Here is a 71,499-nt window from a genome sequence, read left to right as displayed (position 1 = left end):
AACTCATAAGTGGACAAGGTGGTTACATTTGGTTCAATCAACCCACGAGTATTCAATTATCAACCCAACCGGGTGTTTTTACTTGTAAGCTAACAACATCGGGACAATTCTCGCCGGAATCAATATTCTCTTCCTCCAATAATATTTGGAAATGAGAGTGCCTCCGAAGAACAATCTTTTCACATGTTTTCTACACCGTTGAGTTATTCTAACGAAAGATAATTTAGTAAAGAGGAATTGGCAGGAAATCAAGAAGTGTTGTTTCTGTGAAATGGACGAATCAATACACTATCTTTGTATTGCTTGCCCATTTTCTAAAATTATATGGTGTATTGTTCACATGGCATTTAATATATTGCCACGAACTAATATAACAAAAATACATTTGGTACTTGGTTGAGTGGTGTCGCTAAGAAAAATAAATTACAAATTCTTGTAGGCGTGTGTGCTTTACTTTGGCAAACATGGCATGCTATCTCTTTGGGTACTCACTTGATCCGTACGTGGTCCTATCTCTGACCAACGACAAGTCACGAATACCATGTGCAAATCTCCCGGAAATGGTTGCACAGGATTTATTCAACCAATGTGACCAACGACATGCGAACAGACTATCATGATGGTACATGTGTGATTCATGTTTCTATTTTCAGATGGCTGATACATGTATAGACTGTGTGCGATCCATGAGTTAAACTCTTTTTGTAAAAGAAAGATTGAAATAATGCAATAGAAGAGTCGTATACATCAACCGATGAAGGGGATCTTAGAGCATCTCCAGTCGCGTCTCTAAACCGTCTCCCAAAGGGATTTAGGACGCGCCGGACAAAAAAACGTTTCCAGCCGCGTTCCCCAAAGCCGCTTTTTGTCCAGCACGGTCCGATACGGTGTCCGGCGCCCCGAGCCCATCCCCGCCCCACAGGGGACGCTCCGGGCACGCCGGACACAACGAAAAGCGAGGCGAAGCGACGCGGGCCCGGCTCGTCAGCGGCACATTGAATTTAACCGTCGCCTACCTCGCGAAGGAAGTTATTCACGCACAGTGACACACGATGGCATCTTTGCCTTAATGGCGACGGAGGGGTAGGTGAGACGTCTCGTCGGTGCTGTGCAGCCTCCACGCGGCGCCGGTGTTCGCACGCCACCGCGCGTTCCCGCGCTTTCTTCCCGCCTCTTGTCGCCTCTTCCCGCGCTTTCTTCCCGATGCCGGCGTCAATAAAAGGCCCTCCCGGCTAAATGGCAGCCACCACAGTCGTCGACACCCTTTCTCCGCCACAAGCACGGCCCTCGTCGCTCCACCGCCGTCTCCTCCACCACCAGTGCGCAATGATGAACCGCCCCTGCGATGGCCAGTTCCCTCCACCGTCGTCTCCTCCAGCACCACCTCCACCACCGGAAGAGCGGCGTCGGAGAGGGACGGAGAATTGGCGTGCACATCGTCAGGAGCGGCGGGAGGCACTCGAGCAGCAGGCCCGCCGCGACAGCGTGAGGCGGCGCACGTGGCGGCAGAAGCGGTGTTCTACGCCCCTGACCCCGTAGCTGACGAGAGCGCGGCGGCAACAGCGTGGCAGGAGGAGGCGCTGGCGGACACCATTGCGGTGTTCGACGCCTCCACGGCAGAAGAGGCACGGCGGCGCCAGACGAAGGAGATGAGCCGGCAGTGGGATGATGAGCGTCGGCGCCAGCGCGAGGAGCGGGAGGCGCATTACCGTGAACGGCGGGAGGCGATCGAGCGCCAGTGGCGAGAGTCGATGGAGCGCTTGCAGCAGCTGGCGGCGGAGGAGCGTCAGCAGCGGGAGGCGGCGCTGGTGGCAACGAAGGCGGCCTGGGGGAGGCAGGCGGAGGCCGACGCGTTGGCGGAGGCGATGATGGAGGCGCCAATGAATGAGGAGGAGGCGCCAATGGAGGCGGAGGAGGCCGAGGTGGAGGAGGAGGAGACCGAGGTGGAGGATGACGCCGACGAGGAGTTCGGGCGGTCCGACGACGACGGGCCGCACCCGGACGAGACGGCCGATCAGCAACGCGCGCTCGTCGAGTCCTTCGAGTCGGAGAAGAAGCTCCAGGACGCCGCTCGTGCCCGCGAAGAGGCGCAGATTCGTCGCGCCGTCGAGCTCTCCCTCCAGGCGGCGCAGCAGGAGAGGGCAGGCGACAACGTGCTGTTGGAGCAGCGGCGTCTGGCCACCGCCCTACGCATGGAGAGGCGGCGCACGCAACAAGAGCTGCGGCGGAGGGGAGGCGACACTCTCCGTTCCATAATTTTTGTCGTGATTTTACTTCAATTTTAAACTGAAACCACACACAAAAATTATGGAACCGGAGGCAGTACATATTAGTGTGATGGAATCTTTGTAGATCCGGCCAATTATAGGCGCCCATTTCCCTAGCATCGACCAGTACGTACGGTACGACTGTAGTACGTGTGCCCATTGTTCTTGTATGTCACAGGCCAATTATTTGTCTGCCCTCTCCGCAATGCAATTTCGGAGGCCAATCAATTTGCGCCATGTCACGCGTGAGCGATCGAGAAGCTACTTCCGGCCCGGATGAAAGTGCGGATTACCCTATCTCTAGGCCCCGTTTCGTGAACGCAGAATCTTCTCCCCCGTCTGGCTCGTTTCGCCTGTACTGTACAGCTGAACCCTACTTTGTGCAGTGATAATTTGCTTAAAATTCACAATTTTGCTCTCATATGTGGGTGCATATGGTGCATCCATGGTCTCTGCGCATTTCAACGTGTTCATTTCTCATTTCTGGACGTTATCCACGGACTGTTTCATGGTCAGCCTCAGTGCATTTAAAGCTTTTGTATCTGGTGCAATTAACACGACCCCGACGAGGACATGCATGCATGCCACTCCATGTCCACGTTGTTGCAAACTTGTAGTGCTAGATCGTTCAATAATCATTGATCCGTCATGCATGGGACTTGCCTGGGAGCGAGCTTCTTGCTTTCTTTGTAACGATTTTTTGAAAGTTTTGGCAGAGTACTATATATTTTTTATTTTGTTTCTTGGGTTCTTTGGATTCGCTGCCTACGACATTTGGTCCTTTCCTCCATAGATCCCGGATCTGTTCCTGCTCAGCGGTTGGCTACATTTTGGTCAGGTGGGCCACCACGTGATCATATGGGACTTGATCGTTGGTCACTGAGCTGTGGACCATGTTATCAACATGCAGGAGATACTTTGGTACTCTCCTGGACATAGCTGCTTCGGTTCTTCTGTGGCTTGGGAATGTGTGGTATTGTTCTGGTGTGCAGGCCCTGCTGGTGTGTGCAACCATGCGCGCAAAGATCCATAATCATGCATTGTTAGGAAAAAAATTGTGCCATCAAGCATCTATAGTGGAGTATAGGCTAGAGCAGGCCTTCAATAATTATGATCTGAGCACCATTTATCTTACTCCCCCGTCCTAGTTTATTAATCCTACGGGTATCCCTAGGTTATCAATTTAACCTACATAATCCAAATTATATAACATAAAATTATATCATTAGAACTAGCATGTAAAGTTTCTAATGATATTTTTGTTGTAATATATAACTCATATTAAGTTGATCAAATTGATGGCCTAATTAAGGATAAGCGCGGAGCTAATAAACCGCGACGAAGGTAGTATAACTTACTCCCTCGGATCCATAATAAGTGTTGTGATTTTATTTTGAATCAAAACCATGACGCTTATTATGGACCAGAGGGTGTATCAAATTATAGTTGTTTTCTCTCGAGAATTCAGAGAGGGCATACCATATTACTAAAAAGGTCCACTCTTCTCATAAAGACCTTGTTTCACACTCCCTTTGCACCAGTCTAGATGCATGGTTGTCATGTGGTAATGTGTTTACCATCCGGTAGTACTGGGTTCTAGCCTAATGTGTGTGGCATTAAGGTTTGTTTCTTGTGGCTTGCATGTGTGGCTTCTGGGCTTCGGTGCTATCATGTTTCCATTGTATATGTGTATCTGAGTGTGGGTGTGTCAATAATTGATGTTTAGGTGAGGTTATCAAACCATTGGTTCTAGCTGCTAGTGTTGAAATTGAACAATGGATGATTAGGGAGTGTTCGTTGTGCGATAGTTGACACAACAATGTTTTTCGAGTAGCTTGGACCGCCTCATCGGATCCCATCTTAATCCTACGCTAAGAGAGCGCCGAGTGTGTTGAGCATGGACCCCGGGCCATGGATGACTTCCCGGGGGCAAAATTGAACTAACACACATCGTCAGGGACTCCTTGGATCTGAAACTCGAGTCCAAGATGGAATTCTAGCCCTATCCCCTTCTTGTATTAAGTATGATGTGCATGAATCCTCCACCACCTTGGGGGTTTACATAGGAAATGTTTCCTTGACAAAAACCAAGAGGCTACCCTTCATATGGTGGTAGGTAGGGGAGGTACAATGGTAAAGCTTGGTCCATACTGCAGCAACGATGTGGATGGGAGAGGAGATGAACCATGATCTTTGGTGGACTAGCCCAATTAGACCTCCACCTAATGAGCATCTTGCTTTATGGGTTTCATCTTTGACCTAGCGATTTCTGTGGCGTGTGTAATGCCGTGCGCTCAGGGTCCGCTTGACTGGTTGTGCTTCTCACCCGCTAATGGGCGGCTTGGGAAGACATTCAGTTTTAGATGATGTGTGTTGGTGTATTGTCAGGGTAATGGCCCTGTTCATGATCACCCCCTTCATCGCTCTTGTAGGTATAGCGAGTTGTCGCTGGAAAGGTGGCTTCGAGTTGATCTTTGTATCTCCCTTGTAAGACTTTGCAAATAATTTAATAAAGAAAAGATGTGTGCATCCTTTGGATGCAGAGGCTAGGGCGATGCTCCCATTTCTAAAGCAAAATCTTTGACCTTGTCTTTTATCTATTGTATTGATCTTTGATTTGTTGACCATGCCATGACCGGGGTACTGTCTTCCAGTCTTGGCTTAACTTGTCCATGTAGGCGCCTAGTAGGCTCGGGGCCCCATTCGGAGGTTGTTACCCATGTCTAAAACAACCCCAATTTACTATACATTTACTTTTGGTATATGATTTTCCACAAATGTTTCCTTAATTTGCTGATGAAATTTTATAGCTCCCGCTGGTTGATGAAAAAGAGGTAATCACAGTGATTACATTAAAACCGCCAGGTTCATATATAGATCATTAAGTATTTTCGGGTGATAAAACTTACATGTATGAACCTAATGAAAGCAATATCCATCTTTATCGAGCGACGTGCTTGATAAGCAACCACAACCAAGAAAAAAAGAGAGTAGTATCCCTCTCCTAAAATGCATATCGTCCTGAAAGTGTGCAGTCAAATTTTCTTGTCTTTGATAATTTCTTTAATTTAAGTGTAAATAAATTATTTAGCATCGCACAATCATATTTGTTAGGAAAAATATTTTAATGGGTTTTTAATGGAAATCAGGAGGGAACCCCTTATCTCAAAAAAATGGAAACTATTTTATTATAATTTGGGAATGGAATGAAATGGGTATGAGCAAAACTTGTCAAATTGGCCTCCTTCTCCCTTTGAAATATATTTAGGGCTTGCTAGAGTGCTAGAGACGATAAAACACACATAAACATGAAATTCACACGATTTTGAGAAAATAGAAAGGAAGAGACACACTCATAGACACATGGTCATTTCTACGTTGTCCTCTCACCACACCATTGCACCAGGTAGGCAGGTAGAGCAGCCCGCACTCGACGTCAGGTAAAAAAAGGATCATGGGCAGCAAGACGCCAGAGAGAAAACGGTGAAACCGCCAGGCAGGTGAGCTATAGCCGCCCGAGGCACTTGGATCGCCATTCGCCCACACTCTGCAGCCACAGAAGAGCAGGCGAGAGCGAGGCGCGGGCCCGGAAAAATCTGCCCGTCCACCTCTCCGCCAATGGGGAGGCGGCGCCCACGTGCCAACCCTTCCACGTCCCCCTCCCCCGCCTCCACTATTTCTATCCGATCGCCTGCCTTCGTTGCGCACACAGCTACCACTACCACTGCTTACACACTATCAGCATCTAGCTAAGCTTGTTCTTACTGAAGCTCATTCAGCATGGGCGACTCCTCGTCCTCGGCGTCCTATATCAGAATGGTATGTATATATGATCTCAATTTTGGTAACCACGCGTAGATCATGATGCTAGCTAGGTCGTAATTGGCTAGAATGTTTCAGGTGCACCATCTGATAGAGAAGTGCATTTGCTTCAACCTGAACAAGGAGGAGTGCATGGATGCCCTAGAGAAGCATGCCCGCGTCAACCCCGTCGTCACTTCAACGGGTATGCCGAGCTATCTTACCTATTGCATACACTCTACAAGCAAACATATGTATACTGGCTTAAATCTGAATGATGTAGCTTCAACTTATATTGAATCCATTAACTCTCTGCAGATTCTATTAATTGACTATGTCACGCACGATCCTATGTATGCCACCTCTAGCTTAGATTTGCTTGTGTATGTCATTTCATGTGAGATGTGGGAAAACTAATTAATTTGATCTCATTGACAGTGTGGAAGGAGCTGGAGAAGGAGAACAAGGAGTTCTTTGAGACTTACAAGAAGGACCGCGAGGAGCGGAAAATCGAGGCGGAGACGATGCAGCGGATCCAGAAGATGCTCTCCGACGCGGCTGCCGCCAAGAGCTCCGACGAAGACGAGGGCTAGCTTAGCTAGCCAGCTGTTATCTCGACCGGATCATGCGCACCGCCTCTCTAGCTAATTAATTGCTATCACCATGTCTTCGGTTAATTTGGATCCATATGATTAGAGGATCAATTTGCTGCACCTAGCTAGCATAACTACACCAGCTAGTTAGCTTAAAACCATGCATGTGGCACGAGAAGGGCTGGCAAGCAAGCATTTTAGTGTCTTTGTACATATGAATGCATGGAATATTCAAGAGGACCTACCTACGTGCGGCCCGGGTCTACAGCTGCTAGCTCTAATCTTATCACCGCTGATCCTTTCGTGACCACGTGGCAGTGACCAAGAGTATATTGCCAACGATGACGTGTACACTCGGTCATAACATGTGGCCAGCCCAGAATTTTAAGAACGAGTATTCAAAATTACAAGAGTTTGTAAGTACATAAAAGAATGTTTATAAAATAATAAGAACATAGGCTCTGATCATATACATGCAAAAAAAATTGAAAAATAAGAAAAAATGCAACCATGGTGTTTAATTGAACCCTTAAGGCCTGAACCAACATATTTAACAATTTATTATATATATATATAAGAATATTCACATATAAGCATTTTCTAACAAATAATTTTATATTCTGCTAAATACCCATGACTTGAGGTGGGCCCGCCCCTGGCCATGGCGTGCAGAAAGTGCAGAGCTACCCTTTGTGTCATTTATAGTAAGAAATTAGGGCAGGTGTCGTGATTGATAACACGAATTTTTTTTTATATATTCCACGTAATCTAGAGAGGCAAAAACAATAGAGCCAATCAGGATCGTCCTTTTAGTTATCTCTAGCAATTATTTTTTGAATGCTCCTAAAATAGTGAAATATTAAACCAAAAAACCAAGTATGTAAGAGGAGTCATCTTGTACAATGGAGAAAATGTCATATCTTATCTTATTAAGTGTTCACATCTTAGCTATCAAAAGGCAAACCTCCTTTCTTCATATTTTCCAACTCAACAATCATCCCACATGGAACTACTAAGATAGCATCGTTGTGCATGCCCTTAAAAGGATATTGTGCATACATACTAGATTTGTCTCTTAATTGAATTGTCTTTTCTTAGTTGGTATTTGTTAGTCAAGTTGTTTTTAACAGAAGAACCAACACTAAAAATGCATGAGTGTAAACACAAATATTTCCGTTGCTAGTTAAGTTTGCTTTACTAGAAGAACCAACACTAATAATATGAGAGTCTAAACACAAATATCTTCTCTCTTCTAGAACAACAATGATCATATAACACAACACGACAAAGAGTAGTTGGTGTTGCTAATCACAACCTTTTCTACATATCACTTGCTAATGTAAAATAGATTAGACATCTACTTGGAGATTTCTATTATATTCAAAAAAAAGTTCATAGCCAATAGCTAAGAATTATCTACATAATTAATCAAGAAACAAAAATTCTATACAATTTTAATTATTCATGCATTGGATTTCAAACTATTGTGTACATCATGTTCTTTAAGAAAAGTATGTATTCGATCCATCAACTATTACCCTATTCTAAGTTTGACCCTCAACTACAGCACGAGACATTATGCTTCTCTCGGTATCAAAATTGTCCAAATTTAGTTGTCTGGTCCTCGCTAGGATCTTGACATGGTAAAGATTTTGCAAATGTGGTAGTTTTATAAAGTAATGAAAAAAAACTGGGGTGGACAACTGGATAGAAAATTCTGAACACTTAACAATAGACAAAATATTTTTGCAAAATTATAAAGATTTTAAGAATTACGAAAATTTATAGAATAAGAAATCCTCTACACAATCATGATATGTGATAAAGCTAAAGAGTTTTTATTTATTCCCAAAATTTTCATAAATTATAGCACATTCCTTGCGTTTCTCACAAATTTTAAGGTTAAAAATGTTTTTACATTTATTTTGTATTTTATTCGTCTCTGTGTTTCTTATATTAGTATAGGGTTTTTGGTTCCCACCCACAGTTTGTCAAGCGAAAGTTTGGCAAATTGGTATGTGTTTGGTTGTTGACACACTTTATCATTCGTACGGACTACCTTTTATAGAGTGAAATCTTTTCCAACTTTTACCACACTTTGTGGCTTCTAATTTCTTAAGACACACTTTTGTGGCTGCCACTTTGCCAAACTTAGACTTGGTAAAGTGTGGCTACGAACCAAAACATGCCCCAAATTAGATCTTAAAATAACCCCCTTTCCTTGATTTTCAACCCATTTTTCTGGTATTTTGTGTTAATTGAACTATCACATGTGCAAGCGATCGCCAACATGTCATCATTAAGATAATTATTGTTTTACAAAAAGACCAAATCTAGCATTTTATGGACCAAAAAGTTGAGGTATTGGAGTTCAGTGTAAGAATTAACTTTGACAAATAATAGCTGAGAAATATATTTCCTTGTTAAGCTATGTAAACATTTATTCCATGGGCAGAACAATGTGCATGGCTTCAAATTGATTTATTATCTTTAGGTCTCCATCATCAAAATACATGCATGTCCATTCGGATAGAACAATGTGCACATGTATCAATTAGTTTTTCTCTTTATGTCCCCATCATCAAAAGAGGAGAAGAAAAGTCTTTGTATATATATATTCCTAGATATCCACATTTGATTTGTTTACATTATTACATGTCTATTTTTTTTTGTTTATTTCATATGTTCCTCGAACATAAGAACCTTTGACATCATAAGGTTCACAGGTGCATCATAAGATCTTTACTTATATCACTTATCCAAGATACAAAATTGAATTTACAAAATCCTAAAAATATGAAGCAATTGATTTTGTGTCTGAAATTGTTATGTAAAATGCACAAATATCCAAAATAATATTGATTTTCTAACAGTATTTGGTGACTTTTTTTATGTGGCTCGCATCATGGTTTCAAAAATGGTCCGTTGTTTGTTGATTTTTTTTCCTTGTAGAACATATCTTATTTCTATAGTATTTCTTTAATACTTACCAATATCCAAAATCGGGTATATTTCTTTACGATTATACACTAAGGAGTTCACAACAAAAATCTGAAAAAGAAACATCCGGCCTAAAGAACTTTTACTCGCAAGTTATTATTTATTTATGTGCTTCTTAAAATTGTTTGTAGGCCCAAGGAAGCGTGCAGGATTGGCAAAGACAATGTGGATAGATACTTGTGCCTTCTTTCTTGTCTCGTTCCAGCAGTGGTTTTACTTTCTCTCACGAGCCGAGCCGTGATCGGTCTTTGTAGGGTTTCGTCGCTCTGTATTGTTGAGCTGGACGTCTACGGCCGTATGTACATTTCCAGGTATCGAGGCGTGCAGCAATTTGAACGGCTGGCGTGTACGAAGATTCTCGTGAGAGCGACGCCACTGGTCTCGTTCCAGCTACAGTGGGTACAAGCCGGTGCCTTAGCCCTTAATGGTAACGCAGGCATCAAGACTCCAAGAAGGGGTTTACACAGGCCCCAGTAGCAGTAGCTCTCGGTCTCACGACTGACCAGTCGTGACAGCGAAATTGTATGCTTTTATGTGAGTGAGATATGATCAAAACAGCAAATAGTGCACTACAAAAGGGCAGAGGAGTGAGACACTTCATGTACTTGCACGTTCAGAGATTTATAAAAAGGTTCATGCTGGCATAAGCCCGCCGTAGCCTGAAGGATAATCCTGCTGCACCTCTCTAGTTTCAGTTTACAGTTTATTCAGAAATAAGTGTCGGGCATTGTGAGCTTGTTCACTGTCCGACGTAGCTAGGTCGTTTTCAGTTATCCTTAGAGTAGATAATCACTAGGATGTGGAATCGTGGGATGGCACGATGTTGCCCAGGTCTTAGTGATAGTAGTGGACCTAGTCTGCCGAACGCCATGGGATGGCATGGCCGGTCAGTTCGGAGGAGTGGGTCATGATTTGTTTCCACTTTGTAAGGATCGTGAGATCTACCTTAATAAGAAGAAGAAACGGAAAAGCCGAGCAGTTGAACGCGGCACAAAATACTGAGTCTCGCTCTCTCTCTCTTGTTCCCTAGTTTTTCTCCTGTCTGCTGTTCATCGTCAGGCACTGTTCACGATCCGGCAACGTCAAGTGGTATCAGAGCGCGCGGTGTTCGATCCGCCTCACCACTGTCGCGCGGTGTTTGATCCGTCGCGGAATCATGCCGGGATCGCAGGACGGCGACGACAAGGACAAGGACAAGGGAGAATCGCCGGCGGCTTCCGCATCGAAGTCCCTGGCGCGGCTGTCTCTCAACGACGGCAAGGACGAGCGCATCGTTGAGCGCGTGTACCACGGCGGAGGAGGCTCACAGCCTCCGATGCTCACCAAGACCAACTACCAGGAGTGGTCGTTGGTGATGAAGGTGCAGATGGAGGCGGAGGGGCACCGGGACGTCGTCAACGACCTCAACGGTACAAACCGTGACGATCGTCGTGCCCCGGCCTACATCCTCAAGGGGGTACCGCCGGAGCTCACCCGCGTCCTGGCCATCAAGGACACGGCGCATGATGCGTGGGAGGCACTCAAGACCATGCGCGTCGGCAGCCGAGCGCGTGCGCGAAGTCAAGGCTGGAACGCTCCGCTCGGAGTACGACAACCTCAGGTATCGTAGCGGAGAAGGAATCGAGTCTTATGTTCTTCGTTTCAGCACGATTATGACAGATCTTGAGGTGCTCGGCGATCCGATCGACGAGCGCAAGGCCGTGCTCAAGGTGCTGCGCACGGTACCCAAGCCATACAAGGAGATGGCACAAGCGATCGAGTCGCTGCTCGATCTGAAGAAGATGACCCTGGAGGAACTCACAGGGCGCCTCGTCGTCTGCGAAGATCGGGAAGCCGACGAGGAGAAATCCGCCGCGGGTGGTCGCCTGCTCCTTGCGAGGAGGAGTGGGCGGCACGGAGCAAACTCGGTGACCGCGGCGCAGGGTCGTCCTCGAGGGCGATCGGAAGCGAAGGGCGACCACAAGCCCAAGCGAGCACGCGGGCGACCGCGGCCCAGGCAAGCCTGGTGGAGGCGACGGCGCTCCTAGGCGAAAGGGCGAGTGCCGATACTGCGGCATTCGTGGGCACTGGGCCAAGGAGTGCCGCAAGCGGGAGCGTGATCGGCGTGAGAAGGGCGGCGAAGCACACATCGCCCAAGCTGAGGAGGCACACGTTGCACAAGCGGCACCCCAGATGCTGCTCGCTGCAAGCGTTGTCAGCGCTCCAGACGTCGCGACAGAGCGCGCACTGGTCGCGAACGGCGAGCCCAGACCATGTCCGGCAGCGCGCCCAGGCGCGCACGGGGCGGCAGCCGGCACGCAGTTCGTCTACCTCAACGAGGAACGCGTCATCCCCACTCCCAGCAACGGCAAGCGGTGGTTCTTCGACTCTGGTGCAAGTAACCACATGACTGGGCGCCTGGAGATGCTCACCGACGTCGACAGCTCCGTGCACGGCGTGGTCAAGTTCGGCGACGGCTCACTGGTGGAGATCCATGGGTGCGGCGCCGTTCTCTTCGTCGATGGAAACGGCGAGCACCGGGCGCTCAGCAGCGTCTACTACATCCCCAAGCTACGCACCAACATCGTGAGTCTTGGGCAGCTAGACGAGGTTGGGTGCCAGTCGATCATCGGACGTGGAGAACTGCGTCTGTTCGATCAGCAAAACAAGCTGCTCGCACGGGTGCAGCGAGCCTCGAACAGACTGTACCCAGTGGAGTTCAAGCTCGCAGCGCCGGTCTGTCTGCTCACGGCGGCAGGAGAGGATCTCGCATGGAGGTGGCATGCACGCTTCGGACATCTGCACTTCCGAGCGTTGCACGAGCTGGGCGCAAAAGGCATGGCGAGAGGGATGCCGGTGGTCGATCATCTCGATCATTTCTGCAACGGCTGCGCACTTGGGAAGATGCACAGGACTCCATTTCCTCGTGCGACAGCCTATAGAGCAGAGCGCGTGCTCGACCTTGTCCACGGAGATCTCTGCGGCCCCATCACACCGACTTCGCCCGGAGGTAGCAAGTACTTTCTGCTGATTGTTGATGACTTTAGTCGTTATATGTGGCTTGAGGTACTCCACAGCAAGGACGAAGCCTTCCGTTTCTTCAAGAAGATCAAGGCACTCGCAGAAACGGACCGCGGTGTCAAGCTCCGTGCGTTCAGGACGGATCGTGGCGGTGAGTTCAACTCACTGGAGTTCACCACATTCTGCGAAGAGGCAGGGATCCGGAGAAACACGACGGCGCCTTATTCTCCGCAGCAGAACGGCGTCGTTGAACGAAGAAACCAAACGGTGGTCGAGATGGCGCGAAGCCTGATGAAGAGCATGAGTGTGCCGGCCACGTTCTGGGCCGAGGCAGTAAAGACTGCTGTGCACATTCTCAACAGATCACCGACGAGGAGCCTCAAGGGCATGACCCCGTATGAGGCATGGCGAGGGAAGAAGCCAAGGGTGGAGTACTTCCGTACCTTTGGCTGCACAGCACACTTCAAGCTTGTTGGGCCTGGAATCACCAAACTGTCGGATCGAGCTCGAGCTGGTGTGTTCGTGGGATACGAAGAAGGATCCAAGGCCTACCGTGTATTTGATCCGGTGGGGAACCGCGTGCATATCACACGCGATGTGGTGTTCGAAGAAGAGAAGAAATGGAGCTGGGACAAGCCCGCAGTTGCAGCACATGGACTCGATCGGTTCACTGTTGTTTTCTCTGACGAAACTGAACCAGGGGCGACCAGCTCACGGTCTTCAGAGAAGGTGCAGGATCCAGTGATGGACTCGTCACCGCCACTAACACCGGCACCAGCGCAATCACCTGGCCCATCTTCAAGCTCATCAGAGTCTGAGTCGGAGGAACCGTCTCACCTGGAGCCCACTGCCACACCTGCACCATTGGTGCTCCCGACGCACCCGATGCGCACTCGTGCGCAGAGTGGCATCTTCATGCCGAACCCCAAATACACAGGGGAGCTCGAGCTGGGCGAGGCATGTCTCGCTGCAGCGGAGGAACCAGACTCCGTGGATGAAGCGCTGGAACAAGCTCCGTGGCGCAAAGCAATGGAAGAAGAGATCAAGTGCATCCTCGACAATGACACATGGGAGCTGGAATCACTGCCTGCTGGTCACCGCGCAATTGGCCTGAAATGGGTCTATAAGGTGAAGCGTGATCCAGCTGGGAACGTGATGAAGTACAAGGCCCGGCTCGTGGCAAAAGGCTATGCTCAGCGGCAGGGTATCGATTTCGACGAGGTGTTTGCACCGGTGACTAGAATTGAGACTGTGCGTCTGCTTCTTGCGGTTGCTTGCTCATCGCCGGTGGACAGTCCATCACATGGATGTCAAATCGGCTTTCCTCAATGGAGAACTCGAGGAGGAAGTGTACGTGCATCAGCCCGCTGGTTTCGTCGACAGCAACAATGCGGGCAAGGTGCCGAGGCTCAAGAAGGCCCCGTATGGACTCCGGCAGGCGCCACGGGCCCGGAATTCCAAGCTAGACGCATCCATGGCATCACTTGGTTTCGGGCGCTGTGGGCACGATCATGCACCGTACCGCCGGTCTGAGGGTGACGAGTTCCTGATCGTTGGAGTTTATGTTGACGATCTTATTATCACAGGGACAAGTGCCAAGACTATTGCCTGTTTCAAGTCACAGATGCATGAGCTCTTCCAGATGAGTGACTTAGGATTGCTGAGCTACTACCTGGGAATTGAGGTCACACAGGAGGATGACAGAATCACTGTGTGTCAGTCCAGCTACGCCAAGAAAATTGTCCAGGTGGCGGGGATGGAAAACTGCAACTCCTGTCATGTGCCCATGGAGAACAGACTGAAACTGAGAAAGTTGCTCGAGGGGGAAGTGATCAATGCAAGCTTATACAGGAGTCTGGTGGGAAGCCTGCGCTACTTAGTGAACACAAGACCTGATCTGGCATTTGCTGTTGGTTTCATCAGCAGATACATGGAGGCACCCGGGAAGGAGCACTGGGCAGCACTAAAGCAAGTGCTTCGCTATGTTCAGGGGTCAGCCAATCTCGGTTTGGTGTTCAGGGCAAGCTCTGGATCTGAAACCCTCACAGGATACAGCGACAGTGATCATGCTGGTGATCTTGACGATCGGAAGAGCACATCTGGTCAAGTTTTCTTCCTTGGATCGAGCCCCATCACATGGGCTTCTCAGAAACAGAAATGCGTGGCGATCTCAAGTTGTGAAGCAGAGTATATGGCGGCTTCGACAGCATCCTGTCAGGCTCTTTGGCTTCGTAATTTGCTAGCAGAAGTGGTTGGAGAGGAACCACAGAAGGTCAGGCTGTTCTGTGACAATCAGTCGGCGATCGCACTTTGCAAAAATCCTGTCTATCACGACAGGAGCAAGCACATAGACACTCGGTATCACCACATACGCGAGTGCATCGAGGATGGCAAAGTGGATGTGTTCCATGTTCGTACTGATGAACAGGTTGCTGACATTCTCACAAAATCACTTGGGCGTGCTAAGTTTGCTCAGCTGAGACAGATGCTCGGAGTGGTCAAGGTGAGCTGATCGCATCAGGATTAGGGGGAGATTTGAAGGATAATCCTGCTGCACCTCTCTAGTTACAGTTTACAGCTTATTCAGAAATAAGTGTCGGGCATTGTGAGCTTGTTCACTGTCCGACGTAGCTAGGTCGTTTTCAGTTATCCTTAGAGTAGATAATCACTAGGATGTGGAATCGTGGGATGGCACGATGTTGCCCAGGTCTTAGTGATAGTAGTGGACCTAGTCTGCCGAACGCCATGGGATGGCATGGCCGGTCAGTTCGGAGGAGTGGGTCATGATTTGTTTCCACTTTGTAAGGATCGTGAGATCTACCTTAATAAGAAGAAGAAACGGAAAAGCCGAGCAGTTGAACGCGGCACAAAATACTGAGTCTCGCTCTCTCTCTCTTGTTCCCTAGTTTTTCTCCTGTCTGCTGTTCATCGTCAGGCACTGTTCACGATCCGGCAACGTCATAGCCAAGGCAAGAAAAAAAAGACACTTCGTCATATACATGTATTGTAAGTTTGTAACAGGTTAAGCATCGTAATTCATGCAGTGCCTGAGCCCCATTATCCAGTAGCCAACCACAGAAAGACAGAAGCACAGCAGGCAACATCCAGATTTCTGAAACTGGGCTTACTTCGATACCTTCAGCAGTTCAGCACAGGCACTCTCTGAAGCTCCACGAACAGCACCAGGGCCTTCAGGCTATATTATGTGTCGTAGGACCGAGCGTGCTCGGGCTGGTGGGTGAACTCGTAGTCGAGGTGGACAAAGGCGCGCTCGATTTCGGGCAGGCTCTCCAGCTTCTCCTGCAGGGCCTCGCCGATGTCGTGCGCCTCCTGCAGGGGCATGTCGCACGGCAGAACAATGTCCACCTCCACGAAGTAGTGGGAGCCGAACGTGTACGCCCGCACCGTGTCGATGTGCCTCACAGCCTTGTGATGGTTCCAGCACAGGTAGGTGAGCTTCTGGAGAAACTCCGGTGAGGCCGACTGGCCAACCAGTGAATGGACGTTCTCTAGCACCGTCATAGACCATGTCCTGATCGTGTAGATCGCTAGCTGCAAAGCAGAAAACAGAGGATATCTTTCAAGACGTGTATTGCAGTATGCAGAACAAGGCATCATCCATGTCTTCTTGAGCTAAACTGATAGCAGGCTCAAATACTATGACATTTTTATATTTCTGCTACACAAGAAAAACAGAAATGGCATTTTTCTACTTACGATGATAGCTCCAACTGGGTCAATCCAGCCTTCAAAATAGTTAGCAAGAAGTGCGGCCACAAGGCCAATAATGTTGGTGATAACATCAAAAAAGTGATCCTGTGCGTATGCCTTCACAATTTCGTTGGTGAATGAGCGGCAATATATAACCAGCAGAAGCTTCACCAATGTCACCGCAAGCATGATATCAACAACCCACATAACCTGTTCTTTTGTCAAGCGGAATTCACCTCCCTGGAACAAGCACAATCAAAAATAAGGTAACTATCTTGTTTGTGAGTTGCTTTTAGATAGTTGGGCATTTGGTTAGCCGCCTTTTTGGTAACATGTGCAGATCAATTTATTTTTGTGTTCTTGATCAGATGCAATGACAGGGGACACCATAATTTATCTAATTTTAATCTACCAAAAAGAACTAGCAAATTTAGACCCTTTTTTTATGGCAGCTTATAATAAATCTATGTTGGGTCTTAGGAAATTCAGAACTTATCATAGAAGATTCAAAACAAACCATTTCAATTTCAATATTGATTGTTCATGCCCATCAAATATTCAGATGATTAGTGGATTTACTGTGAAAATTGTGTTATTAATTTCAACTTTCGAAGGAAGGGTGTGATTGTACGGTACAAAACTTAACAGAATAAACAACTAATGCAAATGTTGGTAGCCAGTTATGCTCAACAACCAGTTAAATGCAGAGCAAAAGTGCACACCTGCATGGACATGAAACACAAGAAGAGAAGGACTTACATCAGATATCAATGAGCGTGTGGATTCTAGGATAATTTGAAGACCGAGTGTTGCCATAACAGAAGCAAAAACAAGTATTCCCTGCATAACAGATTGTGGCAAACTTGTCAACAAGAGGAACAGAGAAATAGATAACAAAAATAGCCAATCACTCTGTATAGTTACAAACTTACAATACAAAGGAAAAAAAATCAAAGGTTATAAAATCTGTTGATCAGTAATTTTAGTCATTCTGACATGATAAATTTATAATGCTACCAGAGATTGTTCTGTGTGCAGTTATAAGTATTAGGGATAAGGAAAACTTTGCTAGGGGTACCAATTTTTGGCATTGTAATGCAATCGCTGTTTGAAATTGCTTGGTTCACATGACAGGATACATGAGTATGATCGAGCCCCAATTTACAGTCCTTCAGTAACAAAGAGGTCACAATCCTTAAGTCTAGTACTTGCTTCTGTTCATTTTGCACTCAGTTGAGTAATTCTCCTCTTTTTTAGGGTACTAATTTACCCTTTTAGTTGAATTAATATCAGCTTATGCACTTCTTTTGTGAAACTACGGAAGAAGGAACATTGAAGAAAAGCAAGAGTGAAAGGAAATTTATCGATCATACAAAAATCAAATCAAATCAATCCATAAAAGCATGAACAAACAGGCTGAATGAGAACTCACCAAAGGTTGCATGCGCCTTTTACCAATTGGGTACCTGTATGGGTTTGGTGTTTGCATTGAGAACGCAGTAAACCATAAAATAAACCCGGATAGCAAGTCAAGTAGAGAATCCAGTGTTGAAGCAATAATAGCTAGGGAGCCACTCCTTAGCGAGGCATACACTTTTGCAGCAAAAAGAACCATATTTGCTATGTTAGATAATCGGATGGCTAATGTTTCACTACGAGCAATCTTCTCACGTTCTTCCTGCAAGTAGGATGAGATGAAGAATCAGCTTATTCATAAGCATTTTTCTTTATCGTGTTACAAACCTTGGATAGTCCAGGAAGGCAGCCACGGTCTGTGAGTGTATCCATTTCACTGAAACCTTCCAGCATCTCCAATTGTTGGTTGTAGTATTCAGCCAGAACGTCTCCAGGGCGTTGAGCTGTAATTTATTTACAGAAATTACAGATTGCACTATCAAATTACAACAATAAGGTGCAAACAGTTAAGCCATACTCAATTAAGCAGAACTACACAACGGATGTATGATTGTGGAGCAAATAAATAGACAGCAACGAATTCAGAGGACCCAATTTGGTCACGCCACTTGCATATATGTATTGACGCCTATACATATCCTAAGTTCCTAAAAATAATAATTCAGAACAAATTTGACATTTACGTGAAGAATGAAAACTCTGAACTCCATGATGGTGATTCCCACCTCCATATGCATAGAAGATTTGATATGAAGAAAAATCTCGGAGACAGAACTCGATTACTCCAGTAGTAATTTACTTTTGAATAACCACTCTTACACCACATACAGAAGCAGACCCCAGAATGATAGATTTAAAATCATTTCAAACAGATAGATGATGCCACATCATATATCCATACAAGTACAGGCAATCATACATCGTCCCCCTATTTTAGTGTTAATTCTCTGGCTCGGAGAATGCATTAGTTTAGTGTCCCCACCCAAATACCCAATCTAACTAGTCTCAGGCCAATTTGTTAACAATGAAACAAATTTTGGGGGATAGGACAAACTCGCTAAGTACAGAACAATTCCGTCAAAAAGTTGAACAAGTCCAGATCAAACCATCCAAAACAGGGAGGCACCTAAGCTAACTTTTAGCCATTAGTAGAAAGAGGAGGGGGCTGTGTTGATAGACAGGCAAAACGAGGCAGACCTAGCATGCCGAGGCAGTCATGGAGGCTGCGCGACGGCCTCTGCTGCTCCGCCTCCTGGCGTCGGAGGCCGTCGAAGTTGAGCCGCCAGGACCGCTCACCCACGCACAGCCCGCCCCCTTCCTCGATGGAGCGGACGAGGAGTTCCTCGCCCTCTCCCGCTCCGGCCTCCGCCGCCGCCATGCGACCTCCGCCCTCCAGAACCTTAGCAGCAAAACCAGACAGCCCTCCCTCAAGTATACGCAAAGTGAGAGTGCAATCCAAGCCGCGGGCGCAGCGGAGGTGGGGTCGGAGACGAGAAGAATAGCAGCTCAGACAGTGGTTGCGGCTTGCGAGGAAGAAACGCGGAGCGGCTTCCGTCTCCGCTTGCCTGCCTCCCGCCGCCGGCGCCGCCGTGATACGCGAGGAAAGCGTGGCGGAGTGGAGAGAGCACGTGCGACGGCTGTGATCGTGCGTGCTGTTTGATCCTGCGGAGGATGGCACGCCCACGAGTCAAGGTGGCGGAGCCTCGGTGGTATGGACAATGCTTTTCCTCCTTTTTTTTTTCTGAAAAGTTATTCGGGCATATGAGAGCATCTCGACTCGGGCCTACTCATTCGGGCGCCCGGCAAAACCCTGTTGCTGGCCGGAGGGGGCGTCGGCGAGGGCAAAACCTATACACCGACCAGGTCGGTGGTTACCGGCCACCGCACACCCCCTGGTCGGGTATGGGCTAGGCCCATTTGTGTCTGTTTAGCCTGTAGTAGTTCGTTTTTCCTTTTCTGGTTTCTTTTTCTGTTTTTCTTTTCTATTTTCTGTTTTCGGTTTTGTTTATATTTTTTCATATTCGAAAATTTTAATTTTTAAAAATTGTTCAAATTGAGAAAAAATTTAAATTTAAAAATTTTCAAATTTGAAAACTATTCAAATCTAAAAACCGTTCAAATTTGAAATCTGTTCAAAAAAAATTCAAATGCGAAAATATAAATAAAATGTTTAAATTAAAAAATGTTCAAATTTGAAAACCGTTCAAATCTGAAAACCTTTAAAATTTGAAAACCGTTTACATTTGAAAACCGTTCAATTTTGAAAAACGTTCAAATTTGAAATCTGTTCAAAATATTTCAAATGCGAAAATATTAAAATTCAAAAAATGTTCAGATTCTAAATTTGTTCAAATTTTCAGAAAGTTTAGATTCAAATTTTGTTCATATTCAACGAAACATAAATGAAATAGCAGAAGAAAAAAGAAAGAAAGGAGAGAAAAGTTACTAAGCCGGCAGTGCCTCCGGCGAATCCTATACACCGACCAGGTCGGTGTATACGGAGTGCCGCACACCCCCGACGTACCTTTTGGGCCGGCCCATATCGCGTTAGTTGCTCTATGTTTCTTTCTTCTTCTTCGTGATCTCCACAGCTGAGCGACCCGAGCGACCGAGGCTCCGTCCAGTCCGTTCCTCCGCCTCTGCCTCCACCTTTTCGCCCGAGAGCACTGGTTCCTTCCTTCTTCTCTGGAGTAATGGTTCCTTCGGTTGTGCTTCGTTCATCTCCGTCGATGGCGGAGGAAAGGTCAGTATCGTTCCATTCTTCTCCCCCTACGCGCAGTACTAGATTCGTTCTGATTTTAGGGTTTTCTTCGGATGATTTTGGGGGATCGGGGCGGTGCTGATTCGCTAGTATGTGCTCTGTTTCGAGATCCCCCTAGGCTTATTCGGTGGTCAGCCGCTGATCCCAACATCTCACACCCATGATAGCTTCAGTTTAACGTCTAGCAATTGCTTTAATAGTGATTTAGCCGTATGTTTCTAGGGAGCGATGTTTTGGAACATGGGAGCATATGCTCCCTATATTTTGAAATGCATCTTACACATATTTTAAATTTCAAAAAAATTGAAACAAAAAATTTGCACGTACATCTTCATGTGCTACGCGCTCACAAAGTCGTTTCATAAAAAATGAACTTATCATGTGACGTCCGTAAAAAAGACAAAATTCGATGCTTGAAAATAATGCTTTTCACGGGATAAGTTTTCTCTTTTTTACATAGGCCACAAAAAATATTATTTTTTCGTGAAACTTGACTCGTACACATATATTATGGAGATGTACATGTAGAATTTTTTGTCAAAATTTTTCCACACTTCGAAATATGTTTTGTTGGTAAAGGGAGCATACGCACCCGGGAGCCGAATTGAATTTCCGTATGTTTCTATCCTTGTCTAGTTTATCTATTACTCTGTTTTTGCAAAGAGTTGCAAACATGTTTTGGCTGAAACATAGTTCATTATGTCAACTAAATAATCTACTGTGAGGAGACGCTTTTTTCGTAATAAACAGTTCTATCGGCTGTGACAAAACATAACCATTTGTACTACTTTTTGTCCTAGTTTTTGGGGGAATGCTGACGGATGTATAATTACTTTTTTTTATTTAAAGAATGCTCTATGAATTTTTCTTACATATGCCAAGAACAATTTTGTCTTTCCATATTCAGGAGGACCATTTGTATGCTCTTTTTTTAGCAAAGATGCTAAGATTTTTCTCATGATTTTTGTTCATGCAAAGATGCAACGAAGTGGTTTTTGTTACAGGCTAGTTGAAATTGCTGCCTCCAGTTTTTCCAGGCATGCCAGGATGCTAATGGTCCTCTTAGAATCTGTTTTGAACTTTATAGATTCCATTTTTATGTTCAATTAAGGAAAAATATCATGCTAAGAATTATTTTTCAATGTTTCGAATGGATTCTTGGAAGGAACCGTTCATGCCAAGAATTCGTTCACGGATTTTTTTTTATAGTTCAAGCAGGGAAACCGTTCATGTTTTTACTAATGTTCAAGGCATGACACTGTTCATGCCACGATTTTTGTTCATTGTTTTTTAAATGTTCAACGGTAGAAATCGATTCATGCTTTTTTTGTTCAAGGAGAGAAACCGTCCATGCCAAGAATCAGTTTGACGTAGTTTTTTTTAAAACAAGGAAGCCGTTTTATGGCAAGAATCTGTTCGTGTTTTATTTTTTAGTTCAAAGAGGGAAACCATTTATTCCAAGAATTCGTTCATCGGATTTTTTTTTTGTTCAAGGGAGAAAACCGCTCATGATAAGCATGTGTTCGTGCTTTATTATTTAGTTCAAGGGAAACCGTGCATGCCGAGATTCCGTTCTTCGTAATTTTTTGTTTCAAGAGGAAAACGTTCATGCCAAGAATCCGTTCGTGTTTAATTTTTTAGTTCAGCGAGGGAAACCGTTCTAGATAAGAATTTGTTCATGATTTATATTTTAGTTCAAGGAGGGAAACCGTTCATTCCAATAATCTGTTCATGGGATTTTTTTGTTCAAGGAAAGAAACCGTTCATGATTAAAATTCGTTCGTGCTTTTTTAGTTTAGTTCAACGCGGGAAACCGTTCATAGCCAAGAATACGATCATTGGATTTATTTTAGTTCAAGGATGGAAACCGTTCATGATATAAAATTGTTCATGCTTTACTTTATTAGTTGAAGGAGGGAAACCGTTCATGCTTAGATTTCGTTCACGAAATTTTTTTAGTTGAAGGAGGGAAACCGTTCATGCTAAGAATCAGTTCATGCTTTATTTTTTTAGTACAAAGAGGGAAACCGCTCATCCCAAGAATTGGTTCATCGGTTTTTTTTGATTCAAGGAAGGAAATCGTCAATGCTGAGAATTCGTTCATAGTTTTTTTTGGTTTCAAGAAGGAAAACGTTCATGGCAATAATCTGTTCGTGTTTATTTTTTTAGTTCAAGGAGGGAAACCGTTCAAGATAACAATCTGTTCATGCTTTATTTTTATTTAAAGAGGGAAACCATTCGTTCCAAGTATCAGTTAATGGGATTTTTTATATTTAAAGGAAGGAAACCGTTCATGTTTAGAATCCGTTCATGCTTTATTATTTAGTTCAAGGAGGGAGACTGTTCATGCCAGAAATACGTTCATGGTATATTTTTAGTTCATGGAGGAAAACAATTCATGATATGAAACCATTCATGCTTTATTTATTAGGTGAAACAGGTAACTGTTCAAGCTAAGAATCTGTTTTTAGTTCAAGGAGGAAAATCATTCATTCCAAGAATCTGTTCATGGGAATTTTATGTTAAAGGAAGGAAACCGTTCATGATTAGAATCCGGTCATGCTTTAGTATTTAGTTCAAGTAGGAAAACCGTTCATTCCAAGAATTTGTTCATGGGATTTTTTTGTTTAAGGAAGGAAACCGTTCATGATTACAATTCGTTCGTGCTTTTTAATTTAGTTCAACGAGGGAAACCGTTCATGCTAAGAATATGTTCATGCTTTATTCAATTCTATAAACCAAGGACATTTTCATGAATTTCTTTTTGTAGGGTAAAATTATTTTCTCTCTCTGTTTAAAAGTTCATTTATGTAGGTGCACATTCCTTGGCTTGTCGGAAAACAATGGATACTTATGTCGCCAATTTCATTGATCAATCATTTGATGTACTCAATCCAGACGGCTCAATTGAAAAATTCTGGACAGTGGTTAACACTGTAATATTCAATTTCAAGCAATTGTTTGTGCAAAGTTATCCTGGTTGTTTCAAGTTCAACATACGTGATTTCAGCGTCAAATATGTTCATGTGACTAAACTACATTATCTAACTTGCTAGTCTGTGTCTTTAATATATTTTAATGCTTACTAGCATATTATTCCTTTTTCTAATCATTCTCCAATGCTAGATTCTAATTCTTTTTCATTATTCAGTATTAACATTATGCATTGGTTTTACATTTAAGATCTGACGTGTCAGAAAAATTTCCATACTACTTATACACTGGTTTTCATTTAATATATATGTGTGTTCAAAATAGGTCGACCTTCAAGCCATCCGTGAAATAATCACATCTCAGATTGTGTTAAACAAGTTTAACGAGCATCAGGTTCCATTGGCTAGACAATTTATTGCTAAACATGTAAGTACATCTCTCTCTGTGTTCTCATTATGATTCTCTAAGCAGTCAGCCACACACTTTTATACAAAAAATATTACAATCACAATTAAGATTCGCGATAAAACATCATAATGACTAATTACTTTGTTTCGTAGGCTCCACACCTCCTTCATTGACCAAAATTCACATCTTCTTCTAGCAGTAAAAGATGAAAATCCACCAAAGTAAGTTTCTCATTATAGTCAGTCCATCAAATTCTTTTGTTCCAAAAAATTCTACAAATTTCATCTAGTGGTAACTTGTTTTCCCTGTTTCATTTGGACAGGTATTACCAAGGCAAGAACACAGCAGCAACTATCCAGGAAATGCTTCTCCTACAAGGCAAGAAGAGGCACATAACATTTGGGAATGAAAGCATGGAAAATTGAGTTTCAGTGAATCAGAACAATATTTATTTGTTAAGGGGATTAGGTAAAAAATAACAAATGGGCATGTGCTGTGTTTGAAGTGATAAACATGAATTCAGTGTACCTTGGTTGGAATTATTTCTGTCTATTCTTGTCAGAACATACTGTCAATATTTCTCATTCATGTGTTTCTCCCTATAGGAGTTCATTTACTACTTAGTTACAAACTGTATGGTCACTACTTAGTTTCTAGGCAATGCAAAAATGTGACAGCACAAACTTTATTCATGGTCATGCAGGAAAAGCCCCCCGATTCTTCTAGAAGAAACAGTCACGAGAGAATAAGCTAGCAACCAGCGAAACGAGAGGAAAAGAAGCGATACTCCTGGTCGAGCGAAACAGCCGGAAACGAACTCAAACAGCGATACTGGGCCAAGCCCACAAACGACCAGGGGGGTGTGCGGGACCTGGTCGGCGCCGACCAGGTCGGCATATAGCACCTCCCGTCGGCGAGGAGGATTGTATGGGGAGAAGGGTGGCGGTTTTCCCAGCCGCGCCCCCATTCGGCCTCCCAAAGCGGCTTTCCATCTCTTTTTTAAAAAAATGGGGGGGACTTACCTCAACTTTGCATCAAAATGTTGCACAGAACCATTTTTTTATTAAGAAGTCTCAAGTTTTAAATCTTAAAAATCACGGATCACATAACGTGAGCATGAAGAAGCCATCGAAAAATAGAATACATCAGTTGCCTATGCATTTTGTATCCTATTAGAACACTAGCCGAAGATAGCCCGTACGACCGCCATCAACCGAGTGCATCCAGATTTCAAAGGTTCTCGCTGATCCTCTGGACGGAGATAGGACCACATGTTGATCTAGTATGTAGGCTTGTGGATAACCTGTAAAAAAAATCACCATCTCTTCTGTTAAAAATAATATCATTGCGACAATTCTAAATTATCCATAGTAAAGCACAAACTCCTACACGAATTCGAGCCGTAGTTTTATTATCGATCCCGTTTAGCCAATTACTAAACATATTCTTAATATTGGCTGGGGCGTAATATTGAAAGTAAAATGAACCACTTGCCAAATCAACTTCGATAAAGGACATCTAATAAACAAGTGTTCCACAGATTCCTCAGAATCACAGAAAACACACTTCTTCGATCCCGTCCAGTTTCTTTTAAGTTTGAAAAAATAAATTCGCGCCAAAGGGGCGACGCAAGTGCATCTCGTAACTCGGCGAGTTCACCACTCTCTTGCCCAAATTGCCGGAAGTTCAGTGTCTCGGCGAACCAAAAAATGCATCGTACCTACGACATATTACAGCAAATCCTACGACATATTACAGCAAATCAAATGGCATCTGTGGACGGTGGCACCTCTGCCATCGACGGTGCCACCTCTGTCGTAGCGGGCGTCGATGTTGGTGTAGAGCTCGTGGACGTAGCCGGTGGTGGTGTTGCCCTCTCCCGAAGGATCATGGCGCGTTTCTCCTTGTACCACGCCTGCGTTTCGGCGTCCATGGTGGTTGTGTCGGCCATCAGAAGTGCCAAGTCCTTCTCCCGCTTCTTCGTCGCGACATTGGTCTTCAGCAGGAAGATATTCACCTCTTGCTTCTCCATCAGCGCCTTCCACCTCGTGTCAGTCTTCTCGTCCTTCGGCGAGGTATTCGTCCTCCTTTGCCCACCACTTTGGGCCGCGGCTGCAATAAGAAACTTCCATGCAAAGTGCTTAAGAGATTATAATACTAATTCTACCTACAAAGATTTTATACATGATAACAACTAACAAATAAAATTGTACAAATATGATTTATATATGGCGTTCAGAGTCTTAATTTCTTACATTGCAATGAGAATGTACATTTCCCGCAAAGGAAAAAACAAATTAATTTGAAAAATTGCATTTTCCCTCTTCTGCTTCTCTGAAAAAAATTATAATTATGCAAAATAAATTAGTGCCAAGTTTCTTTGCCTCCTCTTCAAATATGTACACTATATGACCTAGAGAAATGTATGCAACAAATCAGGAGACGCAACAAAGTAAACTATTAATTTTTGCAGAAAGTTCTCCTTTCATGATATTTCAAGCGAGCATTAGGTCAACTATATGCATACCATGTAGTGAAGAGAAAATAGATTTTAATTCTCAAAAAAGCACCAAACCTAGTACTCAATGGCTCTAACTCAGCACATATGTAGAGCTCCTTTGATTCATAGGATAGGAAAAACATAGGATTGAGATGTCATGGCTAGTTGAATCCTATGGAAAGATGGGTTGTGTTTGATTCTACCAAAGAAAATTTTCCATGAGGTATGACCTAATATTTTATTCACATATGATTTGTACTACAAGATTTCTATAGGATTAGTTCCTATAGGGTATGTTCCTATGAATCAAACAACTAGCGTAGGAAAAAAAATCTCATAGGATCTAAATCTTACACAATTCTTATACGAATCCTATCAATCAAAGAAGCCCGTAATAATCATCCTTCTCAGGGACAATTGTTTTTCTGTAGCTTTCTATGCAAATACAATTGTATTGTATCTTGACTACTGCCAAGTTTAGAGTACCTTGAAAATGAGCTAGACGATTAAATAATGAGAAACATGCTATTCATTTGTTCCCGCTAGTCATGGTTGCTTAAATCAAAGCTTTTAGATAGTTTTTATGTGAAACCCACACAAACGCAAATAATCTCCATTGAATGAAAGATTGTGATATAACACACAAAGGAAGTACCATTAATTATTATCACCCAAGGTTTACCCGGTTACTATTTTTTTTTTAGATTCTCAAAATTTCAAATGGAAATATGAAAGCAGGAAGATTTTAGTTTTTGCCAGAAATTTAGGATTTTATATTTTTTAAATAATAATAATTTCATTCTGCATAAATATTATTATTACTTAAAATTGATGTGTATTTAAATAATTGATTCAAATTCAAAATAATAAAGAGTTGTGATATCACGGTCTAAGGGTTAATAGGATTGATATGGTAGTATTATCAACAATATTTCGTTCTTTCATGGAAGCTCAACCGGAAGGAACAGAGAAGTTAAGCGTGATAGGGCTGGAGGATGGGTGACCAAACAGAGGAGTTAATAGGATTGATGTGTATTATCAACAATGTTTTGGTCTTTTTCTTGGGTGATAATAATTATGGTACTTCCTTTGTGTGTTGTATCACAATCTTGCATTCAATGGAGAGTATTTGCTTTTGTGGGGATTTCACATAAAAACTATCTAAAAGCTTTGATCTAAGCAACGTTAACTAGCGGGAACATATGATTGATATGGTAGTATTATCAACAATGTTTCAGTCTTTTTCTTGGGTGATATAATTAATGGTACTTTCTTTGTGTGTTGCATCACAATCTTTCATTCAATGGAGATTATTGGCCTTTTTGTGGATTTCACATAAAAACTATCTAAAAGCTTTGATCTAAGCAACCTTGCCTAGCAGGAACATATGAATGGCATGTTTCTCATTATTTAATCGTCTAGCTCATTTTCAAGGTACTCTAAACTTGGCAGTAGTCAAGATATAATACAATTGTATTTGCATAGAAAGATAGAGAAAAACAATTGTCCCGAGAAGGATGATTATTACATATGTTCTGAATTAGAGCCCGTGAGTACTAGGTTTGCTGCTTCTTCAGCATTAAAATCGGTTTTCTCTTCACTATCTGGTATGCATATAGTTGACCTAATGCTCGCTTGAAATATCATGAAATGAGAACTTTCTGCAGAAATTAATAGTTTACTTTGTTTCACCTGCTGATTTGTTGCATACTTTTCTATTAGGTCATACAATGTACATATTGAAGAGGAGGCAAAGAAACTAGGCAGTAATTTTTTTTTCATAATTATGACTTTTTTAGAGAAGGAGAAGAGGGAATGCAAAAAAAAATTCAAATTACTTTGTTTTTCCTTTAGGGGAAATGTACATTCTTCTTGTAGTGTAAGAAATTAAGACTATGAACGCCATATATAAATCATATTTGTATAGTTTTACTTGTTAGTTGTAATCGTGTCTAAAATCTTTGTAGATAGAATCACTATTATAGTCTCTGAAGCACTGTGCACGGAAAGTTTTTATTGCAGCCGCGGCCCAAAGTGGAGGGCAAAGGAGGGCGAATACATCGCCGAAGGAGGAGAAGACCGACGTGAGGTGGGAGGCGCTGATGGAGAAGCAAGAGGTGAATATATGTCTGCTGAAGACCAATGTTGCGACGAAGAAGCGGGAGAAGGACTTGGCGCTTCTGATGGCCGACACAACCCCCATGGACGCCGAAACGCAGGCGTGGTACGAGCAGCAACGCGCCATAAGCTAAAGATATCCGCAACACCAAATTATGGTCAATGTAAGCTCAAAGTTCGAGAATCAGCTACACACTTTCTTTTAAATGCTGCTTCTTTAGCCTTTAGGTGTATTAATTTGAGCAATCTTGAAATAATGACTTGGGCTAGTTGACATACAACCGGACAAATCAACAATATGTCGGTGATGCACTTCGTAAAAGAGTGGTGGGGGGAGGTAATCCAAAGAAGAAGAAGAAGAAGAAAAGGTGCAAACATGAAGGCATTGGCCTCTCTTAGGATGTTAGTCTGGTCAAAGATTTGAGAAAAGCGGAACATCCACGTTTTTAAGAATCAACTATCAACCACTAATATGCTCATCTTGAAGATCAAACAGGGGGTGGCTATGTGAAGCCTCGCCGGAGCTAAAGTGCCTTTTAGTATTATTATGTCACAAGAGTAGACTTTTGTTTTGGGATTGTCTTTTTTGCCAAGGCATGACTTGCAAAACCTCTAAAATACCTTAATCAATGAAAATGGCCTATCTTTTGCTTTATATTGCAAAAAATTAGTTTCATGTACTTCGTAAGTTAAATTAACTCCAAGTACATAATGCATTGCACTTTTCTCTCGAGGAAAGCACTGAGTTTTGCTTCGCCATATAGCTAGAACCTGCGCATTTCGCCCTGCATGTCGCCGCAGTAGAGCGATAAGGTCGCATCTTGATGATTAACGAAAGCGAGATGGGTCGATTCGTATGGGTTGCAAACCATACAAATGTCGAGTGACACATACCTTAATCCAAAGCCGGGCCGTCAAATCGGGATCGCCGCCGCACGATCCGTCATGTGTACATGTTCCCCATCGAGTTCGATCCAAAGCCAATCATGCTGGAGAGATCGATGCCCGAGAAAAGCACGCAATAATCATCGTGCACAAATATTGGAAGCGTACCCTTGAGTACAGGGTGGTACAACTACGTACGTACAGATCCTGATCTGTGGGAGCGCATTATTGCGATGTATATACTCTTTTTCAGGATATTATTGCAGTATACATTGCTGTATAAGGAGGGGAGAACATGCTGCTGCTTTGCGTGGCTGGATTGTTCGATACACACAGCCCACTTGGGTTGGAAGAAGGGGAGGAAAGTGGGCTGAACATGCTCGTGTTTCGTGTATCAGGGACAGAGCATCAGTTGTTTCACTTTCTGTTTTCGTGTTGTTTGGAGTGTAGGAGTAGTAATTTTGCGAGAGTGAGGTGAGGACATGCTTGGTTGACGCACGGGGTACGTGTCGTCTCTAGCCTTGCAATGCCAAAACTTTTGTCATCAAATGCTGCCCACTCTTACCCTAAATATTTGCTTGGAGAGAAGTAATTTTGCGACAGTGAGGAGGACACATGATTGGTTGACGCACGCTACGTCTCGCCAAGCCTGCCTTACAACGGCGTACCTTTTATAATTGTGGTTTTAGTATGGATCGGAGGAAGTATTTTTTTTGGATGGTCTCGACACCCTTCATCCCTTTTTTGTAGGTTCTATACATACCTGTAGAGTGTCAGTTTAACCAGTACATTATAAATTTATATATCTTTTACAACATAGCACCTTAAGTTTTTAATGATATATCCTTTACAATAATACTTTGTATTAGGTCGTTAAATTAAAGATCTAGAAAAACATGTAAGACTTATCAAAGATATCAACGGTAACGCAGAAACACCGTCAAATAAGTACACGATTTGAAGTTTGAAGTGGTTTGAACTCGCAAATAACATCACGTCTCCTTACATGCATGTCTTGAGCAAAGGTAAAAGGGGAAAGCAAGCAAGACCTTCAGCTAGACTTGGTCGCTTGACCAACACAAACAAACCAGAACCAAGCAGCACGCGCCACACACGGCCCTGGGCACAAGCTAGCTGCGGCAAAGCTTGGCCGCTCGCGCGAGGCTCAACCGAGAGCGCCGCCGAGCACGCACGTGGCTGGTGTATGCCGGCCGTGCGCGCCGCGTGGCAGGAGTACTAGCTAACTTAGGCGCCGATCTTGTTGTAGTTGTAGCCGCCTCCGTCCTCCTTGATCATCTCGAGGTCCCTGGAGGAGTTGACGGCCATGGACATGGCCCGCCGGTGGCGCCCCGCCGCGGGCCGGCCACCCTGCTGCTGCTCGCCCGCGCCGCCGTCCGCCGACGCCTTCCGGTGCTCGTCGGACGCCGGCACGTCGTCGAGGGCGGCGAAGTTCTCCGGGAGGGCGAACACGCTCTGCGACGCCCTCCGCTGGTGACGCCCCATCCGCTGCGACGACATGCTCGATCGAAAGCTTAGGTGCTCGAGGTGGGTCGATTCGGGTGTATGCAATGGTGTGTTCTGGTGTGGGAAGAGAGCGGAGGAGGCCGAGGCTTTATATAAGACGAGGGTATGCTCAGCTTGGACGGTACGTGTACACAGGTTCGTTAAAAAACGGCGAGAAAGAGAAAAGTCAAGAGTTCATTCACGTTTTCGTTTTTTCTTTGTGGCGGAAGATCTTTGGCTAACTAACTAGTTTGGCCTCACCTTGAAAAGAGATATTTTCACTGTTCACACCTTCACAAGCAATTGCCAGGAGACATCAGGAAAATATAGCATAAACATGGGTATTGTACATTGGGAAATAGGTATAAACTCAGAAACAAAATCCATTTTTAGCACTGACTTTCATTTTTGAGGATCTATTTTTTTCAAGGATGCATCTTTGAATATTGAGGATTTGTAGTGAGAATAACTGGAATATGGCGCGGCAGCGAGAATGTCGACAAAACGGCTTGAATAGAATGACCTACTTCAAAGGTGGTGTTTTAGCTTATGGAAATAGATATTACGAAAAACGTATTTGAGAATGCTAATTTTTTTAATAATGAATGTATGTTTTCCCTTGAGAATGTATATACATATATGTCTTTTATTTATCCTCAATTTCTTTTGAAGAATAAACCTTCTTAATATTAAAGTTAAATCTCGTGAGAAGTTCTTTTGTAAACATTGAAATTTTTCTTTTTTATACGGGTCGCAAAATGTCATTTTTTATTAAACTTTATATGAGCGTCTAGAATATATAGATGTACACCTGAAAAACAAACGCTTTTTACCGAAACTTCACACAGATATACAAACACACGTACATATTCATGATTTTTTTAAAACTCCAAACTACCTATTTCATTTTCTTTCAAAAACCGAGATCCAATGAGCTCGAGCGCCACATATCCTAACTCTGTGCAGCCGAGTTTTTTTTTCAGATTTTTAATATTTTGAAATGCGAGTATATGGCAGCACGGACTGGATTGGGTCGGAGAGCGCCTGCAGCCGCGCATGCATGCACTGACAGCGCTGTACAGTGGAGACGAGGCATGTCGCCAAGCGACAAGGGTTCAATAAAGATTTTGGATCTCTGCGAATCGTGCATGCATCTACGCAGATGCAAGCGAGATCAGTCCTTATCCTCTCCGTCGAATAAAACATCGGAAATTCCCTGAAAAAAGAACAGCTGAAAATGCTGATGGGAAGCCTTGTCCTGCATGCCAACTTCTTTGCAGCATTTCGCCATACCGCAAAACGGCATGCAAAAGTGGTTTGCCGCGGTTTGCGTTTTTCTCAGAAGCTGCAAATGTGAACTGCATATTTAAAAATAAAACCATTGGTGCTAGATTTCACATATAGCTAGTTCATGCATAGTTCAACAAAAGAACATAATCAACAATGCTAATGGGCCAAACTAGCATTATATAGCTAGATCTAGATCCATAACCCTAACCCTGACGCTCACGGGATAGCTCATCGTGGCTTCTACCCTACGGCGGTGATGTCACCATCACTTAGAGTCGGTGATGTCATCGACAAATGTAGCCCCGATGCCACTGCTGAGCGGCGCCGCGCCTTGGCGATCTTCGCCTCTCGTGCCCAGCCACGTCTGCGCTTGGCATGGTCGCAGTCGTAGACCACCATGGTGGTGAGTGAGTGATGTCGAGCGAGCTACTGTCGCGGTGCTCCCTGCTCTTTGGTGAGGGCCTCGTCGAGTTCCTCGGAGACGGAGGCAGATTCACCGGAGGAGGGCCGGACGCCAGCTGCATGCAATGGCGCCGAAGATGCAACGCGTGTGGTGGCCCTCGAGCTTCCCGCCTCGCAGTCGCGAGCACCTGAAAACCCTACCCACGCGGGCGACATAACATGGCACCAATAGAGGGCGTCGCGGCGACGCCCAACTTCAGACGTGTGAGCTCGAAGCTGAGGGGTAGGAGTGCGCGGAGCGGCCCACTGTCAAGGAACCATCGTGGGAGGACGAATTGACCAGCCACATTTCGGTGGACAATAGATCGGGCTCAGATGTCTCGAACCAGGCAGTTGGCTGGAATTGAGAGCGGTGGCGACGGAAACAAAGGCGGAGGGGGTAAAATGTGGATGGGCTTACCACATTTCACCCCTCAGAATCCGTAGATATAGTAGTTACTGTGCGGTGTGTGTTCTGGTCACTATTTTTAGCCCATTGCTTTTTTTTCACAGACCACGCCAGTTTGCAGTGTCGGTTAGAGGTGCTTTTATTATGTACTACCTCTGTTTCGCAATATAAGGATTTTAGAAAGCTAATTTAGATTTTTAAATAACTTATATTTTGAGACGGATGTAGTATAATTTTCTGCGCGGTGGATAAATGTCAGATGGGAAGCTCTATGGAGGCTTTTCTTGACTTTGATGGATCCCATTCTTTTTCCCGGCACGAAAAGGAGTCTTGCGTGTGGTGTAGGTTATTTTCCTGCGCTGTTTGTGTACCCCAGATTCGCGAAGTTTCCTGAATCCACAAACAGAAGCGATATTATGGCATGGCCTCATGCGAACCGAGCTAACCCGATGAATCAGGGCATCACGCACCGCGTGTCAATCGTTCGATCGCAGGCAAAGTAGACAGCTTGTCTCAAGCGTGCAACCACTGGACGCCGTGGCATCGACGGCGTCGCGAGGACAGGCGGTGCGCACGCACACAGGCGATCGAGTTGATGCGGCAGGAGGAGGAGGAGGGAACATCTGCACGTTGATCGGGTTTCCGCCCTCACATGCGCACACATGGGTCGGCCGTTACGACCCCGCCAGCGCCATTCATTCTGCTTCTTCTTCGGTTGGTGGTGTGGTGACTGGTGTGGTGGCGGCCGCGCGTCGCTGATTCATTTGCTCGCTGCCGGTCACCTACTGAGCATGGCCTGCTCGCCCGGGCGTACGTGTGCGGCTCGGCGTGGCCGGGCGGCGTGGAGCTCGGATCGCGCGGGGGCGCCGGCGCGCCCACCGTACGTACGTGGAGTGCTTCATTGCTTCTTCTTATTCTAGGTCCCCACGTGTTTGTGCGACATGGAGATATTTTCTCCCAACGTAACAGACTGATCGCTCACACGGCCACAGTACGGTGCTAACAAACGAGTCTAACAAACTACTGGAGCAGGATGCCGAATAATGTGTGGCGTGCCACTTTTATAAGTTACAACTAAACGCCAGCCAGACAATTAACACTACCTCCGTGCCACAAAAATGCAGTGCGTATTGGTTTTCGTTAAAACTAAACATTGTAACATACCAAGGGCCTCTTTGATTCGCAGGATTTAAAAAAATTGTAGGAGTAGGAAAATATACGGATATGGTAGGAATATATGCGCAAACTCATAGGATTGTGAAAACACGGGAATTTATCAAACTAGGTGTTAATCATGGTTAAAATAAATGTAAAGGGAAGGCTAGTTCATGATCGTGCAGTTTATGACCTTTGTTTCGAATGTAAAAAAAGAGGTTTAGGCGAGTCGTAAAATTCCTTTTGCTTTCCATTTGAAACCTAAACCAATGGAAAATTCCTACACTTTTTCAGTGCTCCATTCTCTTTGAATCAAATGGTTGAATAGTACCACCAATATTTTTTTTCATATTTCTATGTTTTCCCTCCGACATTACTATGAATCAAAGAGGCCCTAACTAAGTATAAAGAGAAAAATATCAACATCTAATTTGATATCGTTGATGTTGACAATTAATAATGGGTTACTAATTGGTCAAGCTTTGGGGATTTTGACTTAAACTAAAACTATTATGCATTGTATTTTAGTATGCACGTTTACCTTTTCTTATCTCTAAGTTGAAGGTATGAAATGCCCGATCTAATCTTTATTCCCACCCTCACACCATTGGCTTCAGCATGGAGTTGGACATAGTGTAACGGTCCGGGATAGTACCCTAATAGGTTTGCTTGTTCTTCTTCTTTTATACATCATCATGGCATATGCATCATATCATCCACAAGATTTTATCAAATAAAAGTTATTTTAAATTAAAACTATTTCGATTTCCCTCTCATATGGTTTTTATATTAAACCATCCCTTTATCTTTTCTTTTCTACAAACCTTAACACCAAAACTATCTAACAAATACAAAAAAAAATTAAAATGTTTCAATTTGGAAAATAAAGTGGTGCTGTTTTGGTTTGGTTTCAATTTGGATTTCAAAACAGTTTGGAAAATAAAGAAAAGGTTTTGATAAGAAGAGAAAAACCCTAACCCCTCTACCAGGCCACATCTCTCCCCCTGGCTTTTCCTTCCCCACCCCGGAGGCCCATCTCTGCCCCTATCCTTCCTTTCTCTCCGGCCCGAGCAGCCCAGCACCCAGCAGCAACCCAACCCACCTCCCGGCCCAGTACCCCTTCGACGAAGCATCCCTTCTTTCTCTTCGTCCTCGACAGCGACCGCAACACACACATGGCGTGACGAGGATGCCGTGGTCCTCCCTCTCACGCGCGCACCACCTTCTCCCCTCCTCCTTTATCATCAGCCCCTGAAACCCTAGCCTCCCTCCTTGATACGTCTCAAGCGTATCTATAATTTTTGATGCTCCATGCTTATTTTACACCAATTTATATATGTTTTGCTCATGCTTCGTTGCACTTTTATACATTTTCCGGCACTAACCTATTAACAAGATGCCACAGTTCCAGTTCCATGTTTTCTGTTGTTTTCTATTTCAGAAAAGTTGTACAGGAAATATTCTCGGAATTGGACGAAACAAAAGCCGAAGTCAATATTTTTTCGTAACGAAGACAGAGTCCAGAGGGGGTCGAAGAAGAGGCGATGGGCGGCCAGACCACACCTAGGCGCGGCCTGGCCTTGGCCCGCGCCTAGGGGTGGTGTGGGCCCCCTGGCCTCCACCGACCTCGCCCTTCCGCCTATTTATTCATGATCTCGGGAAAACCCTGAAGACCCGAGCCTCCATCCATGAAAAGTTCCGTCGCGGTCTCCATTGCAGACCCTAGCTCGGGAGGGTTCTGAAGCTCTTCCCGGCACCCTGGCAGAGGGGGAAATCATCGCCGGAGGCATCTACATCGCCATACCCGCCTCTGAAGTGATGCGTGAGTAGTTCATCCCTGTAATATGGGTCCATAGCAGTAGCTAGATGGTTATCTTCTCCAATTTGTGCCTAATGTTTAGATCTTGTGAGCTGCCCTACATGATCAAGATCATCCGTATGTAATGCTACATGTTGTGTTTGCTCGGATCCGATGAATATTGAATACTATGTTGAGATCGATTATATATTCTTGTCATATGTTATTTGTGATCTTGCATGCTCTCCGTTGCTAGTAGATTCTCTGGCCAAGTAGATGCGTGTGACTCCAAGAGGGGGTATTTATGCTCGATAGTAGGTTCATGCCTCTAGTTTTATGGAAGAGTGACAATAACTTCTAAGATTGTAGATGTGTTGTTGCTACCGTATTAGGGAGAAAACAACAAGGTTTTATCCGAGGGTAATTCTATTGTTTACTTTACACACATTGCTTAATGTGATAAGTTGTTGCTTGCAACTTAATACTGGAAGAGGTTCGAACGATAACCAAAAGGTAGATTATTAGTCATAGACGCAGTTGGATTACGGTCTATGTATTATGTTGTAATGGCCAAACGAATCTCATAGTAATCATCTTGTCATGTATGGTCGGTATTCTGTCAATTGCCCAGCTGTAATTTGTTCATCCAGCATGTTATTTATCTTTATGGAAAGACACCTCTAGTGAACTGTGGACCCCGGTCCTTTACTTTACACTGATAAATCCATCCACTGCAATCATGTTCTGTTTACTTTCTGGAGTTGGACATAGCAAGAGCAAAGTCGACTTAGATTTAGAGTAAAACATTCGAATAATAAGTTAAGCATACATTTTTTTCTGGAGGATAAGACAAGTAACCCTCATAAAATTATCAGTTCATCACCCAATAAAGCGTACAGAACCAATAGCACCTAGCCGGATTAAAGACCCAAGGGTGGACCTACAAATGGAGCAAGGGATGGGTCGGGCAGCCTATTAAGGGCATGTATAATGGTAGAGTAAACACGTCTCCTCTTACCACTCTGCCTCATCTATAGAAGATAATATGTATGGTACAATACATTGCCCCTTATTATCATCGGTACCAACCAATGATAATTAATTAAATTTTAATAGAAAACTTTGTTTCTAAGAGAAGTCACATGGTACAATGCTGGAAATAACTTTCTCTTATTTTTCGAACAGACCATCCTTTAGCTACCGAAAGATAACCTTCTCTCTATTCAATCACTCTCCACCAACTAAGTGAAAATCCAACATGGCAACTGTAAGGGATAGCTGATATCACCCCATCGTACATGTCGTAATAGGTTAGATTATAATAAACCATTTAAGGTAAGTGAAAATCTTGTCTTCGGAGCATGGAGTTGGACATAACATGATCTAAATTGACTTAGATTTAGAATAAAACATTTAAGGTAAGTGACCCTCGAGGAAGAGAAGTAACCCTCCAAAAATTAGAGTGCCATTACCCAATAAATATACATAACCAATAGCACCTAATGGGATTAAAGTCCCAAATAGATTATCTAGCTGGGAGGGAGGGGGAGATGCGTAAATGTGCTTATTTTATAACGTATGACACAAAACTAGATTCAAAAGTAGGCAAAAACAAATCAGATAAACAATAAAATCAAAGTTTTGAATAGCGTGCCATCTCTTCGCCATAGCATCGCTATAGTGGATACGCAAAGCTCCCGTTAAAGATAAGCACTTTTAACACTAAATAGAAACTCTCACTGATAGCTCGCTAAATCGCGCTAAAACATCAAATGGGGCTAAAAGTGGCGCTACTTATCTGCTAAGCCCATATATTTTCATATTTAAATTTCAAACTTAAATCAGCTTATGTAATATGCATTTACACAATACTTTTATTATTGCAATCATCATGATTTTTAAGTACAAGTTTGTATTATTGAATTCCATGTCATGTTTATTGATCATATGAATGTGTGATGCCTACTTTTTCTAGAAGTTTTCTTATTTTGTAAAAAAAGCGCTAAATATCTTAGCTTCGCTATAGCTTCCCTAGGGTTCAGAAATTATTGCCACTAAAAGGCATAAAATAGACAAAAGCTAGTTGGGAAACAGGATGACCATAGTACACCTTGACACACCAACCTCTATTTAGATTGCCTACTTTTAGCGTGTTCAATCCAAACCAATCCAAAGTTTGGCGTGTTCAATCCAAACCAATCCAAAGTTCCAAACTTAGGCTCAACACAAAAAAAACTCAATCATCATATGCCAACAGAGGGGCAAACTGCCACTTCAAGTTTATCTTGTTGGTTGAAACATGATATAAGATATAGTTTTTATTTGAACCTTAAAATTGCCAACCAAAGCATGGATTAACAACGAAGAGTTTTAAAGTATGAATTTTAACAATGCTAATCCTATATTAATAATGTGGTAATGTCTGAAAGTTAGTGGTCTATGAAATTCGGTTCGTGTATTTTTTTGTATTTGTTAAAGCTACATTGCTCCGGCCTATAATACCCCTCGGGCGGTGATACGGTAGAAAATTCATTACTGAATATCAGGTATTTTCCTTAATTTAGAATGTAATGACAAAGTTATGGCAATTTATTGAAAGGGAAACTGAAAAGTAAAGTGAATTTTTGTTTTGTGTTTAGTCATTTTTTATAAGCTTATAGGTAAATCTTGTAGTGCGGAGAGAATGTAACAAGTAGCAATCATGCATCGCTGACATGGCAATTCAGAAAAGCTAGTGTGCCATGAAATTTACGCCTTTCATGGTTATTGTAATATGTTTTTATATTTGTTGAATTTAAATTACTACCATAGGTAGAGGCCATGTAAGGAAAATTTGACAAAACCATCTATGTCAAATTTTATCAATAGTCGAAAAAAACATAACGATTTCTCCCAACTGATATCTATATTTAATAGTCCATGTTGTAGTGTGCTAATTACAACATGTAATGAGCACCACAAAATTTCTTAATTAAAATTTCTCGAATGTAAAACTTCCACACATACAGATAAATTCTTCGATGGGGTTCTTGTGAATCTCCTCTCCGGAGCTCGTCATTAGGGTTGGAGCTTCCCGACTTTTGCGAGAGGAGCCACCTGTTTGGCATAGGTCGGATTGAGCTTCATGGTGCCGCTACGACGATGTCTTGTTTGATGGTTGTTTCTTCGGGGAAGTCGGAGTCGCTGGTGGGTAAAATCAATGGCGACCCGATGGGTGTGAAATACGCCATATTTTCTCGCGTTTAAACCCTTAGCTAAGTCAAGAAATTGAATAATTTTACCTCTCAACTTGCCACTGATGCATAATCAATGCAAAGATGTGCAATCTCTTCTATTTTAGGATGTTGTGCAGAAAATCGTGTCACATTGGCAAATGGACCTGCAATTACTGAAGAAAATCACATCAGGAACATGGCAAAGTTGACTACACTTGGAAAGGCGATTCTAGGAGGTTTAATGGGCATCGGTACGGGCAAGCCCCGCCTGTAGCATCCGCCCGTACCACTCGTCGTTGCGTTCCCGAGGTCAAACCCTGTATAAGTCGTGAATGGACCGACGCTAAAAAGAGAGCCATTTGTTGAAACAAAAGAAACATGTTTTGTTGCTCGGACTTCCTAGCAGGAGCAGGCTTTCCATTCAAGAAAGCATCGAGGTGTGTGAGGATTGTCTGTCAGTATACACCAACTACTATGGCGGGTGAGGGGCACCTCTTTTGCAAGTTCATGTATAATTATCAGCAAATTTGTTGTGGTACACAACAAATACAAGTCCCGTATTTCTGTATTTCACTCCACTATGGAGCATTTTTCGCCGCTAGTAGTGTACTTTGGTGCCAATCTGGAATGTGAAGAACACATAGGCCAACTGAAGTTGCAGCACCCTAATAAAAAAAGAGCTTAAAAAAGCTGCATCATAACAAACTCTCGTAATGCTGCGTGAAATGCCCTCTCTAAGCCAACTTCCATGATCAAATGGACGACAAGTAGAAAACGAAGTTGGAAAACAGAATGTAAATCCATTGTATTTTTATTAATTAGGATATTGTTCTGAATACTTCTATCCAGACCGCTCATGAGGAGCGTACCCGTTCCGGAGTGTTGAAACAAAAGCTACTCAGACTTCCTAGCGGGAGCGGGCTTTCCATTCACGAAAGCATCGAGGTGTGTGAGGATTGTCTGTCAGTATACACCAACTACTATGGCGGGGAGGGGGCAGCTCCCCCCCCCCCCAGCCCATTTTTCAAGTTCATGTACTAATTTTGACGTACCATGTAAGTTTTTGTATGCCCCATGTTATTACCTCTAACAAAATGCAATAATTATCAGCAAATTTTTGTGGTACACAACAAATCCAAGTTATGTATTTATGTATTTTACTCCACTATGAAGCATTTTTCACCCGTAGTATTGTACTTTGGTGCAAATCTGGAATGCGAAGAACACATAGGCCAACTGAAGTTGCAACACCCTGCTAAAAAAGTTGCATCATAACAAACTCTCGTAATGCTGCGTGAAATGCCCTCTCTAAGCCAACTTCCATGATCAAAATGACGACAAGTAGAAAACGAAGCTGGAAAACAGAATGTAAAGCCATTGCATTTTTAATAACTAGGATATTGTTCTGAATACTTCTATCCAAACCGCTCATGAGGAGCGTCCCGTTCCAGAGTGTTGAAACAAAAGAGATAGGTTGTGCTGCTCGAACTTCCTAGCAGCAAAACAAGTGGATGATAACTATATTCTTCGAAGGATGTTACATTTTATGAAGTTTAGTTACTGAATGTCGAACATTTTGGTTTAAAATGGCATTGTAATTCAATCTAAAACTAGAATCAAAGGCCAAGCTATTTTTATAATATACAAAAATGTAGACATATTTTTCGATTTATATATAGCATGCTGGACATTATCTTCCCTAAAAGTAGAATGGTACATCATACCGTAAAATCCACGGTTGTTGTCGTTCCGTAAAATCAAATAAACTATTTTATTGTTTATTTGATTCATTTTTGCCTATTTTAGATATGTTATAAATAAGCATATTAACTCAAAAAAAGTCGAAAACTAGTTAGAAAAACATTATGACCATAGTGCACCTCGCCACAACAACCTATGTTTAGATTAACTAAGTTTGGCAGGTCCAGTCCAAACCTAGGCTCAACACAATAAACTTATTCATTCCATGAAAACACACAACAATGGGGAGTAACTACAACTTCAAGTTTTGCTTGTTGGTTGAAATATAATATTAGTTGTAGTTGTTATTTTGAACCTATTGCCACCAAAGCCTAGACTATGCAACGAAGAGTTTTAAGTATGACTTTTAAAGTGTTGATCCTATATTGCCAATGTAGTAATGTATAAAATTTAGTATCCTATGAACTTCGTCAATATTCCGTTTTTGTATTTGTTAAAGCTGCATTGATCCAACCTGTACTATGCCTGGGGTGGTGATAATGTAAAAAAGTAATTATTTAATACTAAGTATTTTCCATAAAATTAATAATTATCTTGTTGTGCAAAGATAATTATAACAAGTAGTGATGATGTATTGCCAACATGGCAATGCTTAAAGAACTAGCGTGGCATAAAATTTACGACTTTCAAGGTTCCTAGTGTGGTTTTATATTTCTTTAGTTTATATTAAAGACAAAGGTAGAAGCCATGTAAGAATAATAACAACCATATATCATATCTTATCAGCTGTTGAGAAAAAAACATAACGTTTCTCGCAATGATATCTATATTTAATGTTTCATGCTGCAATGTGCTAATTACGACACACAATGAGCACCACAAGATACAAAATTTGGTTTTTTCTTTCATAATTAAAATCTCTCGAACACTATTTCTACCATGTGGATATATATTTCTTTCACCTCCTTCCTTTCAATTTTCACTCCTAGTGCTAACCTAGGAATTCAACAATCATCGGCACGGATGATTCCCATGGATCCCTTTTCGCCAATCTTGTATTATCATTTTTCAACCATAAGATTGGTGGCAAAATCAACAAATGAATTGCTGAGAAACAAGTGGATGATAACTATTCTTCGAAGGATGTTACATTGAGTTACTGAATGTCGAACATTTGGCTTGAAATGGCATTGCAATTCAACATAAAACTAGAATTAGAGGCTAAGCTATTTTTATAATATACAAAATTTTAGACATATTTTTCGAGTTATATATAGCAGATGGGATATTATCTTCCCTAAAAGTAGAATGGTACACAAGTATAGCGTAAAATCCACGACTGTCGTTGTTCCGACATGTACCTTAGTATTTTACGTCAAACCAAACTTACTAGACCATTTTTAAATCAACGTGTTCATATAATAAGAACCTACAATTCAGATACTATTTCGAGAAATAGTGTATGCTAATCCGATGATTGAAACATTGCTTGAAATGATGAAGACCAAAAACACAGTCCACTGGTACTTCCAAAGTCTGTCCTCCTATTGGATGTTCTCCCTCTCACACGGATCAGCCAGACCCATCCAACGGCTGACACTGATCCTCCGATAGAGGCTAACGGTCCAGATCAAAGCACCGCCCTCGCTGGATTGTGTGTTTCTTCGGGTCCTTCACAGATGGAAACAGAGAGAAAGCACAAACACACACCTCCACCGCACAAAACAAGGCACCAAAAAAAAAGAAGCAGAAGAAATCATTGACCGGGAGAAAAGGGAGCGAAAGAAAAAGAGTGGAGGAGGAAAAGCTTCGGAGCTCGGGATCGGCGATGGAGTCGGGAGCAAAGGCGACGAAGAAGACCGGCGCGGCCGGGCGCCGGGGCGGCGGCGGGCCGAAGAAGAAGTCCGTCTCCCGCTCCGTCAAGGCCGGCCTCCAGTTCCCCGTCGGCCGCATCGGGCGCTACCTCAAGCTGGGACGCTACGCCAAGCGCATCGGCAGCGGCGCCCCCGTCTACCTCGCCGCCGTCCTCGAGTACCTCGCCGCCGAGGTGGGCCACGCACGCGCGCGCCAGGGTGGGTCATATACGTACAGCATCGGCATCTGACTGATTCGCCTCTGTTTTTTTCCCCTTTCTATTTCTGTCTGCTAGGTCCTCGAGCTGGCGGGGAACGCGGCCAAGGACAACAAGAAGAACCGGATCACCCCGCGGCACGTGCTGCTCGCGGTCCGCAACGACCAGGAGCTCGGGAAGCTGCTCGCCGGCGTCACCATCGCGCACGGAGGGGTGCTGCCCAACATCAACCCCGTGCTGCTCCCCAAGAAGACCGCCGCGGCGGCTGCCAAGGAAGCCAAGCCGGCCAAGGAGAAGACCAAGTCGCCCAGGAAGGCCCCCGCCAAGAAGGCGGCCGACTCTTAGGCCCGGCACTGCACAACGACGGTGCCCCGTCCCTCTCGTCTCCCCTTCCGTGTTTGTCTGTCTGTCTGATCCACCTAATCGTTGCTGTGGTTGTTGCAAGTCATCGAGATCGGTTGCTCCTTGTTTGAATCTGATTTCCGCCGCATCCGCGTATGCGCGGATCAGTCTGTACACTTTTAGCTTAACACTGTTGTATGTATGTTTGGTGAATGTAGGGCAAGGGAGGGATTGGAAGAGGAAAAAATGTGAATCGCTAGATTCTGTTTGTAATAATATCGCGAAGATCTGAAACATTATGTACTACTATTTGGAATGTTCATTTGTGTTTTTGATGTGTGCTAGTAGGGCTTTTTTTGTGTTTATTTGGATGCTTAGGGTGTGTCTGATTGCAGTTGGGGTGTAGATCATTGGTGGAAATGTTGTCTCCACCTCACAATGTCAGAATTTCATAGTTTGAGTCTTGTACCTTGTATTTGGAATTTATGGATCATTGAGTGGAAGTGTGGTTCTTGTTATGTTGGTTTGCTGGATGGATAGGCTGCAAAATTGGTGCTGAAATAGTATTAGAGATCTAATTTAGGCGTCCAGTTTGTTTGTATGTCAATCTTTTCTTATGAAACCCTGTCTTCATTTCAGCTGGTTGATCAATAATATGCTATAATGTTTTGTTATTCTTGTCTAGTTCATAGAAGTTATTAGCAACATGTAATTTTTGTACTGTTAATTGGATTGCATAATAGCATATATCTTCTTTCGTTTTGAGATATGGTTGCTCGGTAGATTATGGCAACATATATTCATGAATTACAAGTTTGCAACTAATGCTAGAATGTTGTGTAGTAATTCGTTGCCAGGAACATGATAAGAGGGCACAGTTATGTTCTACTAACAGTATCCATGGAAGGTTTCTATCTTTAGCATGCCATTATGTAAGAAGTCAAAGAGATCACATGGAGTAAATTATAACAACAGGAATACCTGTATCGGATTGCTGGTAGCATAGTATTATTGTTGTTTTGATGGCTATAGTAATTTATTGGGTTCCCTCATGTCTTAATTTGCACAGTTGTGGATTCTGTAACTGTTACAAATTTGCATTATTTTGATGTTTTTGTTGGCGACTTGTCTATCTTGACTAGCATGTTGTTATATTCCACGTTTCAAAAATTATAGCTCATAGAGCTTGTATTTTAAAAACAAACTATGAAGAAAATTGTTGAAATTGAGTCATTGGTACATATGAGAATATACGTGGAGGCATCCAGAGTCTGGTGTGCTTAAGTAGTAAGTATTCCGAAGTCCAAAGTCTCCTGTTCAAAAGTGAGGGATGTTTTGGACATTGGTATGGTTTTTAAGATACAACTTTGACTATTAGGTGTACCATTCTATATGTAGTAATCTAACATACTTGTAACTTTCTGTAAATACTTCTCTACACAAATCTATATGTACTCCCTCTGGCACGAAGTTACGCCAATTAATTTGGGCCGGAGGGAGTATGATTTTTAAGTCTATTTGTCATGCACGTTTTAAATACTTGACTAAAGTTATGTCCGATATACTAGCTATTTGTGAATTGGATGGATATCAACTTCTTTTCTTGTGTTGGTGTTGTGTCTCTTAATGCCATGCTACTGACTTGGATGAGAAGAAACATAGGAGGAGTTTGGATAGTTGGAAGTCCCATGGGTTTCTCTAATCGATTGGGGAAAAGGGTAGATAATAATTTTGTTGTTGGAATTTAATAGCCACATGATGTGGCCTAGAGTATACTGTAGTGTTGTTTGGAATGGTGTTGTCGCACCAACCAGTTTACCCACCAACTTGAACTGTTGAAGAAATATGGACAATATAATTTATCTGTTCATCATGTCTAGGCCATTGAGACGGACATGGAATTGATGTTAGCCACAAATAATGTTTTCCAACAATATTTATTAATTTGAGCATGCTGAAGCAATATGCCATTTTCTTATCCATGGTTTTTGATATGATTGAGGTTGAGGGACTTAAAATGCAATATTGTCTATGTTCTTAGCCTATGCCATATGTGGTCCTTGCTACAATGTTATGTACATGGTTTCTTATGCATTTGAATTGATATCTTCTTATGTCTCCGATCTTTCAGAAGTTCAGCAGCCAATCTACATTATCTGTATTTTTTCATCAATAGTTTAATTTCCCTATTGAATTTGATTTTCATTCTATTTGTAGCTTGAACTTATGACATATTTTTTATTTTATTTTTGGTGTACTCATGGTTCATTTGGAAGAGAGGATGAGTGGTAATATCACCAATTTTTAAGCCAACCACCTTATGTGAGAGGGATCCACCATTTTTTTCACGAGTTAACAATATAGACAAGCCATCCTAGGTTGGGTTCTTTGAATCGACTATTCAATGGACAATGAGATGATGGTTAACTGATTTTTAAAGAACTATATTGGTTGATGTGGTTTCTGCAATGAAAATATTCGGTCTTATCTGGGATCTGTACAGTTACATTCGCTGTTTTTTTAGGTTGACCAGTAGGTTGAAACATCCTTCGTTCCGGCAAACGAGGCTATGAACTTACAAGAAGAAACATACACATGAAAAGCTTGCCCTGGAAACTAACAAAATCCAACGTAACTCATGCATACTGATTTATTGTTCATCTAACTCCAAATAAGTGATGCATATTGATTTACTTTTCATCCTATTAACATAACTTTGAATGCTCGATTATTTATGAATGTTCCTTACAGAGGTGCTAGATGGCTAGAGTTTATTATATGGAGTCCCTTATAATAGGAACGCTCTTCAGTTACATGGAATTTCTTCTATTTCCCTCAATAACTAGGCACTAAATTTGAGAGGTACCAAATGTTGGACAAGTTCAGATTGTTGTTCTAGTTGAGTGGTGTTTTGGTTCATAGGAGCATCTGCTTACTTTATTTTGAAATACATCTTAGACACATTTTGAAATGTCATAAAAATAGAAATACAAATTCGCACATACATGTTCACGTGCTACGCGTCCACAAAGTCGTTTCATGAAAAAACGACTTGTCATGTGGCATGTGTAAAAAAGAAATTTTTTGGGTGCTAAACATAAGGTTTTTCACAAGGATTACGGAGAACTGATTTGGTTTGGGGTTCGGGATACTTACCCATAACGTCGGAGTTGAGCAGGTCCCAACCATGTTCTGCCGTCCTCATGTAGGTCTGGATGTGTTGGACGTTTTCTTGGAGGCTTTTAAGAGTAGCACCGTCCTTCCTCCGCTTCTCGACCAGATCAACCGTTTCCCGGATAAACTCGGAATTCTTCTCAACTAGTTGATCCTCTGCAAGCTTCCGCTTTTCTTCCGCCTCCTTCAGTTTAGACTCTAGGTCTTTATGAGCGGAGCGCGGGATTTCAAGATCGGTTGATGCACTGGCTAGAGAGGTAGATGCACCTGTTCAAATGAAACAAAATCTTAAGTTAGTTAAAAATCGGAAGATTGGAATAATGACAGTTTGGTCGGAGACACACCTTGGGCTTCCGCCAACAATATTTCCAGCTCCGCAATTTTCTCCTTGGCATCGTGAATCTGATCCGCCTGCCCAAGGGTAACGTGGCGTTGCTGCGAGATGTTCTTGTGGAGCTCATAATGCAGCGCTTGTTGTTCCTACGACAGTGAAAGATAAGGATAAGTTCCGATTGCGTATAGTTAAGTGTAGATCTTTTCGAAGCATCATTGCCGAAAATTTTCCGCCATGACGCTTGGGGGCTACCATGACACTTTAAATTTTCTCGGGCTAGTTTACTCAAAGTATCAAGGTGCAAACTATTGTTAAGTTTCCGCCTAGATACTTGGGGGCTACTGGGAAGATTGGTTTACCTTGCATTTGACGAGGAGTTGGTCGAAGAACTCGCCGATCTCTCTTTTGTGATTTTGAATCTCGGAAGATTCAACATCAGCTTTACCCCATGCGTCATTTAGCATGGAGTTCAGAAGATCTTGCTCAAGCTCCCATTTCTCCGCCTCCGTAAGTTTGTTGAAGAATTTGTGGGAGTACGCCTTGGGCGTGGCATAAAGATCAGAAGGATCACCAAATTTTGCCGGAAACGTTACGGCATCCTTAGCTGAAGCTTCAGCCTTATCCGCAGAGGTGACTTCCGCCTTCTCTGGACCTTTGTCTTGAGCCTCTTCCGGAGCAGCTCGCTTTGTGGTGGAGCAGCTTCCGCCTCTTTTCCCGCTGCTCACTGGAATTATTTCCACTTGAGTTTCGGTGGCGGGATCAAGGGTGGGGTGAGCCTTAGGCGGAGTAGGTTTGGGAGCTGGGTTGGAGGTACTTGCCGGAGCTGGAGTGGTGGGGCCAACGGCCGGTGACATCTTCAAAAAACTGGTGATACGCTTCTGGGTGCTAACCCGTGAAGCGGTGATCTTCTGGCTCCTGCACCAAGTAAAGAAAAGACATAAGAAATAAAGTTTTAACATCGCAACTAGGAGTTTGTATTTCGGAACACTTATGTAGCTCCGGGAAGTTACGGGTGTGACCCTCTTCCGGCTGTGGCCAGAAGCTTGATGCGGTCGCGCTCCGCCTTCTTGGAGTCGAGGCGTGGAGGAGCTTTGGTCCTTGCATTCTTGGCGGAGGCCTCGCCGCTGGTTCCGGTGTCAGTGCCGGAAACCTTGACGCGGGGACTTTTGGAGCGCGAGGAGCAGCTTTCTTCTTGGGGGCTTGCTCTTCCTCCTCGTCTTCATCCTTCGGATCCTCCTCCGCCCTTCCGGCATTAGCGGGTAGACGGAATACATCTCTAAAACCATCCTCCGCCAAAGAATTGAGCTGATAGAGGAAGCGTTGAAGAAGTTAGAACATTTCAAATATAAGAAGCAAAATGACTAAGTGATAAAACGCACCGGAGGGCACTTGTTATTGATGTACATGTCCTTGTTGATTTTCGGGACCTCCTGGCCCCGGGCGATCTTCACGAGTGTCCGAATCCTCTTGTTCAGAGAATCCGTTGGTAGGTTGTCTTTGGTCACCCGCAGCTCGTCATCGACTCCGGAGTATTCGCAGATTAGCCGCTTATTGTACTTGAGCGGCTGAATCCGACGAGTGAACCAGCACAAGGTCAGGTCCATTCCGGATAAACCGTTATGGACCAGCCAGGAGATCCTCCTGGCCATCTTCTCCAGCTCCGGATATTGGGCGAGGACGGGGATGAAGCTCCAGCTGGCGAGCTCTTCCGGAGGTTTGTTGGCGAATGCAGGGAGACCATCGTGGATGTCCGGAACTGAGATATTCTTCACGTAGAACCATCCAGCGTTCTAGTACCGGACAGACTTGTGGGAGGCAAGAGCCGAAAAAACCCTCTTGGTGCGGAGCACGAAAGTCATGCTGCCGCAGTTTACCATGGCCTTATCCTTGGTCTCCTTCTTGACTCGATAGAAAAACTGCCAGAGGCGGATACCCGGACAGGCTCCGAGATAGCCCTCGCAGAGAGTTGCGAAGTTGGAGAGGAGGAGAAAGGAATTTGGACATATGTTGTGTGGTTGGAGGCCATAGGTGTTAAGCACCGACAGGAAGAATTCGGAAGGAGGAAGAGAGAGGCCGCACTCCACCCAAGCTTTGGTGAAGACACGTTTGTCAGGCTCTGGGGTAGGAGTGATGGAGTCTTTGTTGAAACTCCAGGTATCCGGAGCAATGAATCCTTCCTTTGCGAAGGTTGTGAGTCCCGACTCCGTAACTTCGCTGGGCCACCATTGACCCTTCTCCCCTTCGCGGTTCCGGGCCTTCGAACCCTTCTTCTGCTCCACCTCCAGAACTTTAGCAGCCATTCTAGCCTGCCCTTCTAGTTCCGCTTGGATTTCTTCGGCTGTTGGGATCCGACCAAGGATGTTGCTGGAAGCGGCGGAATAAGGTTGAGTAACCTAACATCGGAAATATTGGGCGGAAGGAATGCTAAAGGCTCAACGAAAGTTGGTTCTGTTGGGTTTGGCGGTGGACTATTCAGAGAGCTATCGGTGAAAGTAGGTGAGCTAGTGGACATGTTTCCGGCTGCATGCATATGGTAAAAAGCTTAAGAAGCCGGATCCCCGCTAAGTCTATCTTCTACAAGTCCGGTGGACTTACCGACAATGGCTTGGCGGTTCCCCGTGACGCAGGTGAGGGAGAAAGTCTTGGACTTGACACGCAGGCCTCCGGCGAGACCACAAATCGGCGGCGGAGGCTAAATCCCGATCAAACGCGAGTAGCTTGTGTCGAGGGACACCTTGGAGCGGCGGTGCTTGAAGCTTTCCGGGGAGGAGCTCGCCGGAAGTGAGATCTAACGCGCGGCGCTGGCGCGAGGAAGAAGATGAAGTGGTGAGGGCGGTGAAAAAGTGAAAATGATCGCACAAATGTGGTGTTTATAGGCCTCGCGCGGATTCGTGAGTCGGATCCTACGGTGGGAACGGAACGGTCGCACCGTTGGATGATCGCCACGTGTCTTAGGTCAAAAGCGATGAAATGGACGCAGTGGTGACCTAACTGCGCGCCTCCGAGATTTCCGGCTAAAGCGTATCCGAAAATTTAGCGCGGGAAAAGGGAAAGTTGTGCGCGACGTGGGCGAGAAATCTGCTAAGTTACCGTTACAAGAAGACGAATGATTTCCGGTTGAATGAAGTCGGAAACGATAAAGTTTTGGAAATTCTTTGAGATTCTCTTCGGATCCGGACAAAGATAGGCCGAGGAATGACGAATCTTGAAGAACTTCGGGGGCTACTATTGTGGGTATACTTTATGGGTATATCAACGACGTGGTCTAGATCCGGCAAGTCCGGGTGGCCCGCAGATGGTGATGATGGCATATGGCCCATCGGGCGGCCCAATTGCTGTTGATAGAAGATGGATGAAGTCCAGCGCAGGAACAGTAGCCGGATCTCAACCGACCTATGCAGGTAGTCGGATCCGTGAAGGCCCATGAAGTATCCGGATCCAATACGGCTTATAAGGAAAGGATGGTCCTTGACGTGCACAGCAATGTAATATTTCGTAGTTAAGCATCTTGTATTTCGGCTAGGAATCTCCGTGTAAACCCTAGATCCTGGCGCCTTTATAAGCTGGATCCCGGGAGCCCTAGAGGTACAACAACAACTCATTGTAACAACGCGAACGCGCCCAGATAATTCCAGACAAGCAGCAGCAGGCCTGTCATCGTGCAGGTGTTCCAAAGCTGGGTAAATCGCGTACCACCGTCCCGAGGACTCTCCGCTCGATGGACCCTACTTCTTCTCCCCCTCGTGAGGATCCCTCCTCCGAGGTACCGTCAAATAGGCAACGACAGTCGTTTAATAAAAAATCGACTTGTCATGTGGCATGTGTAAAAAAGAAAAAATTTGGTGCTAAACATAAGGTTTTTCACAAGATAAATTTTCTCTATTTTGCATAGGTCATAAAAAATATCAGGTTTTCACGAAACTTGAGAAACACAAATATATTATTAAGATGTACATGTAATTTTTTTTTGTCAAAATTGTTTCGACACTTCAAAATATTTTTATTTGTAGAGGAAGCATATGCACCCGGGAGCCGAATTGAATTTCCGTGTTATGCTAGCAACTTTGAGTTTCTTCTGCATAGCGCTCTCCTCTTGCATTTTTACACAAATATGAACATGGTTATCTGGTCCAGGTTGTAGATTTGTTTTGTTCTGCAAGCATTTTCACGTATTATTATACAAAATCATATATAGATTAATGAGACACCTTTGCTAGTTGGACATATTCGTATGAACAAAGTGCTAAGATTTTTGTATATTGAGTAACATTTTTTTTTCATGAATAATTATACTAACTGGAGTAGAATTTTTGTCGTCTGGTGATCTGCCTTTTCTTGTCAGTGAAACACATTGTATGACTCTTATGTTTTATTCAGGAAAGTTGCAACAATTGTGACAAACTACCAACATTAGGCATACAAATAGACACGTGCAATGCATATTTTATCTATTTGAACTATGTCTTCCACACTGAACTTTCCCTTCGACTAACTGGAATAGAATACTACTACCTCTATTCCAAAATATAAGGTGTCTACGATCTGCCAAAAGTTAAATCTTACTAACTTTTACTAAATACTTAGCAAACAATATCTACACATATTTATAATATTAAATGAGCACATTAAAAATATATACTTTATGATGATGAATCTATAGATTATTTTTGAAGGGATGAATCTATAGATATTGATTCAGTGTTATAATTGTTTATGTTTTTATCTATAAAACTTGGTTAAATTTAGTAACCGATGACTTTTAACTAATTGTTAGACATCTTATATTTTAGGATGGAGGGAGTAGAAAAACTACACAACTACCACAGTATTTCTTGGATCGTTTGGAGTGGGACTAAAGTCGGTAATCATAGTGTCATGACTAAGCAACGACAATTGGGTGGTGTAGTTCCTCATAGTAAAAAAAAAACGTTGTAAAGGGCCAAATTATGAATGAATACATTCAGTTCAATTTTTTTTCCAGAGAATTCAATTCCTGAGCTATTGTATTAGACTGGACGAACAAAAAGATGTGCGTCGAACTTGGACGTTCTTTGCGTGCCGGCCCGATATACTCCGGGCCATGCGTGACCGACTTATGTTAAGCATGGACGAAATTCAGCTCCGTTTCGCTCGACAGAAATAAGAACTGAAGAAGACGCCAACACTATAAGCTGGCCCCTATCGACCTGCCGGTGGTCGAGCTCATCGCGGGGATCGCCCACCGGATCCACTACATCTCTTGCCCACCGAATCACTCCAGCGTCAACCGCCGTCTCTGGTCCCTCGCTGTCGCTGACGACAGCGTCGCGGAGGTCTCCATCCCCGCTGCGCGCGGCCTCTCCTTCCTCTAGACCTCTACGCCCTCGTTCCGCGACAGCGATCAGGAGATCTTCTAGGATATGATGTGGGATCAATCGTCGGACGCCGTCATGGTGTCGCCGGGAAATGGCGCATACTTCTGCCCGCTACGGCCGGGCGATGGACCGTGGAGCCCGGTCGTCGGATGCTCGCCGGGCGCTCACCATGTCAGCAGCATCACCTACTGCGACGGCACGTTCTACTTCCCTGGACGGGCGCGCCCACGGGGTCACGGCCGTGTACGACGCAACCTTCGCCGTGGCCGCCGTGATCGAACCGCTGGACATGGTCCCGCCACTCCACTTCTGGCTCGACTATTGTATCTCTTCTCAGGGCCACAACTCGTGTCGGGAGACAAAATCACGTCAGAATCGCCAAGAGCCATAACGATTAACGAGTACAATACATGTTTTTCTACTTTAAATATCTGAATAACGTACATGTGCTACATTACTCAATGCCCTGGCAAATAAAATTCAGAAAATTTATCAAAACAATGAAACCACATTAACCAGATGATAAATACAAAATATTGGCCGAGCAAAGCAACATCATCCGGGCCAGGACTAAGATCTCCCTGCTAGCGTCTCTTCTGACCATGATGTAGGTTGTCCAGCAATTTGGAGGAGCCGGTGTTCTACTTGCTTCATATCTTGCCGCTCTTCTGGATTCATTTTTAGACAATCTGCAGCAACCCCACTAACCATTTCCAACATACTGATATCATCCTCACTTGTAATATCGTTATCAATAAAGTTCCTTGCTCTTTTTTCTGCACAAGACTGAACAAAGTTTGCAACATAGCTCCTCTTGACATCATATGTTGCAGGCCTCCTTGTGATGAGCTCTATCAGAACAATTCCGAAGCTATAGACATCACTCTTCTGTGTAACGATCCCCTTCTCCATATATATTGGGTCTATGTAACTCATGTCCCCAATAACACGATCAGTCTCCTCGTCTTTTCCTTTTGCGAGCAGCTTTGAGGTACCAAAGTCGGAAACTTTTGGGTTGAAATGTTCATCAAGAAGAATATTTGCAGATTTTACATCGCCATGACGTATGGTACTCTCCCCTGCTGAATGCATATACGTTAGCCCTTCAGCTGACCCAATAGCAATAGCAAGACGCTTTTTCGCTGGAATGGTATCTTTGGATTTGAAGAGGACGTCATACAAACTCCCTTTCGCCACAAACTCATACACCAACATGGGAACATCATACTCTAGGCAACAGCCTAGGAGCCTCACAATGTTCTTGTGTCTCATCTCAGATTGGATTATAACCTCGTCAGTGAATTCCTTCTTCATATCCTTGTCAACTTTGATGGACTTCTTCACAGCCACTTGTTGTTTATCTTTCAGAGTCCCCTTATAAACCTTACCAAAGTGGCCCTGTCCAATGACAGATTCATAATTGTTTGTTATTTGCTTCAGTTGTTTCCTCGTGTATATCCGTATATTCTTGACACCATTTAGTATTGGACCACCATTTTGTTCATAGAACTTCTTAAGCTTTAGGTGTTGCTTCGCCATAAACATGACGACGAAGACAACAATCAAGCCAGCAATACCTACGAAAAAGCAAAGTATGGAAGCTTTAGTTAAACTGAAGTGAATCTATTTTTTCACAATCCTTTATAAAACCCCCAAGTAAATTATAGAAGTGTTAATTTTACATATGACATTTCTCTATAATGGAAAAATCATACTCCAGCTAAAAGTAAAAGAAAGTGTACAACACCCTACTAAGTAACTAATTGAGCTTATCCTTTATCTAAAAACAACTATAAGTAACTTGAGTATTTGGCGGTCAATGACTTGTCTGTCTGCCATAATAAGTGGAGAAACAGACTTTCTAAAGAGGAAAAACGCTTCGCTCGCTCGCCCCCCGTGGGCGACGGGCGAAACCCTAGCCCCTCCCTCTCTCAGCTCCCTCCCCCTGCTCTCTCCGCCGCCGCCGTCGGCGGGGTTGCCTTTACCCGTCGCGCGGAGGAGGGCACAGGCGGCTCCTTGATGGCGGCGGAGCGTTTCGGCCGGCGGCGGTCGACCTGGTGGCGTGATTTCCGCAGGTTGGCTGGGAGACGACGCGGCGGCGCTGCCGTTGGCAGCGGGGCGGCGAGGTTGGCCGGGCGGTTGGTGGCGCACGCCCTGCCCAGATCTGGGCCCATCTAGTCCTGATCTGGGTTGGGGCGGGCCTCTGGCTCCTAGCTCGATGCCGGTTCCCCTGGTAGCAGCGAAGGGGTGGTGGCACTGGTTGGCGACGGCGGCACACAACCGGCCAGTTGCAGCGTGGCGGCGAGAACTTTCTCGGGCCAGTTCGGGCCTGGCTTGTTTTTGCTGCTACGTCCGGTCGACTACTGTCAGTTTGGGCGGTGGAGGTTGTTCCCTCCCGCGTGGTTGTGCTGTTGCTATCCCCGATCTTGCGCCCGCCTTGTCCGCTTCTAGGCCTCGCGTTGGCGACTTTTGAGCGACGGCGAGGATGGCTTCAAGACCGTGGTGGCGTACGTTGGTGGACGACAGGTGGGGTGGAGCAGTTCGGATTGTTCGGGGTGGTGGCGGTATGAGTCGGGAGAAATCCTTGTCGGCTTGTCCGACAGCGACGCGGTGACGCCTGTGGGTCGCCATTCCAGGAAGGGTGTCGCGTGTACCTCTGCCCCATCACCCCCTCTTACTAGGGGAAACCCTAGGACTTGTCCGGACAGCAGGGGCGTCGTCGTCGTTTTCCTTGTTGAAGGTGTTGCTTGGTATGCGGCGATTCGGATTGCGAGGAGCGTGGTGGTACTTTTCCGGAGGGGGCAGCGGTTGCAAGTTGTCTTCGTGTTCGTCGTTCAGCTGTAGTCGGCATTTGTTTCTCTTATCTTTCTTTGTGTTTTTTGTTTGGGCTTGGTTGTGTTGCGGTCCCAACAAATTTGTTGTATCTTGGTTGCTATATTAATATAGTGGACTATTGAGAGAGAGAGAGAGGGAGTTCTATGGTAGTCCTCAAGCTCAAGTTTTCTATGGGCAATCATTGAACCTGCGTTATCACCAGATTATAATATCTTCAATCATTGAACAAGGGAATCTTGTCAAACACATAACTTGAGTTTCTGACATGTATGTGATCGACATGCTTTTCAAAATTATGGCAGCTAAGTACAAGAAGTATGTGTGCATTGCACTATATTGCTGTTGCTGTAAGTTTTCTTTCGTTTTCTGTCATGCGCTGGTGGTTTTGGTTTCTTGAACTGAAATGTGGTAGATCAGCACATACCGACGATAATCTTTGCTGGTAAGGGGAAAATTTCGGTGCAGTTTCCCTTTTTGGCGTCGCCTTTCATCCCGCGTCTGCATCGGCAGTCATATCCTCCGGGTATGTTGGTGCAGATCCCGTCACACGGATATAAATCACGGAACTCAGGACTCTGTTCTCGGAGCTGACACTCGTCGATGTCTGGGAAGAGAATGTTGAAGGGAATGAAAGTGAGATACTGCTGATAAATTAGTACTAGCACAGGGAATTAGAAACTGAATCATCGCCTAGTAAATTAAGTACCTTGGCATCCATTGGCGATGTAGGGGTTGCCCTGGTAGTGCTCCCAGCACCTGCAGACGTAGCCTGCAGCGTCGTAGGGTGCTTTAGCACAGGAACTGTTACCGCTGAGGCAGCCGTCGCGCTCACAGGAGCCGTTCCTGATGGCGAAATCGAGCACCACCGGGAAGCCCCTGGCGAGTTTCTTGGACAGCACCTCGTAGCCGTCCAGGTCCTCCGTCGAGAAGTTGTACCATGACCTCTCCACCACCATACCGTAGGAGCACGGATTGGTTTCCCAAAATATATTGGCAGCCTTGAGGATCACGGCGGTCTCGGTGATGGGCATCGTCGGCCACGGCGGCGGCAGGGCTATCTGGCAGCAGCCCAGCCCCGAGCAGGACCCATTTGGGGCCGTGAGCCGGAAGGGGCTGTTTGAAGTGCAGGAGAGAGGGTCTGGGTAGGGCTTGATCTGATAGGACATGGAGGACTGGACGCTCCAGCCGACGCCGACGAGGTCGTCGCGCGGGGACAGGAGGAATGGCCCCTCTCTGTCCAAGTCCATGTATTCACCCTTTCTTGAACCCACGGTTTCGTTTATGAAGCACCGGGAAGTGACGCCGCCGTACACGCGCACCTCGTTGGTCTCGAGCGATATGCCGAACAGCTCGACCGGCTGGTACCTGTATTTGCAGTCTGTGTTGTCGGTACCGAATTTACACTGGTAAATCGCCTGGTATGGTGGGTGGCTGTGGTTGTAGGCGAGGAAGACGCGAGGAGGAGTGAAGGAGGTGTTGCAGGTGACCTCGAAGCCAGGGAGGAAGCAGCCGGGCTTGTCCATGCCGAAGGGGAACGGGATGCTCGCCGCCGCACTTGTCCCGGCAACCCGGACGTCCCATCATCCCCTGCCGCGGCCGGCCTTGTAGGTCATCAGCGGCAGCCGCGACATGCTGCGGGGTCACTGTTGCTGCAAGGGGGAGGAGTAGGATCGATAGCAGCTGAGAATAGTGGATCAGTTTCGACAGCGGAGCCATTGCGGTGTCTTCTGCTAAGTAGCTAAGCTCACTCCCTGTTATATACTACGTAGTAGATGCGAAACTGCCCTAGCACGTTGCAGCAGCTACAAGTTGCATGAAGCTCATACCTTGCCCAAAAGCGCGCCCACGGTTTTTGAAGCTAATGACAAACGGTCCACAAGCCAGGCTTTGTGATACAAAATATGGCAACTCGTGTCCACATCGGGCAATCATTTATCATTTATTTTATTTTATCCTGCCACGAAGCGCACACAATCTTGCCGCTCAATGTAGTACGAAAAGGACAAAAAGTACACCGGTAATTGACTGATGTCAGAAAACACTTTTTTGTGAGTTTCGCCGCATGTTCCAATGTCATCCAGAAGAGTACTACGGCTCATAGAGGAAGCAAGCAAGAAGCAACAGGAACAAAAATCCCAGTACAACACTGATCATAAAGAGCTCTAGGGCACCTTTGGTAATTGGTAGGCAGCTCACCCCTTAGTTTTTCGAAATGCCTTCACGTTATGGTCCAACCAATTTTCAAACCATCTCTAGGCCAGGCCTGGAAGGAACGGCCGTTTTCAGCGAGCCACCCTCGTCTCGCGCTCCTTTGATGCAAAAGAGACTCTTTCCCTGCACGAGCGTGGACGAGGAGGGAAATGGCGCGAGCTCGAGAGCCCATTGGTGAAAAGAGAAAGGGGCGCTAGAAGGATTCCATCACCTCCTTGAGCACCCTCCTCTATTTCTATCCCCAGCTCTCGCCGCCCGGTTCAAATCCTCCATCCCACCATCGATTTGAGCTCCGCCCCCCCCCCCCCTCCCCGAGAAGGTAAATGGCATACACATCTCCTGTTCGCGACGGCGATGGAGACATCTCAGTTAGGATTCATCCTCTTCTTCAACAAGTTCTCCTTCAACTTCGGCGATGACTGTAGGCAAACACATCTCCAGCATTATCAGTTAGGGTTAGATCATGGTAGGGTTTCGCAGATCTGGCTAGGGTGTGATCTTTGTATACGGGTTTGACATGATCTATGCTTGTCCATCACTCCTCTAGGATTTGTATTGTACCAAAAGTACTGATTCAACATGATTTCTGCCCTACTATTTGTTTGATCCTAGGTAGATTCACTTTTTGTGCACTACAATTATGGTTCTTCGAACTCTGTAGTACATATTTGGTTCACCGTTGTTGTAGGATATGATATGTGCGCTTGTTCATATGTGATATGCGATCATTGTGCATGACTCCTTTTGCGACGACTTTAACCAGGCCCTCATCTACATGGGGGAGTCGAATAATCCCTCGTAGGTGCTAGATTCGCAGCCCCTTGCTGAGTCCCAAGTGTCGGCGGCCGATGCGCTGGTTGACGAGGGACCACTAACTTTCGTTGTAGCCCAAGTGGAGCCAGGGGTGGAGGCAAGGATGGCCACCACAAGGAAGATGAAGAAACGCATTGTCGCGGAGAAGGAGGTGAGGGCTACATAGATGTGGGCCATGAAATGCCCTCCCCCTTCATATCCAGCTTCATCCTTGTAAAGATGTATGCGCTGATCAAGAGCGGCGTCTGAACTGACAAAGGCTTCAAGGAAGTCCACCTGATTATCGTGGCCAAGGCCCCATGGATCACTGCGGTGCTGAAATTAGCTCCACACAGGTGTACAACCACCTGAGGAAATGGAGGGTGAGGTGTCTTGTCGTTAGCAGGCTCCGCGATCTTAGTGGTGCTCAATGGTGCGACGAGAGCAAAACCACCCTCTTGGAGGCTGAGCACTACCACGGCCACGTCATGGTTAGCGCACTATCCACATAACTAACTTCGATCATCGCTAACATGCACAACTAACATACTATGTTCCAATGGTAGGATCACCCCAAAGACGTCGAGTTCCTGAACACGCCCATAATCAACTACAATGAGATGCAAACAATCTTTGCGTACTTGTGATAGGTTAACAACCTTACTTTGTTCTTCCATGCTAGTGGTGTGTGGTCTTCCGAGGAACGGATCCAGGTATCTACAAGTCATGGAGGATCTACCAAGAGAAAGTGGATGGTTGCTCCAACAACAATTACAAAGGGTACGCAACATTGGAAGAGGCACAAGCAGAGTACCAAAGCTTCATGGATGTTCAAGACATGGCTATCCAGGGCATTGAACAACAATTGTTGTTAGCATAAGGAGCATCGTATCTAGTAGGTGTTGTTGCAATGCCTTTAGCACAAGCATCACCTAAGGTACGTGAGATTAGGGTGAAATAGTCATAATCGCCTTCCTGATCGCCGTGATCGTTAGAATCTTGTGCATCTAAATCTATTATGATCGGATGTAGCATGCAATGGCATGGTACTCTCACCCCATTTGAACGATGGTAAGAGTACGAGAATGTGATGTGTGCAACCAAATAACTATATGGTGTATGAGTACAGCCAAAATGGCTGCCCACACAGGTATACAACCACCTGAGGAAATGGAGGGTGAGGTGTCTTATCGTTAGCAGGCTCCGCGATTTTAGCGGTGCTCAATGGTGTGACGAGAGCAAAACCACCCTCTTGGAGGCTGAGCACTACCACTGCCACGTCACGGTTAGCGCACTATCCACATAACTAACTTCGATCATCGCTAACATGCACAACTAACATACTATGTTCCAATGGTAGGATCACCCCAAAGACGTCGAGTTCCTGAACACGCCCATAATCAACTACGATGAGATGCAAACAATCTTTGCGTAATTGTGATATGTTAACAACCTTACTTTGTTCTTCCATGCTAGTGGTGTGTGGTCTTCCGAGGAACGGATCCAGTATCTAGAATTCATGGATGATCTACCAAGAGAAGGTGGATGGTTGCTCCAACAACAGTTACATAGGGTATGCAACATTGGAAGAGGCACAAGCAGAGTACTAGAGCTTCATGGATGTTCAAGACATGGCTATCCAGGGCACCAAACAACAATTGCCGTTAGCACAAGGAGCATCGGAACCAGTGGGTGTTGTTGCAATGCCTTTAGCACAAGCAACACCTAAGGTACATGAGAGTAGGGTGAAATAATCATCATCGTCTTCCTGGTCGCCGTGATCGTTAGAATCTTGAGCATATAAATCTATTATGATCGGATGTAGCATGCAATGGCATGGTACTCTCACCCCATTTGAGCGATGGTAAGAGTACGAGAATGTGATGTGTGCAACCAAATAACTATAGGGATTTCTATAGCCGTGCCCTCAGGTCCTTAGTTGTACTCAGTTTTCCCCAGCTCCTTAGTTTTCCCCAGTTTTCCCCAAGCCCTTGTCTGAAACCCGCAGAAGGAGCTCAGACGGGAGGATTCCCGTTTAGTTGACCGTTCCGTGCTGACGTGTGGGGCCACGTCGTGTGGGGCTGCATCACGTGGGGCTGGTAGAAAGGGACCACGTGGGACAGGACGATACCGCGTTTGGTTGTACGTGAGCAGGAGCTGGGTTCTGTCTCTCTCGGCCCAAATTGGCATCCCTTTTTAAGAGCACATTTTCCCCTCTTTTTCTCTCTGTCTTTTTTCACCAAATTAGTATCAAATCTAGAGAAGCTTCTGTTTCTGTCTTTCTTCAATGATTGTTGCCTTTTGGCCCTCGTTTTTTGCCTAATATGGTAACAAATCTAGAAGCTAGTATAGGATAAATTTACAGCAGCATAATAAATCACGGAAACTAAGTATAATACATAAACTACATACAACAGCCAAAACCAGCCAATAACGATGTTAATGTTCATGACAAAGTAAGCTGAAAATAATACAAGACGCAATATATGGCCAACATGAAGATTAGGACACCCCAGGATGAATGAACCTGTTCTTCATTAAACATATATTTCTTCGTCGCTCCATTCCATGATCTGAAGGAAATATTCATTGAACTCCTTCTGTTTGCAGTGTGCAGCCAATACATCCTCCAAACGGTATGGCCTTTGTTCATTTCTTAGATTGTAGTTTCCTAATCTATCCACACGTAGTGGCCACTCATCCGAGGCCTTTATATCATCAAATTACTCTCTGATATAACCCAAATCCGCGTAGTAGATGCAGCCAGGTCGAAGTGTCGGGTGCACTCTGGTGTCGACGGAGATACCGGATATAATGGACGAAGAAGGCACGAGTGGCTCTCAGTGTCCACATGGTACACCAATGGTTGACCTTCCTCCAAATACATGTTGTCCAACAACACAAGCAGCAGATCACCATCCGACTTTACAAGGTAGAACTTGTCATTTCCAAGTTCTGGAAATGAAAATAGTGTATCCATGTTGACAGGGCTCGCGCGCTGCTCCAACTGGACATTGTTGGTGCACACTAATTTTCCGAACTCAAAATTGTCCACAGCTATTGCATACAATTCACCATTGAACGGGGTATGCAACGCAGAGCATGGTGCTCGATCGAAAATCTTCTTTCTCCCTAATCTTCATCTATACCCTTAGTTGGAGTGCTCTCATCGACCCAAGCAATTTCCGCCGGGTAATATGTGGAAACGAAGACCATAGTCGAGGACTTCATTACAACGACTGACTCCAGAAAAACAGATGGCATATGCGCCTCAAACATAGTGTTCAATGTCTTTGTGAGTGGGTTCAGAAGCTGTATCTTATGCGGATGGTTCTTCTGGGCAAGAACGATTACGCAACGACCCAAATCTCCCAAAGTACTCAACATACTAATGAAAGTGAAATGTAGTAGTACAACTATATTATATTTCTTTTGACAGGGGAACACCTCGATTAGGCACTAGGACATAAAAATTTCAAAAGACTGGATTTTACTGGTATGATGTTGCAGACTTAGACTAGTCCAATAGTGTTCAAACACTAGAGGGACCAACGTCTAATCCCATGGGCGAGGAGGGCGATGGTCGCCGACTGCGATCATGTTGTTGAGGCCGGTGGCTGCAATCTGCGAAGGAGGCCAGGGGGTGGGGGGCTAGCGGGACATGGTGAATTGAGCGAGAGGAACTGGTGGGGTAGGTAGAGATCTTGCCACATGATCCGTACATGCCGGCGGGAGGGGCCGAGGTAGTGGTGACGCCGGAGTTGCCCATCGGGAGATTAGTGGCGGCACCCAGGCAGAGAGGTCGACTCGCGGAAGTGGGTGTTATGGAGTTTTTTTTCCCGAGAGGTGTCACCACACATAGGGATAACTAGATGACTTCCCGCGCATTGCAGCGGGACTTTTTAGAGGATAAGTGTTGGAACACATTATCTGGTTATATACTAACAATATTTTACTGTATGATGGATGAAAGTTCTAGAGTATAAGTTAAAACAACAATATATGTCAATCGACTTACATATATGAACATAAAATGTGTGCACATAAACACAACAAATAGTATGATACATACCCAACAATCTACCTATATCACACTTGTAGAAAAGGTGATTAAAATTTTGTTACTTGTATCAACAGTAACTAAACGGTACCCTGCAGGTTGCTTTGGAAACCCTTGTAAAAAATTCATTAAAATTAGGATGTGATCAAAACCTCTTACAATAAAACAAAGAGAAAATATAATTGGCGTTAGAGCATAATTTTGCGCCTCTTGACATTGTTAAAGCCAAATGCATGTGTCTGTACATGAATCTCAATTACCTTGTCAACTGAATGAGCGATGCTAAACCTCAGCGAACGAACTTGGTACAGAGGCCATACAGCCCTGAGCACCTTAATTACATGCTCCTTTTTTATCTTTGCTGATGAAAGATTAAAGCTGCAACCTGGGTGAATCCCCCCTGACCAAGTTTGGATCAAAGAGATCGGATCTGCAACAACAACAAAACGAACTCACAATGATGTGCATCTGATAAGCATAACTGAGATGCTGCGTACGTGAATTCGGGATCATAATGCATAAGATGGAACGGGAGGCGGGTTAGCTGATGGCATTCTGGAGTATGTTGTCGGGGACTTGGTCATCCTGGAACTGCATGGTTACGGCGGCCGTCACTTTGATTCAGTTCTTGAGGATCAAATCGGGGGCGGAGATAGCGGGGTCGTTGGTATCTTACCTTCTATAGGATGGATGTGGATGCCCAGATTTTTTTGTTTGCGAAATCGATGCCCAGATTCTGGAAAAAGTTTCTAGGAGGACCGGTGTATACATTGGCGACTTCTACATGGGGCTGAGGGGTGGACTCCCATAAGTACATCATCCGTGGACATGAAGAGGGGATTCAGTTAAGAGAGGAATAAGGAAAGGGAAAACCATCAGTCGCTTTGCATGGAAAAGTGAATGGAGCCATGGAGGGAATTAAGGGATGTGGAGACACCGTAGGAGACGAAGCAAATGGTATCGTGTGTTCCTCATTTAGGAAGTGAAGACGCTTCAGATCAGAATGAAGGAGTTGGGAAGTCACGAAAGGGAAGCATGCAACTTCCGTGGTGGTGCACTGGTTCTCTGGGACGGCTAATTAATTGATATGGTGTTTGTGCGCATAGATGGCAGTAAAAGATACACTGGTTATTATTCTATTTTAAGTAATCATTTTCCATTAGATGTTGTAATTTAAGCATCTTCCAGGGTTTCCTCTCTCTGATTAAATGGTCAGTAATTCTATGAGGTAATAGAACTGAGGAGGTGGTTAGAGAAATCTGGGAAAACAATTCTAAAGAAGGAACTGAGGAGGTGGTTACTTAGGCTGGTCATAGTGGGGAGTAACTTAGACTAGTAACATATGCCATGTTACTGGTCTAGGTTATTATCTTCATAGTGGGTAGTAATTTATAGGGATTTCTATTTTCTTGCCCTCGGGTCCTTAGTTGTGCTCAGTTTTTCCCAGCTCGTTAGTTTTTCCTCAGTTTTCCCCTCCCTCTAGTTTGAAACCCCTCGCAGACGCTCGGATGGGAGGGTTGCCGTCAGGTCAGAGGCCTTACCGTTACCGTTAATCTGACGGGTGGGGGTGCACAGAGGGCAGTTCCTCTCTGACCCGTCTCGTGCTGACAAATGGGGCTGCTCTATAGGGCTGCCGCAGCAATTGACCGAGTGGGGTCATCTATTTTTCAGGAAAAGTCATATATTGCCGCTCCGAGGGGCTGCCGCAGCCAATGACCGAGTGGGGTCATCTATTTTTCAGGAAAAGACATATATTTGCCGCTCCGTGGGGCTGCCGCAGCCAATGACCGAGTGGGGTCGTCTATTTATTTATAGAAAATCATATATTGCCGCTCCGTGGGGCCTCCGCAGCCAATGACCGCTGGGGTTGTCTATTTATTTAGAGAATATAATATAGAGCCGCTCTGTGGGGCCGCCTCAGCCCATGGCAGGTGACTATTTTCGTAGCTTAATCTAAAGTGACTCTTATGCTAAACATTGTGCATAATATATAGAAAATAGCTAGATCTCTAAATATATAGAAAATAGCTAGTAGATCTCTAAATCGATGCATATGAAGCTACATATATATTCTTGGTCATAATCCCCTTATCTAAAGGGGATGGATGCATGGCTTCACGTCGTCGTCACTTTCATCGTCAGTATCTTCGTCGTCTGAGTAGTAGTACTTCCTGCACATTGTTCCGTCGAACACCTTCACTGTGAGCACATCATCGCCTTCATATTTGAAGTGTACGTAGCAGCCGAAATCCACACCGTGCGCGATGGCAAAATTCTCCCAGCCCTTGTCGAGATACATCCGGCCTTGTCCATCAAATAGGACCTCCACGGTCCAGAGACGAGGACCGCAGTCAGCTGCTCGCAGATACACCTTAGCTGGCTCCTGGCCGTCAAGATAGTCCGCAAACTTTTTTGGGAGTGCATGCAAAGAGATCGAGCGCCGATCGTCTGAAATTAAAGGTTTTTTAGAACATGCCCATAATTAATCACATGCATCATATATGTGTGAACGCGTACGTACCTTCTTGACCAAAGGGTCTTCGTAGATGACGATGAAGAACTCCTCTATGATCAATGGCAGTGTTGACGACGGTGGTGGTGGCAATGATGATGATCCACCACCCCGGCCGCCCCTTCCCCTTCCCCTTCCCCTTCCGGTCCGCGTCCGAGACGTGGAAGCCATGGCAATGGATGATCAAGTGTATGTGAACGAAGAAGAGAGAGGCAGAACCTATTGACACAAGGGATGGCCGTTGTGGGTGTTTATAAGGGAGAGATGACCGTTGTAGGGGTTTACACAATAAATTAAGGAGGAGGTGACCGTTGTGGGGGTTTACACAATAATTTAAGGAGGAGACGACCGTTGTGGGGGTATATATCTCAACAAAAAAGTAATGCGGACTATTTTGACGGAAATGGAACTTCGTGATTTAGTTTATCATTTTACCGTGAAAAGTAATGACTAAAAGAAATGGTAATTCGTGATAGTTTATCATTTTACCGTGAAATGGCTACAAGAAATGGGTGATGGTGTATCATTTTTTGCGTGAAAAATAATGGCTACAAGAAATGGGTGATGGTGTATCATTTTTTTGCGTGAAAAGTAATGGCTAAAAGAAATGGTGATGGTGTATCATTTTTTGCGTGAAAAGTAATGGCTAAACAAATTGGTGATGGTGTATCATTTTTTGCGTGAAAAGTAATGGCTAAACAAATTGGTGATGGTGTATCATTTTTTGCGTGAAAAGTAATGGCTACAACAAATTGGTGATGGTGTATCATTTTTTTGCGTGAAAAATAATGGCTAAACAAATTGGTGATGGTGTAACATTTTTTTGCGTGAAAAGTAATGGCTACAACAAATTGGTGATGGTGTATCATCTTTTGCGTGAAAAATAATCCCTAAAAGAGTTTATAATTTAGCTCGTGAAAAATAATGCAGAAAACCAAACTTTAGCGTACTGGGTAACCGCCCTTAAGCATACATATAGGGTGGAAGCTAACCGCCGACAGAGAGAGAGAGGGTGGTGGCCCCGACCAGAGAAAGAGAGAGATAGGGGTTATCCTGCCCGTTAAATCCTACGATCAACGGTCGGCGGGCACGATCCGCGTGACATCGGCTAGACCAATCAGGGCAATGTTGGGCGTCTGTGAGAATTTGTGAAGGGAGAGGGCAAAACTAAGTAGTATCAAGAAACCAAGGGCAAGTGAGTAGTAAACAGACTAAGGGATTCAAATATGAGATTTAAAAAATGGAAAATGCATGTTTGGTACAATGAAACCCATCTTGGCCTACCTCAAACTATTTGCAATACAAATATACATGAGTGTGAAAATTATGGCCTCATTCAGACAAAGTATGTTTTGGGGAAAGCTGTTTTGGGTAGGGCTTATTGTGGAAAACCATGCACCTTCATAGCTACTAGGTGATTTGAGAAGTGGCAATTGGTGGTAAAACTTGATTTATCTATGATTTATCTATGATTTGAGAAGTGGCAATTTGTGCTAAAGACTCCATGAGTAAGTGCCACTCTTTTTGGAAATTTTTTGCACATTAAATAACTCATTTAACTAGTTAATCTCATTTGTTCACTCTCTGTTGACCAGCCACTTGAGGGTAAAACTGAGTATATTGCACTAGCCAGTATTAGCACTCAAGGCGAAAACTGAGCACACAAAAAATGCTAGTATATGACTCGAGGGTATACCTGAGTATAACTAAATTTCCAGGGTTAGACTCGAGGACGCGTGTTGCGGTGCAGAAGTGGAAGACGTGCCATTGTTGACGCGTGTCGTGGTGCAGACGTGCAATAGTGGACGCGTAGGACGCGGGTCGCATTTAGGACGCGTAAGTCTCCCTCCCTCTGCACACAGTACGTCTCATTCTCGCTCACGCACGAAACCACCCCTCTCACGTCCCATCAACTTCTCCAAAAAACCCCAACCGCCGTACGAGCGCTCCCCTGCCGGCGATGGAGAAGAAGAATGCGCCGGCGGCCATCGCCCCCGAGCCCGTCGCCTCCGAGCCCGTCGCCTCCCAGCCCGTCGCCTCCGAGCCCGTCGCCGCCGAGCCCGTCGCCGCCGAGCCCGTCTCCCCCGAGCCCGTCACCGCCGAGCCCGTCGCCTCCGAGGGCGGCGCATCCAAGCGCGGCGCTTCCGTGAACTGGGTCTGTCTCACGGCTGACGGACCACTTCACAAGATCGGCGAATGCTTATTGGCGAATGAGGAGTACGTGGACACCTACTCTGCTATGAGGCAAGTCTGTAGAAATTGGCGCTCAGGTTTACCTGATCCCGACGTGCACCTGCACGAATGGATCATGCTAGATGATACGCGTACAACACGCGTCCGTTGGGAACCCCAAGTGGAAGGTGTGATGCGTACAGCAGCAAGTTTCCCTCAGTAAGAAACCAAGGTTTATCGAACCAGTAGGAGCCAAGAAGCACGTTGAAGGTTGATGGCGGCGGGATGTAGTGCGGCGCAACACCGGGATTCCGGCGCCAACGTGGACCCTGCACAACACAACCAAAGTACTTTGCCCCAACGAAACAGCGAGGTTGTCAATCTCACCGGCTTGCTGTAACAAAGGATTAGATGTATAGTGTGGATGATGATTGTTTGCAGAAAATAGTAAAACAAATATTGCAGTAGATTGTATTCGATGTAAAGTATGGACCGGGGTCCACAGTTCACTAGAGGTGTCTCTCCCATAAGATAAATAGCATGTTGGGTGAACAAATTACAGTCGGGCAATTGACAAATAGTGAGGGCATGACCATTGATGCGCGTATAATTGACACGTCCGTTGGGAACCCCAAGAGGAAGGTGTGATGCGCACAGCAGTAAGTTTTCCCTCAGTAAGAAACCAAGGTTTAATCGAACCAGTAGGAGTCAAGAAGCACGTTGAAGGTTGATGGTGGCGGAATGTAATGCGGCGCAACACCAAGGATTCCGGCGCCAACGTGGAACCCGCACAACACAACCAAAGTACTTTGCCCCAACGAAACAGATGAGGTTGTCAATCTCACCGGCTTGTCTGTAACAAAGGATTAACCGTATTGTGTGGAAGATGATTGTTTGCGAGAGAACAAGTAAAGAACAAGTATTGCAGTAGATTGTATTTCAGATGTAAAGAATAGGACCGGGGTCCACAGTTCACTAGAGGTGTCTCTCCCATAAGATAAAAGCATGTTGGGTGAACAAATTACAGTCGGGAAATTGACAAATAGAGAGGGCATAACAATGCACATACATGATATGATAAATATAGTGAGATTTAATTGGGCATTACGACAAAGTACATAGACCACCATCCAGCATGCATCTATGCCTAAAAAGTCCACCTTCAGGTTATCATCCGAACCCCTTCCAAGTATTAAGTTGCAAAACAACGGACAATTGCATTAAGTATGGTGCGTAATGTAATCAATAACTACATCCTCGGACATAGCATCAATGTTTTATCCCTAGTGGCAACAAGCACATCCACAACCTTAGAACTTTCCGTCACTCGTCCCGCATTTAATGGAGGCATGAACCCACTATCGAGCATAAATACTCCCTCTTGGAGTTAAGAGTAAAAACTTGGCCGAGCCTCTACTAATAACGGAGAGCATGCAAGATCATAAACAACACATAGGTAATAACTTGATAATTAACATAACATAGTATTCTCTATCCATCGGATCCCGACAAACACAACATATAGAATTACGGATAGATGATCTTGATCATGTTAGGCAGCTCACAAGATCCAACAATGAAGCACAATGAGGAGAAGACAACCATCTAGCTACTGCTATGGACCCATAGTCCAGGGGTGAACTACTCACTCATCACTCCGGAGGCGACCATGGCGGTGAAGAGTCCTCCGGGAGATGAATCCCTCTCCGGCAGGGTGCCGGAGGAGATCTCCGTGAATCCCCCGAGATGGGATTGGCGGCGGCGGCGTCTCCGGAAGGTTTTCCGTATCGTGGCTCTCGGTGACCGGGGGTTTCGCGACGGAGGCTATTTGTAGGCGGAAGGGCAGGTAAAGAGGCGGCACGAGGGGCCCAGACGACAGGCCGGCGCGGACAGGGCCTGGGCCGCGCCGCCCTGGTGTCTGGCCACCTCGTGGCCCCACTTCGACTCTCCTTCGGTCTTCTGGAAGCTTCGTGGCAAAATAGGACCCTGGGCGTTGATTTTGTCCAATTCCGAGAATATTTCGTTACTAGGATTTCTGAAACCAAAAACAGCAGAAAACAGCAACTAGCTCTTCGGCATCTTGTTAATATGGTAGTGCCGGAAAATGCATAAATACGACATATAATGTGTATAAAACATGTAGATATCATCAATAATGTAGCATGGAACATAAAAAATTATCGATACGTCGGAGACGTATCAACCATGCACATACATGATATGATGAGTATTGTGAGATTTAATTGGGCATTACGACAAAGTACATAGACCGATATCCAGCATGCATCTATGCCTAAAAAGTCCACCTTCAGGTTATCATCCGAACCCCTTCCAGTATTAAGTTGTAAACAACAGACAATTGCATTAAGTATGGTGCGTAATGTAATCAATAACTACATCCTCGGACATAGCATCAATGTTTTATCCCTAGTGGCAACAAAGACATCCACAACCTTAGAACTTTCGTCACTCGTCCCGGATTTAATGGAGGCATGAACCCACTATCGAGCATAAATACTCCCTCTTGGAGTTAAGAGCAAAAACTTGGCCGAGCCTCTACTAATAACGGAGAGCATGCAAGATCATAAACAACACATAGGTAATAACTTGATAATTAACATAACATAGTATTCTCTATCCATCGGATCCCGATAAACACAACATATAGTATTACGGATAGATGATCTTGATCATGTTAGGCAGCTCACAAGATCCAACAATGAAGCACAATGAGGAGAAGACAACCATCTAGCTACTGCTATGGACCCATAGTCCAGGGGTGAACTACTCACTCATCACTCCGGAGGCGACCATGGCGGTGAAGAGTCCTCCGGGAGATGAATCCCTCTCCGGCGAGGTGCCGGAGGAGATCTCCGAATCCCCCGAGATGGGATTGGCGGCGGCGGCGTCTCCGGAAGGTTTTCCGTATCGTGGCTCTCGGTACCGGGGGTTTCGCGACGGAGGCTATTTGTAGGCGGAAGGGCAGGTAAAGAGGCGGCACGAGGGGCCCGGACGACAGGCCGGCGCGGACAGGGCCCGGGCCGCGCCGCCTGGTGTCTGGCCACCTCGTGGCCCCACTTCGACTCTCCTTCGGTCTTCTGGAAGCTTCGTGGCAAAATAGGACCCTGGGCGTTGATTTTGTCCAATTCCGAGAATATTTCGTTACTAGGATTTCTGAAACCAAAAACAGCAGAAAACAGCAACTGGCTCTTCGGCATCTTGTTAATATGGTAGTGCCGGAAAATGCATAAATACGACATATAATGTGTATAAAACATGTAGATATCATCAATAATGTAGCATGGAACATAAAAAATTATCGATACGTCGGAGACGTATCAACCATGCACATACATGATATGATGAGTATTGTGAGATTTAATTGGGCATTACGACAAAGTACATAGACCGATATCCAGCATGCATCTATGCCTAAAAAGTCCACCTTCGAGTTATCATCCGAACCCCTTCCAGTATTAAGTTGTAAACAACGGACAATTGCATTAAGTATGGTGCGTAATGTAATCAATAACTACATCCTTAGACATAGCATCAATGTTTTATCCCTAGTGGCAACAAGCACATCCACAACCTTAGAACTTTCCGTCACCTGTCCCGGATTTAATGGAGGCATGAACCCACTATCGAGCATAAATACTCCCTCTTGGAGTTAAGAGCAAAAACTTGGCCAGAGCCTCTACTAATAACGGAGAGCATGCAAGATCATAAACAACACATAGGTAATAGATTGATAATCAACATAACATAGTATTCTCTATCCATCGGATCCCGACAAACACAACATATAGAATTACAGTATAGATGATCTTGATCATGTTAGGCAGCTCACAAGATCCGACAATGAAGCACATGAGGAGAAGACAACCATCTAGCTACTGCTATGGACCCATAGTCCAGGGGTGAACTACTCACTCATCACTCCGGAGGCGACCATGGCGGTGAAGAGTCCTCCGGGAGATGATTCCCCTCTCCGGCAGGGTGCCGGAGGCGATCTCCTGAATCCCCCGAGATGGGATTGGCGGCGGCGGCGTCTCGCAAGGTTTTCCGTATCGTGGCTCTCGGTACCGGGGGTTTCGCGACGAAGGCTTTAAGTAGGCGGAAGGGCAACGCGGGGGCCACACGAGGGCCCCACACACCAGGGCCGCGCGGCCAGGACTCGGGCCGCGCCGCCCTGTTGTGGCGGCGCCTCGTGGCCCCACTTCCTTTCCCCTCGGTCTTCTGGAAGCTTCGTGCAAAAATAGGACCCTGGGCGTTGATTTCGTCCAATTCCGAGAATATTTCCTTTGTAGGATTTCTGAAACCAAAAACAGCAGAAAACAGCAACTAGCTCTTCGGCATCTCGTTAATAGGTTAGTGCCGGAAAATGCATAAATACAACATATAATGTGTATAAAACATGTAGATATCATCAATAATGTGGCATGGAACATAAGAAATTATCGATACGTCGGAGACGTATCACTAGACCACGCCCTTCCACGCGCCGCTGAGTTCACCTTCCTCCATCTCGGCACATCCCGCTACGTCACCATAGATCTATCTGCAGTTCGTGCAAGGTTCAAATTCCTCCATATCTATAGGGTTAATCTATTCTTATTTTCAATCTTAGTGCTGAATGTTATCTTCATCAATGTATTTTAGATTCTACTTCGTCGGCTTTTCCCGTGGCGTCATCGTGCTTGCCCAGAAGAACCCGCCGCACAAGATACGGCTTC

At 44.7% G+C, this 71,499-nt stretch overlaps 4 protein-coding genes, 1 long non-coding RNA gene and 1 pseudogene across 5 annotated transcripts; 3 read left to right on the top strand and 3 right to left on the bottom strand.

Moving 5' to 3' along the window:
• The first annotated feature begins 5,985 nt into the window (after window positions 1-5,985).
• Window positions 5,986-6,909, top strand: LOC124650376. Its single transcript, XM_047189908.1, has 3 exons — window positions 5,986-6,086; window positions 6,168-6,273; window positions 6,507-6,909. The coding sequence occupies exons 1-3, from the start codon at window positions 6,048-6,050 to the stop codon at window positions 6,659-6,661; spliced, it is 300 nt and encodes a 99-aa protein (XP_047045864.1). The 5' UTR covers window positions 5,986-6,047; the 3' UTR covers window positions 6,662-6,909.
• Window positions 6,910-15,663: 8,754 nt separating this feature from the next.
• On the bottom strand, window positions 15,664-19,166 carry LOC124650375 (metal tolerance protein 5-like). The gene is made up of 6 exons (XM_047189907.1): window positions 18,986-19,166; window positions 18,116-18,231; window positions 17,805-18,050; window positions 17,132-17,212; window positions 16,379-16,612; window positions 15,664-16,213 (listed from the first exon to the last, which is right to left on the bottom strand). The coding sequence occupies exons 1-6, from the start codon at window positions 19,164-19,166 to the stop codon at window positions 15,863-15,865; spliced, it is 1,209 nt and encodes a 402-aa protein (XP_047045863.1). The 3' UTR covers window positions 15,664-15,862.
• A 1,333-nt stretch (window positions 19,167-20,499) lies between these two features.
• On the top strand, window positions 20,500-24,307 carry LOC124706702. The gene is made up of 4 exons (XR_007004531.1): window positions 20,500-20,531; window positions 23,808-23,909; window positions 24,044-24,112; window positions 24,214-24,307. It is a non-coding gene; the product is annotated as an uncharacterized LOC124706702 (long non-coding RNA).
• A 6,271-nt stretch (window positions 24,308-30,578) lies between these two features.
• On the bottom strand, window positions 30,579-30,966 carry LOC124650374. Its single transcript, XM_047189906.1, has one exon. It carries the CDS (start codon window positions 30,910-30,912, stop codon window positions 30,640-30,642), a length of 273 nt encoding a protein of 90 aa, XP_047045862.1. The 5' UTR covers window positions 30,913-30,966; the 3' UTR covers window positions 30,579-30,639.
• An 11,723-nt stretch (window positions 30,967-42,689) lies between these two features.
• On the top strand, window positions 42,690-43,433 carry LOC124707609 (probable histone H2A.4). The gene is made up of 2 exons (XM_047239271.1): window positions 42,690-42,953; window positions 43,056-43,433. The coding sequence occupies exons 1-2, from the start codon at window positions 42,735-42,737 to the stop codon at window positions 43,320-43,322; spliced, it is 486 nt and encodes a 161-aa protein (XP_047095227.1). The 5' UTR covers window positions 42,690-42,734; the 3' UTR covers window positions 43,323-43,433.
• A 9,272-nt stretch (window positions 43,434-52,705) lies between these two features.
• On the bottom strand, window positions 52,706-56,732 carry LOC124650373 (annotated as a pseudogene).
• Between the last annotated feature and the right edge of the window lie 14,767 nt (window positions 56,733-71,499).

Source organism: Lolium rigidum, chromosome 4 (genome assembly GCF_022539505.1).
Source record: "Lolium rigidum isolate FL_2022 chromosome 4, APGP_CSIRO_Lrig_0.1, whole genome shotgun sequence".
In the NCBI taxonomy this organism is placed as follows: domain Eukaryota; kingdom Viridiplantae; phylum Streptophyta; class Magnoliopsida; order Poales; family Poaceae; genus Lolium; species Lolium rigidum.
The sequence above is the reverse complement of the archived record's forward strand: the minus strand, read 5'-3'. Positions and strand labels throughout refer to the sequence as shown.

What these genes read in the sequence shown, in the direction of transcription:
- LOC124650376 (XM_047189908.1), top strand. Translation starts at nt 6,048, where the DNA reads ATGGGCGACTCCTCGTCCTCGGCGTCCTATATCAGAATG. An exon ending in CGGCGTCCTATATCAGAATG is followed by an intron (nt 6,087 to 6,167) that starts GTATGTATATAT and finishes AGAATGTTTCAG; the next exon opens with GTGCACCATCTGATAGAGAA. An exon ending in CCCCGTCGTCACTTCAACGG is followed by an intron (nt 6,274 to 6,506) that starts GTATGCCGAGCT and finishes TCTCATTGACAG; the next exon opens with TGTGGAAGGAGCTGGAGAAG.
- LOC124650375 (XM_047189907.1), bottom strand. Translation starts at nt 19,166, where the DNA reads ATGGCGGCGGCGGAGGCCGGAGCGGGAGAGGGCGAGGAACTCCTCGTC. An exon ending in TGACTGCCTCGGCATGCTAG is followed by an intron (nt 18,232 to 18,985) that starts GTCTGCCTCGTT and finishes AATAAATTACAG; the next exon opens with CTCAACGCCCTGGAGACGTT. An exon ending in CACGCTCATTGATATCTGAT is followed by an intron (nt 16,613 to 17,131) that starts GTAAGTCCTTCT and finishes TGCTTGTTCCAG; the next exon opens with GGAGGTGAATTCCGCTTGAC.
- LOC124650374 (XM_047189906.1), bottom strand. Translation starts at nt 30,912, where the DNA reads ATGTCGTCGCAGCGGATGGGGCGTCACCAGCGGAGGGCGTCGCAGAGC.
- LOC124707609 (XM_047239271.1), top strand. Translation starts at nt 42,735, where the DNA reads ATGGAGTCGGGAGCAAAGGCGACGAAGAAGACCGGCGCGGCCGGGCGC. An exon ending in TCGAGTACCTCGCCGCCGAG is followed by an intron (nt 42,954 to 43,055) that starts GTGGGCCACGCA and finishes TCTGTCTGCTAG; the next exon opens with GTCCTCGAGCTGGCGGGGAA.